Source organism: Spinacia oleracea, chromosome 4 (assembly GCF_020520425.1).
Source record: "Spinacia oleracea cultivar Varoflay chromosome 4, BTI_SOV_V1, whole genome shotgun sequence".
Lineage (NCBI taxonomy): Eukaryota > Viridiplantae > Streptophyta > Magnoliopsida > Caryophyllales > Amaranthaceae > Spinacia > Spinacia oleracea.
In genome coordinates this window covers 118,433,728-118,505,816 of record NC_079490.1, presented here as the reverse complement: position 1 = coordinate 118,505,816, position 72,089 = coordinate 118,433,728, and the positions used below count along the sequence as shown (strand labels likewise).

General features: G+C 38.0%; 2 protein-coding genes across 2 annotated transcripts in view; one reads left to right on the top strand and one right to left on the bottom strand.

The window, feature by feature from the left end:
• Window positions 1-3,361, bottom strand: part of LOC110785280 (peroxidase 12) — a 3,395-nt gene extending 34 nt beyond the window's left edge. The window contains exons 1-3 of the mRNA XM_021989723.2: window positions 3,099-3,361; window positions 2,151-2,345; window positions 1-800 (exon numbers count right to left, since the gene is read on the bottom strand). The exon at window positions 1-800 is cut by the window's left edge and continues 34 nt beyond it. Of these exons, the coding sequence (XP_021845415.1) occupies window positions 174-800; window positions 2,151-2,345; window positions 3,099-3,359 (1,083 nt within the window). The 5' untranslated portion in view covers window positions 3,360-3,361 and the 3' untranslated portion in view covers window positions 1-173. The remainder of the gene's footprint in view (window positions 801-2,150; window positions 2,346-3,098) is intronic.
• Window positions 3,362-28,648: 25,287 nt separating this feature from the next.
• Window positions 28,649-49,473, top strand: LOC130471817 (uncharacterized). The gene is made up of 6 exons (XM_056842135.1): window positions 28,649-29,044; window positions 29,264-29,395; window positions 48,112-48,387; window positions 48,548-48,702; window positions 48,841-49,011; window positions 49,104-49,473. The coding sequence occupies exons 1-6, from the start codon at window positions 28,649-28,651 to the stop codon at window positions 49,471-49,473; spliced, it is 1,500 nt and encodes a 499-aa protein (XP_056698113.1).
• Window positions 49,474-72,089: the final 22,616 nt, after the last annotated feature.

Genomic DNA, 72,089 nt, shown 5'->3' with positions numbered 1-72,089 from the left:
GGCCCTATAATACATGGAAATTCATTGATATTAGAATCCATCTTATTCAATAATAATTCATAGAAATAAAAACACACATACAATAAACATCCTTACGCATAAACATGAAACATTCATAAAATGTAGAACTCGATCCGATCCACTTAATTAAAAATTCAAGAACAAGTACGTTCTTAAAACTGTGACAATGTTTGTTGTTCTTGATCGATTTCCACTACAGACTTGAGATGTAGATTACTATTAGCATTCCTTACGGAGCAATTGGCGCGAATTTCCCCTTGTGTACCGGTCAATACATTAAGTTGGCCCATTTTAACCATTGCATCGATGAACTTCTGAAAGAACAAATTCTGGTTGAGGGCAAAGCTTGTGACAATATCCTTAGTCCTTGAATCAGTATACAAATCTTGATCAGAAGTGAACAAGCCTTGGCGGTTCATAAGGTCAATATAGTACTTGTTGTCGAAAACATTAGGAGTACGAATGTCCAAATTGGTAGTGGCATTAGTGGTTGCAGTTGGACAAGTGACCTTAAGGTTGTTAGCAAAGGTTTGGGCCATTGTAGGGTCTTGAGTAGGGTAGAGTCTATCGGTAAAAGATGTGCAATGGCTAATTCCGATGGTGTGTCCTCCTGAGAGGGCCACGAGATCCGTGGCATTCAATTTTTTGTTGGCTAATGAATCAAGGAGTTGCCCAGTGTTAAAAGAAGGAGGTGGTAGATTGGCTAATGTATCGCTTAGTGTAGCAAAGTTTAGACCGTCCCTTCTTCCTAAGGGAACCCAGTAGAATGGTCCACCGGCCTGGAAATTCATATTACAAATTTTGAAATTCTAAGGTTAATACTTGTCTAACTTTTTTAACATCAATTACCATGCCATACAAACAAAATTATTATACCCAAAAATCAAAATATCTATATTATTAAAGTAGAGTGGTGAGAAATGAGAGGTCTTCAAAACCCCAATTCTCAAACAACAATACTCCACATGCATCATCACCTTTAATTTCCTACTGAACCAAATAGGAAACTACCAAAGTATGAAATTAAATTATCAACAAGAGGAAAAAAATACTAACAAAAAAAGAAAAATATTTAAAACTTTAGTCAATTGAAATAATAATATAAATAAAGAATGAAACTAAAATTAATGTTTTTTATTTGCTTTTTAATTTTATAAATATCCCGTGATAATAATGCACGGGTACAAACTAACTAGTATGATATTAAAAGCTAGATCTGTTTTAAAAGTCGTAGTTCAACAACTGCTTAAACACAGTTTGACGATTTTGAATATTGAGTCATAAAGTTTTTAGTCATGTCCTATTTGAAATTAATAACCACGATCTGTAAATTGACTAGCTACAAAACAAAAAGTAAAAGATGATCAACTACAAATCTGCAATGGTTAGGGTAATCATTTGTGCATTACATCATTTATAATTATACTGTATTTTATTTTACCATAAAATTAATTCAATAATAAAAAGTCATACCACACCTTCGAAAGAAATTCAAAACGTTTTACATACATGTTTTAACTTTTAATACTTCTATTTTAATTAACTTTTATATATATTGTGGAAAAAAAAGTTGACAGATACATATGTTAAAAGGTTAAATGATTAATTTATACAATATTAACTATTTTGAAAGAATCACATTTATTAAAATGAAAAATTTTATCATAAAAAATAGATAACTTTTACCTATATCGGAGTAAATTTTAATGCAGTGTACAATATTTATTGTATACCATTTATAAATAAGAACTTTTGTAAAAGAAACTTAAATCTAACAAATATTTATTCGATCATTTGTATGATAGTGTAAAACTCGGTAATTAAATATAATAAATGCGTAAATGATTAAAAATATTATATTTCGATACACCTACATTAGTTTAGTTTTATTACCTAATTTTATTTGAAAGTTGTTACACTAGTTACATACACTTGACTTGAGTATACTTAAAGCTAGGGTGTAACCATTGATCCAGAGACCAGAGTATTTTGTTACTCACTCCATTACCAAATGATGAGTAACGAAGATTAGCAATGAGCAAATCTAATTCATTAGGTACGGTATATATCATGTAAAACGAAACAGTACGTTGTGATCGCGTGTAATCACTAAGAGTTTAAATAGTTACCAGAAAAACTGACTCACGAGCAGCAAGCGCAGTGATATCAGCACAAGAGACAACTCGACCACATTGTTGATGCACAAGGGCACGTAGATCATTTATGATCTTAAAAGCTTGGGCCCTGAGGGTCAAATTCGGAGGTGCTTCCTTCTCACTTGGACCACTAGCTGATCCATCCAGCAGTACTGAACCATCACATCCCTGGAAATTTTAAAAAAAAAGTCAACGATAATCATCTACGAATTAACCTGATTCTCAAGTATATTATCCCGTGGACGTAGTAACATAATCACCCGTTAATTGGACAACTTGACCAAAAAGCTTATATTGTTACTTATGTCAACTGTATTATTATTTCTCACATATATGATAATGAATTGTGAGACTCTCTATTTCATAAAATAGATCGAATAAGAATATAATAAATGGTGATCATAAAGGTCGCAAGTTGAGATAATTTTTAGTTGTCACAATCTTAGGTGTCGCAGTTTAATTGCTACATATAAGCGTCATGTAGGCTATGTGTCGTCACAATATTTTTACTATTAAATTAATATTTTTATTATGAAAATATGAAAATAAGGTAGTCTATATAAAGAAGGAAACAATTAGATATTAAGATTTTCCTACCTTTTTTGAAACATGTATAATAGATTATATAAGTTAAATATTTTAGTTTCCAATTTAAATAATGACACATAAGCATGTCATGTCATCATTGTGACACGGCTTAAAGGTCGCATGTTGCGACCTTTATCATTAGGTATAATAAAATACATTAGGTATTTTTCTATCAGAAATAATATTATTTTGACATCATTAACTAATAACATCATTAACTAATGAGTAATGACAGTTTTTATATATAACCGGTTACACGTTGTATAAAGCTAGGCTTACATAACTAGTGATATTTCAATTAACAAAACTAAATAAAGAAATTGATATATATACCTGAACGAAGCAATCATGGAAATGAAGGCGGAGCAAACCAGCAGCTTGGGTTAGGTCACTCTGGAAAATTTGCCAAAGATGACCTCTAATAATGAAATCCAAACCTGGGCAACTAGATGAATAAAATGTGTAGGAAAGACCAGGCACAACTGGAATTGTACTCTGACCCTGAGATAGTCCTATTATCAAAGATGATAAAACTAGGATAAGAGGGAAACCTTTAGTAGCTGCCATTTTAGATTGTTTTACACTTGGAAACATTCAACATTGCATAACCCAATTTATAAGAAAACAAGAACTACATACTGTATTAGTCTAGTTTGATTATGGTGTATTTTATTTATTTTTTATTGGTTAGTTGAAATAGGGAAATTGACTAAATATATCCCTTTGTCTTTTCTATGGACGACTAAAAGATTTAGGGGTTATTTTCCTCTGGATTTGGTCATGAATTGTTACGTATTGTAGAACAAGCTTATTTCTTAGTGGAGGTAGGGGGGAATAAATTAAAACCCATTTATAAAACATTAAGTTTTATACTCCATCCCTATTTTATCTTTTTGGTCTACAGTTCTACCTTCTACTCATTTGGACTTTAACCACAAGTTTAACCAATTACGAAGTATAATTCCAATTACGCGCATACTCGTATAAATCATATAAAAATTGGTACTAGAATACTACACGTTGAAATAAAGCTAATAAGAAGTAGAATTTCACGAGATAATTTTGTTAGAATACAGTAAATCAGAAACAAAAAAATAAAAAAATATGATCAACGTTTTCTTAATCTGACCTAGAGCTGGCAATTTAAACCGAATCCGATGGATATTCATCCACCCGATCCAGATTATATGGATTAAAACCCAAAAATAAGCTGATGGTTGACGGATGATGGATGGATCGGATGACTGGTGGGTCGGATATGGATGAAGGTGCATCCAACCCACCACCCGATCCATCAACCTATTACATTAGTCGTATTATTTAATTTATCATCATTTACTTTCATAATATATTTATTTATTGTAATTAAAACTATACTAGAAATAAGGGTAACACAAAATATTGCAGGATAACACAAAGATAAATCTAAATCTTTGTAAAAGTTATGCTATGGTTTTTCAAAAAGAAAAATAGTATGTGGACTATAAGTGGAATAATTATTGCTAATTGCAATATGTGTCACTTTAAGTTATTTTTATATATTTTCAAATATATTTCACCGGGGTTGGAAGGTTGGGTCCAAATCCTTGACACTTTCTCTCCAAGTTTTCTCTCGGTGCACTTTAGCCTATCGTGCACCGTAGCCATAGCAAGAAAAAATGGCAGCAAATCTAAAGGTAATAAGCATGGCAATGGAAGTGGGAAACCAAGAGGGTCGTCTTCAAATTCACAAGCACTAGCTTCGAACTCGCCAGATTGATGAATTACTAGGTGTTGAAGCTCTGGATTTCAGTTTGGAAAATGAGGTGATGACGCCAAAATCAGGGTTGAAACATCTTCAACTTCGATCAGAACTACGTCATTCCTTCAATGAGTTCATGGAGGTTATCCATGGTACAGTTGGTCAGGTAAACAATCGCATTGCTCGCTCTAATCTGGATGTTGGCTCGATTTCTATACCCATATTACGGCAGTTTGATAATGTTGCTGACGATGAAAATGATAATGAAACTATTGCTAAATCTCATGATAATGAACCTATTGATAAATCTTATGATAACGGTGAAATAAATTGTATGAGTCCAGGTTAGATTGATATAGAAGATATACAGGATGAAGATGATTTCAGGAATTCCTCTATTGTGTGCTACATTATTGGGGCTTATCCACCAATCGATATGATGGAGGGTTTCATCAGACGAATTTGGGGAAATTTGAAAGTAGATAAGGTGATTATGGCTAAGAAGGGAGTGTTTTTGATTCGATTCACTACAATGGAATCAAGAGACAAGGTGTTGCCCAGGGCATTACTTCTTTGACAGCAAACCCCTAATTATGAAACCATGGTTAGTTGACATGGACATGGAGAAAGAAGAAGTGAGAGTTGTTCCTATTTGGGTACAACTAAAACTGAACTTCAAGTATTAGGGAGAAAAGGCATTGTTTAAGATAGTTAGTGAAGTATGCAAGCCTATTAAAAGAGATCAAGCTACATCATGTAAAGACAAGCTGCAATTTGCTAGAGTGATGGTGGAGGTACTTGTGAATCAATTGCCTGATTGCATTACATTCATGGATGAGCAGGTTACGGTGGATGTTCACTATGAATGGAGGCTTGTAGTGTGTGAGTTTTGTAAGATGGTGGGACATTCAGAGTCAGAGTGCAGGAAGGGTAGGCCAAGGAGAATCTGGGTGTAGAAACAAAAACTAAGTGTGACTGAACCAGTAGTAAACCAGGAAGAATTTCAAAGAGCTTTGAGGCCAATCAGGGTGAGAACTTCTAATAAAGCACCACTTCATACTGCTAATCATTTTCAATCCTTGGTCCATCAGTAAGATGATAATGTGGATACTGAAGTGGATATTTCTGCTCATTTTGAGTGGTCACTCAGGAAGGCCAGGAGGACCCTTCACATTAAAATGGGTAGAGAGTTAGCTTAGAATGTCAGGAGCATCAACTCTCTTCAAAAGCAGAATGGGGTAAGAAGGTTCATTCTGAAGTATGAGGTGGGTTTGGTTGGGCTCCTGGAGCATGTGAGGGGGTCGAAAAAGCACGAGGCTAATGCATAACCTCGACCCTCGTGGGCGTGACGTCGTCAGATCAAGTGTAATTGGATTTCCTGTGAGTTTACACCCAATCGACTAGTAATATAGGAGTCGCCATTCAGTTTTTAACGACAATGAGAAAAACTGACAAAACCCGGTTATCGTGACATAAAGGGAGTGCAATTATGTTCGACCACGACGGCCATAGGTTCCCTTGTGATCCCTGGTGTGGGGATCGCTCAACGTACACCCGCAGGGAAGAGATTGAGAGTTTGGGGGACTGTAGCTACCGAGAGGAGTGCTCATCGATAATACTCCGGAGGCAGGTTATCCTTACTAGCTCAGCATAAATAATTGAAGGGACATGCGTTAAACTATTAAACTATTCTGAATTGATTTTAGCAATATGCAACACATAATACTAAATCGATCGTGATTATCTTATTTAGATTGATTTAAGGTACCTAGCATGATAATTCAATTGTCCAAGGTATTATCTTATTAGGCGTGATAGATCAATCAAATTAATAGTTTGACAATTTTATAAAAGGGTGATGAAAGCGATTAAATCATATGAGGGACACATTGCGATAGAACGCCGGATCAATTTCGCAGCGTGAGGCTTAGGCTTAAGGCTAGAGTCAATACTTAGGTTATCAAATTGTGTGTTTTCTTCACGTCGGTTTTAGGCTGTATTTATATGAAAAGGGTGTGTGGAAAGATATATTTTTAAGATACGAATCCAAAAAGAATCCGGAGGTAAAACGGCCCCAGGCATTTTCAGCGCCCAGGGCTGGGCGCCGAAGATTTCGGCGCCCAGATCCAGGCGTTGAAAATGGGATCTGGGCCGAGTTCTTTGTCAGATTTGGACTTTTAGAATACAGAGCTTTTGAGATTTATCCGAGTCTTTTGGTGTGTATTAACTTATGACGGAATGCGTCTAGGCCCGTTACGAACTCTAGGGTCGTTAGAAATTTCATTAATACGTAACTCTTATTTTCGAATTATACCAGGAATGCAAATTCTATCTCTTTTAGGATTTATGTCGGAGTGCAACACCTAATTCTAACAGGTTTCTATCTTTTATGACTTTGCCACTTTTAACAACTACCTTTTACGATGGTTACTATTCTTAGCAGGTTTCTATAAATAGCAGTTTTGGCTGAAATGAAAGGGTGATTGAGATTCGTTATTTTATAGGAGACGCGTTGCCAAGTGGAGATTTATGTTCTCATCATCGAACCTTCCCTTTCGGGAATATGGACAAAAGTAGGTGTCTACAGTTAGCCCCCACTTTGACTGAGTCTCGAGATGAGACGATGGTCAAAGTACTAGACGGAGTGTGTCATACAAGCCATGGTGTATGTGACATGTTTTGCGAGGGTCTCACGAGCCCCCGAGTGATAACATTTGACTTAAGGGTCATCACTTGAAGTGTTAACACATTCCTCACGTGTCATTGGAATTTATTAACTGATAGTATAAAAACTCCCTCACTTTGTCATTGGACGTATCTAAGATGGTTTCGAAATCAAAGCTATAAAGTGTAACTAGGCCTGGCCAAGCCCAATCACGAGGTAAAATGTTTTAAAGATTCTCATTTTCAGGGTTAGCTAAACGAGAAAACCCCCTTGTTTTTATAGGACGTAAAACGAAGGAAAATCCAGCACATCGTTCTTTTTGGAAAAACGGAAAACCAATCCTTTCATTTTTGGAAAAGGGAAACCATCCTTTGATTTTTGGAAAAGGGAAACCATCCTTTGATTTTTGGAAAAGGATAAACCGGAAAAAGTTATCGCTGCAGCCCCCGCCCGCTGAAGGTGGGCGAGCCTGTCCGCTGAGGGTGGACGCCCCGTCCGATAGAAGTAAACGAATCTGTTTCGATGTTTTGAAAATAAGCCTTTCCGCTGAGGGTGGACGCCGCGTCCAACAGAAGTGGACGAATCTATTTTGATGTTTTGAAAATAAGGACCTACGCGGTTTGTGACGTAGACCCCGCCGGCTGAAGATGGCGAGCCTGTTTTTGTTTTGAAGATTTTATTTTCTTTTCATTGTCGAAAACTGAGGACCTGCGCGGTTAGTGACGCAGACCCCGCCCGCTGAAGGTGGGCGAGCCCTGTCCGCTAAGGGTGGACGCTCCGCCCGCTGGAGGTGAGCGAACCTGAATTCGTCTTTTCGATTTGGGACTCGCGTGCCGCGATCTTGCCCGATTGAGGTGGGCAAGTCCCTATTTCATTTGTTCTTGTGATTTCTTTTGAGAATTTCTTTTTATTCATTCTTGTAAGAGCGAATTCTTTCGAGGGATGCTCGTATTTAGTTGCAACCTGAATGTGGGTTGACAACGTGCTTAGACGGACCGTTGTCTCGTGGTCATCATCTTTCATGGTTTTGAGGTAGTCTTTACGGCTCAATTCTGCCACTACCTGGGTCCTTGGTTAGGGGACTATGTATAAGTATCAACGGCGACCTTTGTCTTGAGGTCGTAATCCGGTTTTATCTTTTGAGATTATCCAAACACGGGATTTCGTACAGCGTAGTCTAGGAATATTGTTTTAACTTTGCATACTCTCTTTTGAAATATATATTTTCTTTTAAGCCCCCAAGCATTTGTACTTGGTGGTCATTTCTTGTCAAAGAGATTCCTTGGGGATACGCATTTTATAATGTCCTTGATCGCGTTTGGGATCGTGCTCGTAAGTGCGAGCGATCTTTGTAGTGGTATGCTACTTTGATGAACTCGTGGAGTGCGACTTCATTTTCCGGGCGACAAAGTTTTGCTTCATTTCAATAATTAATACGTCGAGCTTACTTCGGCCCGGATTGACCTTTTTGACAAATAAACGCTTTTTAATTTGAGAAACCAACGACTTGATTTTTTGGTTTTTGTGTTTCGAAGAATGACCTTGATTTTTATTTTTTCTATATTGCCTTGAAAAATGTACACATATATTTTTTCCTTGAGATGAGTCTAAGTTTCAACAAGCTTTAACATTTGTTTTCACTATTCGGGCTCTAAAGGTGCTTTGGACTTGATCTTGATTACAACAGGGCCTCGTGTCTACTAACACGGGTTTAAGTCCTTTCCTGCTCCGCGTTTTGAAGGATCCGGACCTTAGGCTACATTTCCGGCGCCCCAGGCCAGGCGTTAAAAATTTCGGCGCCCAGCCATGGGCGCTGGAAGTTCTATTTTGGTAGTTCCCGGATTTTTTAGCGCGTTTCCGAATGGGATTGGGATGTAACTCGATGCTTTCTTGTATATATAGGGGTTAAGCACGTCTTTGTTTTTAACCACTCTCAATCTTCCTCTTTTTTGCGATTGCTTAGCTTTTATTTTTCCCTGCTCTTGCCATGTCGATTCCTCCCTTCTCCCTCCAACGAGTTGTTAGGCGCTGGTTAAGAGCCCTTGATCCCACAGAAAAGGCTTTGTTGAAAGGATACCACTTAGAGGCATTCTTAGGCTTACAACAAATTAATATTGATTATAATTTTCTGTATGCGGCCCTGGACTTTTGGGATTCTGATCACCATGTTTTTGTCTTTCGGGGCAATGAAGTATGCCCTTTGCCCGATGAATTTGCCGCGATCCTTGGTTATCCTACCAATGCTACTCCTGCTACCCCTGGCACTGTTGAAGAGGGTAAAACAACCATAAGGGCTTTCCTAGGACTAGATGCTAACATGCTCGCGGAGATCGTTGTGCGTGATAAGGTTAATTTGGCAAAGCTTGTAAAACATCACTTTAGACCTAGTAAAAATATGAACGAACAGAAATTGAACATTTGAGCACTTGTATTCTGCCTGTTAAACCACTATTTACTGTCGAATAACAATGGCGAGTTCAGTGACATAAGGTTGATCCCCTTGATCAGCCAGATGGAAAGTTGCTATTCCATTATGCCGTTGGTTGTTGCCGAGACCTTACTGAATGCGGATGAGTTGAAAAAGGATGTCAAGTCTGAAATTTTTAAGGGGAGCCCCCTATTGCTGCAGGTAATCGATCGTTTATTCGCACAAAGTAATACGCCTATTTTTTCTTTTTCTTTTCTTTTTTCATTTGCCTCGACAGCCCCCTGCCTGGAGCTGATTTTCAGCGCCCAGAGCTGGGCGTCGGAATTTCTGGCGCCTGGTCCTGGGCGTTGAAAGTGCGCCCCAGGCAGGACTTTCGTTTATTATTATTATTCTAATCGTACCCGTTTTTTGCAGATTTGGCTCATGGAACGACTTAGGCTTTTAGAAGCTCCTGCTGATCCTAAACGTTATCGCCCTATAGCCTTGGGTAACCGAAAGTATTTGCACCAAGGCCAGGACGAGGCCGAGTGGGCCTCCTATTTTACTCATGGCATATGCTCTATTAAGTGGGTGGTACCGTGGTGGGGTTTGACTAATATGACGGGGGGTTCCGAGGCGTTAGTTTATGTTTCTTTGTTGGGGCTATCTCGGCCCATTTACATCTTTCCTTACCGAGTCATGCGACAGTACGGCTTAAGGCAGACTATCCCGTTTTCCGATAGGGTACCACCTAAAGTAGCGGTTTTTTCCGAAGCACGGGTTCAAGCGTGGGCTAAGTATTATGGTGGCCTCCCGTGTTGGACCGTGGCTAGAGATGGCTTTGTGGGTCTTTAGGAAAACTACAAGTTGTGGATGAGTTCCGATGATAAGGTTGTGAGAACTAAGGCTCGAAATGAAGAGCCGGCTGAGCTTTTGATACCTCGAGGTAGGGCTAAGTATGAGAGCCGTGATACTGCTAATCCTCGCGACCATGGTATTAAGACTGTAAAAGCTCGTCCTGATCGAAAGCGAAAGGAAGTTCCTCCCCGTTCCAGTTCTAGGCCTAAGAAGGTGCCTAACACGAAGGGGCCTGCCGTTCTCAAAAGAAATGCAAGCTCTCGCGGAGATCGTCGCCGGAATAATGTGTGGGTTAGAAAAGTTCATCCCCTAGTAGAACCAGTTGCTAATCCAATTGATGTTGATAATCCTTTCCCTACCATTGTTTGTACCCTTAAGGCTGAGCGGGCTATAGCTGTTCAAACTGAAAATGTTTCTGTGGCCTTGGTGTTAGGTTATGATACATATGACAAATACATAGATCATGCGGAAACAACCATTAACCCAGGAAACATATTATTTACACATAATCATATAGCATAATTAGATGCATACTCTTTGTTGCGTGCCTTCCCTAGCTGCGCCCGAACCGAACAAGAACAAGTCTTTTAGGACTCCAAGTGTCGTCCCTCCGTAGAAAGTCCACAGCACGTCCGGATCCGCCTTAAGATTGACCAACTAGAATCGCCCTTAAGGTACTCAGAAAATTCGGCACTTTTGAGCAAGATGTGTGTTTGATTTTCTCTCAAAAAACTCACTTTTGAATACTTGAAAACTTGTGTATAAATTATGAGCCCTAGGCCTTTATTTATAGAGTTATGGAAAAGGAATCGTAATCCTAGTAGGATGCGAATTAATTGGAATTAGAATTCTACATGAATTCTACTTAATCAATTTATCCAATAGGAATAGACATTTAATCATACACTGACTCTTGCAGATTCAGGAATCTCGCATGAGCTGAAACTCACACACACACGGCAGCCACAAGGGCTGCCCATGCGCGTGCGAGCAGCCCGCGCAGCACGGCCCACGCATGCGCGGCCTTGTGCGCGCTGGGCTGTGGCGTGCGTGCTTGCTGGGCGATGGCCTGGCTTCGTGCTGGGCCTTCGTCCGGCAGGCCTCGTCCGATGCTAATTCGTACGATACGCTTCCGATTAAATTTCCATTTCCGGAATCTATTTCCGATACGAACAATATTTAATATTTCCGATTCCGGAATTAATTTCCGTTTCGAACAAATATTTAATATTTCCGTTTCCGGAATTATTTTCCGATTCCGGTAATATTTCCGATTCTGACAATATTTCCGTTTCCGGCAATATTTCCAATTCTGGTAATATTTCCATTTCCAATAATATTTTCCGATACGTACCATGTTTCCGTTTCCGGCAACATCTACGACTTGGATAATATTCATATTTCCGATACGATCCATATTTCCGTTTCCGGCAATATCATCGTTTCCGGAGTATTCATTTCTTGCCTGTGACGATCTTAGCTCCCACTGAAACCAAGATCCGTCGTTTCCGAATATTCATAGATGGAGTATTTAATGCCATTAAATACTTGATCCGTTTACGTACTATTTGTGTGACCCTACGGGTTCAGTCAAGAGTAAGCTGTGGATTAATATCATTAATTCCACTTGAACTGAAGCGGCCTCTAGCTAGGCATTCAGCTCACTTGATCTCACTGAATTATTAACTTGTTAATTAATACTGAACCGCATTTATTAGACTTAACATAGAATGCATACTTGGACCAAGGGCATTATTTCCTTCAGTCTCCCACTTGTCCTTAGGGACAAGTGTGCATTTCCTAATTCCTTTGTCGCTCGATGCTTGCTCTTGAACATAAGGTAAGAGTTGTCATCCTTATTATGTCCAGAGGTGTTTCTCGGTTTCAGAGTTCAACTGATCAAATAAACAGATAATCATAGCCTATGATTCATCCGAGCACGGCCATGCATTTCACAGTTTCTAGCTCTCCGAGTGGCCTTGTACAATTTTTAAGCATCTCATCCCGATTTATGGGAGGACAATCCCAATCTTGCGATCTTGAGATTAGACTTCGTTTGATAGGTGATTACCTGAGCGTTGCCTTTATAGCCTCCTTTTACGGTGCGACGGTTGGTCAACGTCAAAGCAACCAGTTCTCAAACAAGTAATCTCAAATCACTCAGGTATTGAGGATTTAGTGTCTAATAATTTTAATGAAATTTACTTATGACAGACTTTCATCTCTTACAGTAAAGTTTCATAGGTCTTGTCCGATACTAGTCTTCCCAAAGTAAGTATCTATGCAAATGATTATGACATTGCCATGTCCACATAGTTCAAGAAACAGAACTACTAGTCATCTTGCATTCTAATCGTCTAACGTTTTCTATGCGTCCAATTTTATAGAAAACTCCGATTAGGGACCATTTTCAACCTTTGACATTCAAGTTCACTTGATAGACATTTCTTAGTCACAGGACTGGTCCTGACAGTCTATCTTGAATACATCGTCAAATTTGAAGGGACTCATCATTTAATACTAAACCAAGATTAAATGGAATATGAAAATACATTTCATATATGATAAATGTTCAACCCCAATGTTTTATAACCATGGGCCTTAAACCCATCTTCTAAAACAATTCATGGAATTCAAAGCTATGCTTGATTTCCAGTGCTACAACGTGAGTGTTGCTTCTCACTTGTTGCATAGGTTTAGTTATCATGCTTTGCCAATCTCAATATCCTTTTCATCGAATGTTCTTCGAGATATGATGATAAGATCTTTTCGAGTTTGTTTATTATGTGATCTAGTCTTTCTTACTTCGATGGTGGTTTTACTCATTTTGCAATGAAGAACCATCAAGATAGCAGACGTTTTTCTTGCTTCAAGAGTGGTTCTACGCATTTTTCAATGAAGAACCATCAAGCCAGCAGATAGGTGATCTACTCAAGTTCAGTGAAGAACTTTAAACAACCCTGTTTTATTGCTTCTTAGGCAATAATTACTTTTACTTCAACTGTATAGGTTGCTAGTGATGCTTTGTTTGGAATTACTTATCCAAGCAGTTCACAGATATGTGGAATACTCTCAACTATATCTTAGAACATAGAAATTATTATTTTAATTTCCCACGCAACAACTCATGGTCTCCAATCCATGTTGCCATTTTAAAACACGATGCTCTATAGCTCGTCCTTATCAATGGTTAACTCCAAAGGGTCTTGCTTGATCCTTTGCCAGTGTTTATGCGTGTAGCATCAATATTTAGCGTATCTTTATTTCCTTGAATCAAGAACTATTCCTATGTACCTTTTCAAGTACCATAAGTATTCTTGATCTCAATCTAGTTGATCTTTACTTAGATCAATAGAGATTGGTATATGTTCGTCATGCCTAAAGTCATACGATACGTTTTTGGCGATCCTCATATTATATCATACATGATAAATTCTTTTGCAGAATAATTCCCAATTTGAATTCTATTCATGTAACTTTAGCTCATTCAATTTCAGTAGATACTGAATCCAGCTAAATTCTTTGACATATAATATAGGTGAAGAATCTCATTAGATTCTTTGATGTTAACTTAGTAAATGCTTATACATAGTTCAAACATTCTTTTACTTAGATTTATTCACATGGGTCGAATATCTCCAATGGAGACTTTCGTGTTTGATTCAGTAAATGCCATTACTTAATCCAAAACATTGATATAAGATCTTTGTAAATAGATCTTAATACCCAGTATGCACTAAGTTTCGCCTTGGTCCATCATTGATGAATAATTTCAAATCTAAGTCATTAGCATTTGAATGTTATTTCACAATAGAGAGATATGTGTGTGATACACATAGGACCAAATAAGTTTTTTTATGTACTCCCACTAAACTTCTTATACATCTATAAGAATCATGTATATTTTATGAAACTAAAATGCTTATTAGCTTCACTTAAAATACAGTTCCAATTCCCAATTGCTTGCTTAAATCTGTACTTAGATTTTATAAGCTAGCTTTCCTTTTCAAGCATTTATTTGGATCCACAAATCCTATGACATGCCATGTACATAGTTTATTCCAACATTTGATTGAGGAATACTTTTGTCATCCAATTGCCATATTTACCAATATGCAATCATTGCTTGAATTATAGACTTGAAGCATTACGATTTTGCATGAGGTTTCAACACAATCCACATCGTGAATTTGCTTGTAACTTTTAGCAACTAATCTAGCTTTGTGTGTGAACACAATTCATGTTTGATGGTTTTTATCCTTAAAACAAACTTGCAACCAATAGGTGTGAAACTATTCTTGCAAATCAACAAAATTTCAATTTTGTCATCAAAACATTGAGTATGTTTTATGGCCTCTAACCATTTAAAACATTTGAGTCTATATATGGCCTCTAACCTTTTAGGGAATCTGGGTTTCGTCATAGCTTTCTTACAAGTCACAAACTCATTAATCTACATGATAATAGTTTGACTGCAAGTTGTAGGTTTCTTCACTATTTAATAGAAGAATCTCATAGTTTCATTGACCTGATCTCTATGTTTCTTCACTATCTAATAGAAGGATCTCATAGTTTCAGTGACTTGAATTCTATGCCTACTTGGGTATAGAACATCAAACAATAGAATATCAATAGCCACTTGAAAGTCCTTTGAATATTCTGTTCTCCTTGAAGCACTTGTAAAGTCTTCTAAGAGATGTGTATTCTTTAAAGCCACTTCTAAAGTCCTTAAAGAATAAGTTCGGATTTTCTGAAGAACTTCGAAAAGCCTCCGGAATGTCCGTTTATGTTTGTTGTTCGCCTCGAAAACTTTCGAGGTCTATTTTCTCCCACTTGTCATTTTGGAAACGAATCTCCAAAAGGACATTATTTCGAGCAAACAAACATTATGTTCTCAAAAATTCGTGGTAGAAACAATACCCTTGTGTCTCATTTGAATAAATCACAATGAAACATATATCTATACTTGGGCCTTAGTTTGTTGAATAACAAACACTAAGCTCCCACTGAGTTTAGCAACTCTTTAGATATATATAATTGAAAAGATATCCTGAAATTACTTTTCAATAGCTTTGACGAATTTGGTTTAGTTTGGTGGTAGTTGAGCATTTTGTTTTAGAAATTATAGGAAAAGTCTTTATGATCCATCATTGATCGAATCAAGTACTAATTGACTTCGATTATTCCAACTAAGATATGCCATATCTTATGGACCTAGATTGTGAAATTACAACACACAACCATTGATGATCATATTTGGTCTTAAGTAATCATCAACATGATCTAACCTAGATCTTTATGATTTCTTGCCAAGTGGATTTTATACTTCTGAATCTTTGAACTAGCCAAACAGATTCAACTTATATCACATTTGAGTAAATAAACCTATATTCACTCGAATCCATGTGAAATAATAAAGTCATAAAATCTTTCTTTAGCTTTGAACTCTATTGTCTAGGCGTTCTAACAATAGTTCATATCTTTTGTTACTTTCAACAAGTAAGACTAGTTGTCTTAAATTGATCTAGAAATCAATGAACTTTCAAAAGTCCATTAAAATAGAGCTTTTGAATGTTAACTTGTTGATATAGTCTAAGTAACAATGCCAAAGATTAGTGGAACTCAAATCAAGGGGTTGATTTGAACCTAGTAAAGTTTTTTTAAAGAGTTGTTTGTTTTAATCAAGCATATTGACTCAACCTGTAATTGACCATTTCATTCAAATAAACAAACAAACATTGTTTTTGTTTTTTTTTTGAATGTGAGTCTTTCTGTGTTTGAAAACAGAAATTTAGGTATGTTGATTATGGAACAAAATAGCCATTTAGTTCCAGCCTTTGAAAGGACTTAAAAACAAACTAGATGACCCTACAACTAATGTAGCATTGCCATGCTTAATTTCCACTTGTAGGTCATTAGTGTATCCTAGCTTCCATTGTTTGAGTTATTACCGAAGTAAGAACCTCAAGCGGTATATGATACCAAGGAAGTTTGATTGCTAGGTCACTTCTCTTTAAACATAAACTTATAGGTAGAAACGGAATTGTAAATTCCTTTCATTTGTTCCTTGTTTTCCTATTTCTTGTACCCTTTCTTATAGTCTTAAGAATTGAATTCTTTAGCGTTGACTTTTATACTTTGTTAGACATGTCCAATGTCACCAACAAGGTTCTTTACCATTTTAATTTATGCTGAATATTTTTGTTTCAACTAGATGATCTTACCAGAAGCTTCTAAAGTTCTCTAAGCATCGATCTATTCGAATGTCTAGGGACTAGACTCATTCGAGAATTAAATGGACAAAGATATTAGGTTGTTAACCATTGGTAAAGCTGAGCGTATTAAACTCAATGCTTTATGATCTCAAAACTACAGTGTATTTTGAATTCACAAGCACCAATTGGTTTGCCATTCGATTTTGATATTCGAAAACAACCATAAAAGTCGATATAAGAAACGTACATTTTAAATTGCTCATTTTCTCTCATTTCCGTGAATCGTTCTTGGATTCACTACCAATCAAGGAAATTTACTGTTACCTTTCTAAAAGGATTTATTGCAGTGCAAGATATTTAATTATAAACAATAATTAAAACATACATTGAAGCATGCAAAGTCTAAACATTTATCATGAATAATAACTTGAAATTAAAGCAACCATGCAATTCAAACAAGTTATTAGCATTTTATTCGATTTTATTGTTCCGGCAGGTGTGAATAAAATGATTCCAAGACCCTAAAACCATTGAAGAATTAAGCACAGTTTGTCGACTCAATTCTAAAACATTTTAGGTAAGCAAAAGCCTTTTGCTAATAGTCTAGAAACTACTCTTGGTTGATAGGTACGTCTAAGAACTTATTAGGTAAACCTATCGAATTTGCCACGACATAAAAGGACTCCTTACTTATATCGTTGAGTTTCACCAAAACTAACATGTACTCACAATTATTTGTGTACCTTGCCCCTTTAGGACCAATAAGTAACACCTCGCTGAGCGAAAACTATTACTAGATTGATGTAAAGGATATCCAAGCAAGTGTATATTTTGGCATGGCACCTTTTAACTCAATTTTTAAGTTTGGAACTTAAGGCTCTTACTATGTTGGTTAGATTTTAAGTGAACTAAAATCCTTAATCATGCAACATAATCAAGCTTATGATCTCATGCATTTTAAGACATATTTAAAACAATAAATAACTTAAAACATGCATAAGATATTTGTGATCTAGTATGGCCCGACTTCATCTTGAAGCTTTGACTTCAAAGTCCGTCTTGAAAATCTCCGTGGGAGGCACCATTTTCTTCAAATAGGATAAGCTATAACTAATTACAACTATTTGATGGTACGCAGACCATTTTGAATTAAAAAATAACTTTGGTGCTTTAGACCAATTACATTCAAATTAATGGTACGCAGACCATATTTTCTATCCTATTTGGGCCATACTAGTCACTTCATAACCTGCAAAACAGTACATATACAATATATACCATTCACCCATTCATTATCATGAATGGCCCACATAGCTGGTTAGTAAAACACATTATGCATCACGTAAACATTTGCAGCAATTAATCAAGGTCACCAATAATCTACCAATTATTCAGTCCTTATTAATTCTAATCGAGTTGTTTTAACCTTAAGGATTTGTAGACCTAATCAAGAGTTTATGACTAAAAAGCGCTCCCACTCAAACCAATAAATTCATATGCTTTACTAATTTTAAACATAAAATTGTATTTCTAGTCTAACCGGAAACATACAAATTTAATTAAAATTTAAAGCTCATATAAATTTATAATTGAATCCAAAAATTTAATTTAATTTCAGTCGCATTTAAATTAATTCATGATTTTAATTTTAGTAAAATAATTAGAATAAATTCCATTTATTATAATTATAATATTCAAAATTAAAATCCAAGAAATTAATTCAAATTATTAATTTTAAAATTAATTAAAATTATGTGAACTGAAATTTTCAAATTAAACATTCAAAACGATCTAATCGTAACGCAAACACCCTACGCGTTGCACGCCCATGGGCCGCACGCACACAGCCATTGCTGGCCATGTGCGCGCAGCCCATGCGCTCGTCGCATAGCTGCTGCTGTCCTATCGCAAGCCTCCGCACAGCGCCCCATCGCACGCGAGCTATCGCTCGCAGTGCGCGCGCGCGAGATCGCTCGCTGGGCGCGCTGGCTCGCTCGCTGAGCGCGCGAGCCATCGCTCGCTGGGGCGCGACATCGCTCGCTGGCGAGCGACATCGCGCGCTGCGCGCGCGAGCCATCGCTCGCTGGTGCGCGACATCGCTCGCTGGCGAGCGACATCGCGCGCTGCGCGCGCGAGCCATCGCTTGCTGGTGCGCGACATCGCTCGCTGGGCGAGCGACATCGCGCGCTGCGCGCGCGAGCAGTGCTGGGCGCAGCGCTCGTGGCACGCGAGCTTGCGCTCGCTGCGCGCGAGGCTGCGCGCACTTGTGCGAGGCAGCGCGCGTTGTGGCGCAGCTCGCTTGCTGCCCACACGCGACTGCCTTGGCTCGCCCTTCGCCCATGCCCATTCGTTCATTGCTCGTGGCACACGACACAAGGCAGGGCTGCTGCCTTGTGCTCGTGCACTACGCCCTTGCTCATTGCATTCGTGCCGCACGGGCGACGAGCTCCCTTGCTCGTCGTCGCATGCCCGCATTATACAACACCCCTTAAGGGTAACACGAAGCGTCCATTGCTTCATGTGTGCAAGTTATTTGAACGAATCGCATAAAAATTTAAAATTTATATTTAAAATTAATGACAAATTAATAAATATTATTAATTTCATAATTTTAGGGCGAAAAAATCGAAAATTTATTATCCAATTGATTTCCGATTGATATGGATTCAAGTCTAGGTCATAAAAATTTAAAATTTATCGTAAATTTACAATTTTTATGGTGGTTTTTAATCATAGGTTTCTAATTAAATTACAATTAATTATGAAAATCAAACTAATTCTAAATTATTCTAATTTTCAACAAATTAATCATAATTACAAATTAGATTGCATAATTAACAAGACTAGGCATTCAAACTTGTTAAACATATGCAGTAGGTCAATCAAAAATTCAAGATTTATCAACAGGAATCGCAAATATTTAATTTAACATCTTAAATTTACGAAATTTTGCATTCGAAAAACTAAAACCTTCGAAAAGTCATAGTTAGGCTTCGAATTTGAGAATTCTGGGTTCGGCAGAAAAATACTATTTTTGTCAAAATTTTAGAATGCCTTTTACATGCGGAATTGACACAAAAATCACTCAATTCGGATGAGTAATGAAGAAACTGCCGAAAAACTGCGTACATATAATTAAATAAACGCAATTTGCAATTAATTAACAATTACGAAAATTAATCACCCCTTTTAATTCTTGCAAATTTGTAATATTTAACCATGTTCATGCAATTTAGATTATGAAAATAATAAGGGGCTCGTGATACCACTGTTAGGTTATGATACATATGACAAATACATAGATCATGCGGAAACAACCATTAACCCAGGAAACATATTATTTACACATAATCATATAGCATAATTAGATGCATACTCTTTGTTGCGTGCCTTCCCTAGCTGCGCCCGAACCGAACAAGAACAAGTCTTTTAGGACTCCAAGTGTCGTCCCTCCGTAGAAAGTCCACAGCACGTCCGGATCCGCCTTAAGATTGACCAACTAGAATCGCCCTTAAGGTACTCAGAAAATTCGGCACTTTTGAGCAAGATGTGTGTTTGATTTTCTCTCAAAAAACTCACTTTTGAATACTTGAAAACTTGTGTATAAATTATGAGCCCTAGGCCTTTATTTATAGAGTTATGGAAAAGGAATCGTAATCCTAGTAGGATGCGAATTAATTGGAATTAGAATTCTACATGAATTCTACTTAATCAATTTATCCAATAGGAATAGACATTTAATCATACACTGACTCTTGCAGATTCAGGAATCTCGCATGAGCTGAAACTCACACACACACGGCAGCCACAAGGGCTGCCCATGCGCGTGCGAGCAGCCCGCGCAGCACGGCCCACGCATGCGCGGCCTTGTGCGCGCTGGGCTGTGGCGTGCGTGCTTGCTGGGCGATGGCCTGGCTTCGTGCTGGGCCTTCGTCCGGCAGGCCTCGTCCGATGCTAATTCGTACGATACGCTTCCGATTAAATTTCCATTTCCGGAATCTATTTCCGATACGAACAATATTTAATATTTCCGATTCCGGAATTAATTTCCGTTTCGAACAAATATTTAATATTTCCGTTTCCGGAATTATTTTCCGATTCCGGTAATATTTCCGATTCTGACAATATTTCCGTTTCCGGCAATATTTCCAATTCTGGTAATATTTCCATTTCCAATAATATTTTCCGATACGTACCATGTTTCCGTTTCCGGCAACATCTACGACTTGGATAATATTCATATTTCCGATACGATCCATATTTCCGTTTCCGGCAATATCATCGTTTCCGGAGTATTCATTTCTTGCCTGTGACGATCTTAGCTCCCACTGAAACCAAGATCCGTCGTTTCCGAATATTCATAGATGGAGTATTTAATGCCATTAAATACTTGATCCGTTTACGTACTATTTGTGTGACCCTACGGGTTCAGTCAAGAGTAAGCTGTGGATTAATATCATTAATTCCACTTGAACTGAAGCGGCCTCTAGCTAGGCATTCAGCTCACTTGATCTCACTGAATTATTAACTTGTTAATTAATACTGAACCGCATTTATTAGACTTAACATAGAATGCATACTTGGACCAAGGGCATTATTTCCTTCACTTGGCATCCTTGGAAGTTAGTGTCAAGGAGCCTATTCTTATGGAGATTGATATAGTGGCAACACAGAAGCCTGTGGAGATGGACCCTGCGAACATTGCCCTCTACAAAACTTTATTTGATGATCCGGAAGAACTCGAGTAGTGTAGTTCTTGTTAGGGTGTAGGTGCCCTTTATTTATTTTAGTTGTGTTTGTTTTTCATTCCTTAGCACTTTTGTTTTCCTTCTTATTATTTTTAAATATTAATAAAGGCGTAATTTTATTTTTTCTTGTTTTCCTTTTGCTTCTCCTTTTTTATTTGCTCATTTCCAACACTTATGCACATTATTTTTGATTTGATTAGACCGAATCCATAAATGGGATTGCCTACGTATCCTTGTTAAATAACTTTAACTTAGAATCAGGTCGCACGTAGTTCTAACTAGAATAGATTCTAGGATGCCGAATTCGATAAGTACGTTCTGAGGTGGAAACATATTAGTTGAAACGGTAGAATAAGTGAAGTTTATTATTATTTTAATCTACTGCTTTGCCGTAAGCCAAAAATTTGTTTTATAATTTTTTTTTGAGTACATGTATTTTTTTGGTGGTACGTATATCTGAATACGTGCTGTACCCCCCAAGTGTTCGTTATTTTTCCGTGTATGTGCAGATAAAATAACGAGCACTTCTGGGCAAAATTTGGGAAGCAGAGAGATTCAGCGCCCAGGCTGGGGCGTTAAAGATTTCGGCGCCCAGCCTTGGGCGCTAAAAATGATTCCTGGGAGATTTCTTGGCGCGTTGCTTCACATGTTCTTGCATTTATTTCTTTTTCTTTGTTTCATTTTACTTTTTATTCGTCATGAATCAATCTTGACGCTGTTTCGGAAGCCTTTTGGGCTGTTAGCGTTAGACGCATTTTCGTCTGGATTAATTTTTTCTATTCGTGACTCGAAACGACTTTGAAAATGGAGTTAGGGTGCGAAAGATATGAAGATCTTTGCCTAGGCTTTTTGGGTGGGTTGAGGTGTGTGTTGTTAATGATGGGGATGATGGGTTCATGTTTTATGAATTTTTTTATTGTTGAGCAACATTTGCATTGTTTGATTTCTTTTGGTTTCTTTGGGTTGCACGGGTTTGACCTTTATGTCTTGGAAATATGAAGGGGATGGTGTGGTTTATTTTGTGGATTTTCGGGAATTGGTTTCGATGTCACGATTCAAGACCGAGTGGGCCTTGCTATGGGGCCTAAAGTGGGCCGCTTCCTTACATTCTTTGATTATGTTTGCAAGTATGATTAGTGCTTATTTAGTGTTAGAATAATATTTTAGGAGAAATTTTACACCTTTATTAATTTGGAAAGTAAGGAAAACACACTGAAATAAAATTAATCAATATTCTAAGGGTTCTTAGGACCATATCTAGAGCTTTATTCTTTCTATCATCTAAAGAACTACTAGGCGCTTTGCTAAAGTGCTCTCTACGGCTCAAGCCTTGGGTTTAGTCTCGTAGAACCTGGCCTCTTCTAGTGTTGATGTAGGAGCGATTAACCGAGTTGGATCGAAACTTTCATCTTGTAGGGCTAGGGTAGTCATCACAGTCTCGTCCTCCATAGGCCTCGATTCGTTAAACAATGTCCATAGAGCTTGGTTGTCCAATATTTCAGCTGTTTCAGTCTTGGTGAGGTGGGGTGCCTCATCCAAAGTATGACAATCATGGAAAATTTCAAATCCGGGTTTTAGCAGGCCATCCTGAACGAAGGGTTCAGGGAAGTCACATCATGGGTGTCCTTCTCCTTCCCGGACAAACATACCGTTAACGGTCCTTTGATATGGGGGAAGAAGGGTGGCTTGTTTTGTCTTAGCTGGCTTAAGGCGTAGCCTAGACAAGTGGTCAGCAATATCTTCCTCCGTCGGCTCATAGCCTAGGCCAAAGGGAGTAGATTTGTTGGGTAGGGGATGGAACATGTAGTTCTTCTTCCTTATGCCCAATGGAGTTCCCGGGAAATAGCCTTGAGCTAGCAATATTTTAGGGATGACCCAGGATGCACGCGGATCTAGAAAGGCTAAATTATAGTCCTCAATGACTTGGATGGCTTCATCCACTTGAAAACCGTAAAGGTCTTCTGCAGTTTCGGCCGTTCCAACCATAGTACAACTGACGTCGAGAGGAGGGGCGCGTATTTCCAGAATTACCCCGTTATGGTTACGTTTAACCATTTGGTGCAAGGTAGAAGCCACACCTCCTAAGTCATGGAGCCAAGGGCGTCCTAAGAGGAGGTTGAAAGTGGGCTTGATGTCGATTATTTGAAACTCCGCGGTACGTGCCACGGGCCCGGTTTGTATTGTGAGGTTGATTTTTCCCAACACAGGCCTTCGAGAGTTATCATAAGCTCGTACCCCTTGTGCGGAGGATTGGAAGTCATCGCTTCCTAGCCCCAAGCAATGGGCGGTTTGCAATGGGCAAACATTTACCGCTGAACCGTTATCTACAAGTGCTAGGAGGATGTTTTGTTCTTTGCATCCAACCACTAGATAGAGGGCCTCGTTATGGGCGCCTCCTTCTTTAGGTAAGTCTTTGTCAGTAAAAACTATTGCTTTTTCCTCAACATCTCTTGTGATGTGGTTAACCAACGAGTCAGGTGTGATGTCCGTGGGGACGGAGATGAGGTCAAGTGAGCGAATAAGTTTTTCACGATGTTCCTTTGAAGTGCACATGAGATCCCAGATGGTAATCTCGGCTTTAGTTCTTTTTAGTTGCTTCAAGAGAGGATTTTCGATGACTTCTGCGACGGTGGTGTGCCGTACGTTTTAAGGAATCTGTCTGACTGGGATGCCGTCCCCGGGAGGTGGGCGAATATCTTGTTGGTATACCCTTCCGGACCGAGTGAGATTGTCAATTTCGGACTCTTGAGGGGTGGTGTCAATGGGAGCATGCCCGGGCCAAGTTTCAGTAAAGAGGTCCTGGCCCGATACTTGAGACAGGTAGACATCTTCCGCATCATCATCCCACACACCGCACACTTCTCTCTCGATTTGATCCATAGGGACCATGGCGAGTGGTGCACCTTGAGGCGTTATATACACCGTAGGGTCAAAGTTCTTATTTTCTGGTTGATCGAGAGAGATGTGACAAGAACCGAGTGGGCTCTTGTTGTTGTTGGGTTTTCCAACGTTAGGGAGAGGTATTACTTCATCCTCTATCACATCCTGGATCGTGTTTTTTAGATTCCAGCAGTTTTCAGTATCGTGCCCATTTCCCTGATGGAATTTGCAATAGGTGCCCTTGACCCAATATTTATTTTTGAATGAAGGGTCGGGTGTGGGGCCTATGGGCCTTAGCTTTCCTTGATTGGTTAGTCTTTGGAAGGCTTGTACTAGAGTCGACCCGAGTGGGGCAAACTTTTGATCTCGGGTCCACCTTCCAGGGCTCCTTCAGGTTGGGGTATCTTCTACGGCGTCGACCTCTTGGGCTTGAGGCGTGTGGCCCCTGTTGTAGGTGTTACTTTTGTATGCAGGGTTGCTTTGTACTGTTTTTGCGAGGTCATCCTCGATCTTTATTCCTACATCATAAACCCTTTTGAAGGTATCAAGGCCCAAGTACCTAAGGTGTTGTTTATAAGCTGGGTCTAGGTTGTCAATGAATTTTTGGACCAATTCAGTTTCAGGAGGCCTATTGATTATTTAGGCCGCTTGGTCTCTCCATCTAGCAAAATAGGTCGTGAAACCTTCATTTTTCTTTTGGAAGAGGACTTCCAACTCGCGCATGGTGACTTGAAAATCCATGTTTGACGAGTATTGCTTGACGAAGACATTGATAAAGTTCTCCCAAGTGGGGAAGAGCTTAGGGTCCTGGTGGTAGTACCATTTGAGTGGCACGGGTTCCAAGGACAAAGGAAAGGCAGGCAAATACATGGACTTGTCCACACCTTTCAAGTTCATGGCATTCACAAAGCTCAAGAGATGATCACGAGGATTGTTCGTGGCTTTGAACTTTGGTAAGTCGGATGAACTGAACTTTTCCGGTAGTTTGCCGGGAAAAGGTTTAGGATCGAGGGAGAAATACTTGCTCCCCATGGTTTGCTGCAGAACCATTTTTTCGATCTTCTTCTCGTTATCGAGGTCATTTTTGGCTTGCGCAGCTGCTAAGGATTCGTTTTCCATTTTCAATTGATTCATAAGTTGGGTCATTTGGACCATTTGGTCTCGTAATTCTTCCATGGATGTGTTTGAGGGTGCGAATCGAGGTTGGAGAAGCGGAGATCCTTGAAAGGGGGAATGACAGATGGAGCTTGGAGTTACTAGACCTTGTGTTGGTGATGTAGCTTCGAGACGCACTAACCTTTGATTTTCAGATCGACGCCAAGTGGCAGAACCAGCCCTATGCATAAGACAAGCTAAAGTTTAGGCCCAAAGTTAAGCATTACTTAGTCTAGACTTCTGACTCTTTCTATTGGTTTTCTATTCTCGCTTTTGTTGGTACACTTTTGGCTCTTCTTTTGGTCATTCTTTGGATTTTCGAAACATTTTCCCGTGTGACATTCAAAGTTATTTTAATTAGCATGCTTGGTTTTGGTGCCGAACATTGTCGTCATAGGAGGCCTAATGACGACACAAGGAGTTATTTATTTTATAAGTCGTTCTTAGAATCGAGTGCCTTTTTTCATACGTCCTCGTAGCAAATTTGTTACGAATTTTTTATTGCTACGTATACTTTATGCGCGGGTACCGAGGCTGCTGTGCCTGACCAAAAGGCCAGGCAGCAACTTCAGCGCCCAACTCTGGGCGTTGAAAATGATTGGCGCCCAGCCAGGGGCGCTGAAAATGCGTCCCTGACTGGTACTCGTATTCTGTCCGCGTATCCTTTTTTCGTATATACGACTTAATTTTGCGTGTTCGCCCAATAACGTCCTTTACGCGTTGTGCAACGTTGTGGGATCCGTTACGGGCTGTCCTGGGCGTCGCTTATTTTTGTGGCGATCGCCCGGGGCTACGGAACACGTATTTTGGTATAACTCTTTGGCCAATTGGTGTTTATGAATGTTTGGGAAATTTTTAGGGTCGTTGGTTTTCTAGCATTATTTGTCACACACAATCACATAATTCGCTACACGTAACTAACATTACAACATGAAGCAAAATAATATGTCACGTAGTTTATGATAGGCTTCTATGGGTAATATTTGCGCCGGCTTGGTACCGCTTCTATCGTTGATCCAACACATGCCCCAGTCAAGGTAGTGCATTCACGAGCGAATTTCGTCCCAAGAGGCCAATCACGATGTAAGCCAAGGGGGCATGCACCAATGAGAGGGACCTAATGGGCGAGCGATTGGGTTTGGGACAGGTATACTACTAGCGAAAGTGCCGAGTGGACAACATTCGAAGAGTTTGCACCCCCAGGGTGGCGATGGGTATCCTTATTCCCAACTCCCGAGATGAAACATGCCAAGGGAGCCAAGATTCGTTATGCGGTTCTGTCCGTTCACATTAATATGCTGATTTTCAGGTCGTCCCAACTTGATAGGGAAATAAACGCGGGGTAGGATCGTTTCACCCTTCGGCTATTTTGATTACCTACGAGCACGAATATTTCATTAACATCCCCAGTGGAGTCGCCACTGTGAGGGGGTCGAAAAAGCACGAGGCTAATGCATGACCTCGTCCCTCGTGGGCGTGACGTCGTCAGATCAAGTGTAATTGGATTTCCTGTGAGTTTACACCCAATCGACTAGTAATATAGGAGTCGCCATTCAGTTTTTAACGACAATGAGAAAAACTGACAAAACCAGGTTATCGTGACATAAAGGGAGTGCAATTATGTTCGACCACGATGGCCATAGGTTCCCTTGTGATCCCTGGTGTGGGGATCGCTCAATGTACACCCGCAGGGCAGAGATTGAGAGTTTGGGGGACTGTAGCTACCGAGAGGAGTGCTCATCGATAATACTCCAGAGGCAGGTTATCCTTACTAGCTCAGCATAAATACTTGAAGGGACATCCGTTAAACTATTAAACTATTATGAATTGATTTTAGCAATATGCAACACATAATACTAAATCGATCGTGATTATCTTATTTAGATTGATTTAAGGTACCTAGCATGATAATTCAAATGTCCAAGGTATTATCTTATTAGGCGTGATAGATCAATAAAATTAATAGTTTGACAATTTTATAAAAGGGTGATGAAAGCGATTAAATCATATGAGGGACACATTACAACGCACCCTTGAGAGGTGCGTTGTGGTTCTCAAAAAACTAACCACTTGTCTTTTCTATTTCTCCTTTTATTTAACGAATCTCGGGTTTCTAAGCAATGTTCCAGTATTTAGGCTTAATTCATCAAGCTACAAGGGGCAGGACGCGTTCTGTTCGACTTTTGGGTCGATTGCGACAGAACGCCGGATCAATTTCGCAGCGTGAGGCTTAGGCTTAAGGCTAGAGTCAATACTTAGGTTATCGAATTGTGTGTTTTCTTCACGTTGGTTTTAGGCTGTATTTGTAGGAAAAGGGTGTGTGGAAAGATATATTTTTAAGATACGAATCCAAAAAGAATCCGGAGGTAAAACGGCCCCAGGCATTTTCAGCGCCCAGGGCTGGGCGCCGAAGATTTCAGCGCCCAGATCCAGGCGTTGAAAATGGGATCTTGGCCGAGTTCTTTGTCAGATTTGGTCTCTTAGAATACGAAGCTTTTGAGATTTATCCGAGTCTTTTAGTGCGTATTAACTTATGACGGAATGCGTCAGGGCCCGTTACGAACTCTAGGTTCGTTAGGAATTTAATTAATACGTAACTCTTATTTTCGAATTATACAAGGAATGCAAATTCTATCTCTTTTAGGATTTATGTCGGAGTGCAACACCTAATTCTGACAGGTTTCTATCTTTTATGACTTTGCCACTTTTAACAACTACCTTTTACGGCGGTTACTATTCTTAGCAGGTTTCTATAAATAGCAGTTTTGGCTGAAATGAAAGGGTGATTGAGATTTGTTATTTTATAGGAGACGCGTTGCCAAGTGGAGATTTATGTTCTCATCATCGAACCATCCTTTTCGGGAATGGGGACAAAAGTAGGTGTCTACAGAGCATAAGGTGAAGCTTTCTAACTTAGGTAAGCTTTACCAAAAAGTTTTTTCTAATTGGTGTTTCACTAGTAATTCTAGTTTTTACACTGGTGGTAGAATAGTGGCAGCTTGGAAACCAGGAAGCTTTACTATCAATATTGTAGTTGTTTCGGTACAGTTTATTCATTGCCATGTTACTCCAATAAGTGGTATGGCTAGTTTCTACTGCACTTTTGTGTATGCTTTCAATTATAGTCAGCTTAGGAAAGATTTATGGAGGGATTTACCAAGGTTGAGTACTCAAGATCCCTGGTTAATGTGTGGTACGTGATTTCAATTGTGTGATGGCATTTGAAAAGAGAATTGGTAGTACAGTCAGGCATATTAAGATTGTTGACATAAATGAGTGTATGCATGAATGTGGAGTGGAAGATATTAAGAGTGTGGGGAATCTGTTTACTTGGAACAATAAACACCAAGGGGCAACTAGGGTGTTTTCTAATCTGGATAGAGTGCTTGCTAATGCTGAGTGGCAGAGGTGCTTTATGTCTGAAGAAGTTTGTTTCATGAATGAAGGAGAGTTTGATAATTCTCCTTGTTTAATTACTGTCTACCCTAGTGCCACAAGGGGTAGAAAACCCTTTAAATACTTCACTATGTGGAAAGCTTCCCCCAAGTTTCTTGACTTGGTTCAGAACCAATGGAATGTGCAGATTCAAGGGAGTAAAATCTATGTGCCAGTCTCAAAACTGAAGAAGATTTAGCTGGCTTTAAGGGAGCTTAATAAAGAGGGATTTTCAGATATCCAAGCTGCAGATCTTAAAGCTTATCATGCAATCAAAGATGCTCAAGAAGCTATGCATTTGCATCATGAAAGTCAAAGTATTGCAGATCAGGAGCTGCTGGCCATTCAAGAATATCGAGTTCAACATCAGGCTTATTTGAATTTTCTTAAATAGAAGGCAAAGATTGATTGGATTAAAGCTGGTAATGAAAACACAGCTCTCTTCCATCAGAGTATCAAGAGTAGGAACACTCATAACAAAGTGTATAACATTCATGATATGGATGGAAACTGGAGGGATACCCCAGTAGTTGTTTCTGATGCCTTTTGGAGTATTATATTGCTCTTTTAGGCAAAACTCGGGAGAATAGTGAAGGAAATATGTCCTTCACCCAAGGTGCATTAAGTCTAATACCAAGGTTCAGATTAATTGAGAAAAATTAATTCAGTGAGATCAAGTGATCGGAACGACTAGCTGGAGCAATGCTTCCGATCAGTGAGTTCTAATGAATATTAAGCTCACAACTTACTCTTGACTGAACCTACAAGGTCACACCAATGGCACGTAACAGATCACCGGATTAAATGATTGGGAAATTCATTTAATGGCTTTTCGGGAATTAGTTTTGGAAAACGTATTATAAGATACGACCTTGCATCGGAATCGTATATCGTGTTGCGTATATTCGTAAGCTAGGCGAAACAAATAATCGTATCGTACGACGTCTGATCGTCAAGTACGATACGATAAATAAATTATCGAAAGATAATTTTAGACGCAATACGAAGAGCAGCCCACGAGTCGAATGCACGAAGCATTCGAGGCCCATGGGCGCATGGTGTGCAGCAACATAGCACAACAGCGCTGGCCCAAAGCCAAGTGGCTGCGTGTGCGCGCGGGCCAAAGGCGATAACGCAGCAGCAGCAGCGCACGGCCCATGGCCCAACTGGCTGCGTGCTTGCTTGTCGAATGCCGTGTGGGCTTGATGGCGGTTCATGGTCTTTTGGCTTGGCCGGTTGGTGTGCTAGGTTATTCTAATAACCTGTACACTCATGTTTTCCAGACAACTAATCACTCTCTAACCCTAGACACTCAGAGAACTCTAATTCTCTCTGTGCCTCCAAAAAGTTAGTTCTTCCCAAAAAGCAAAAACTCTTGATTGATTGTCTAAGCTACGGTTATCAAGACGGATCTGATCATGTCGGTGAACCAAGTAGAGGAACGACAAGTGGAGTTCTAAGTTCGTGTTTGTTAACAGATTACTAGGGAAATACGCTTCGAATGTAAGTATGCTTAATCTGTGCTTTATACATGTTTCCTGGGTTTGGGGATTGTTTCTGCACATGTTATTATGTTTAACTGTATTCCCCTACAGTGGTATCAGAGCCTTATGTATTCAAAGCATGTTTTAGAATGATTTAATTGTTTTTGCTGCTGTTGAACTTTTTAGAATTTTTGTTGATTTTTCGGAAATTTTATTGGATTATTGGATTAATCGCGTAAGCTGTTCCGAAATCAAAAAGATTCGGTTTTTCGACTTTTCTGACCCTAATCTGATTGAAAACGATTTTCTAAGACCAAATCTTGAGAACGGAATTGCAAAAACAGGCCTCGAAGTGTCGTTTTTTGGGCGTTTTTGTTAACTTTTTAATAAAAATTAAAAGTTTCGGAAAGTAATTCAATTAAAAGGTCGACCTAACCAACTCGGAATTTCTTGAAATTTTGACACTATGTTGCTTGGTATATTCTTGTACTATGGTAAACATTTCAGATTTTTCCGATAAGTACAAACCCTAATTTTGCTTTTCCCCAATTCGTAAAAATTAGATCCCTAATTGATTTTTTAAATAATTTAGATCTAATAATTCGGTTAATTGGGAAAGGGAATATAATTTCATGGGTCAGTGGCAAATTTTAAAAATTATTCGATTAAAATTTTGAATGGTTTCGTTAATTTTAATCGCACTTAAACTTAATTATTAAAATCTGAAATTTAAATGTTTAAAGAAAGATTTAAAGTTTTGGACTTTATTATTTAAAAGTTCAAATTTTGGTTGATTCGTTCGTTCTTAAAATTTGAATAATGTTAGCCTTGATTTAATATTTTACGAAATTAGATTGTCGTTAATTTTATTAAATCGTAAAAACCGTTGTTTTTCGAAAATAAAAATCGTAACTTTTTATAAAAAATAACATAATGCAAAAGTTCGTGAAATTAATTTTTTTTAATTAAGTTGGTCCGTAGGCACGAACCAAAGGCACGAACACAAGGGTGGGGTGGACGTGTGGCTCGACGAGCCACGCGGGCTGCCATGCCTATGCCGAACCGCAGCGACGCGGGCGGCAGCAAGAGAGCTGCGTGCCGCGCGCGCGCTGGGAGAGGAAAGGGCGAGCAAGGCAGGCGCCTTGGCTTGCGAGTGCTGCGAGCAAAGTAAAACACGAAGCCTTGCGACGCGCAACGCAGCGACGAGAACAACGAAGTGCGCAGGGCTGCACAGAGCTGAGGGGACGCGCGCGCCAGGCTGCGGGGTGTGCGAGCATTGCTCGTGTGCCTCGTAGGCCACAAAAGCGCGGAAATAGGCTGGGCACAAGCCTAGCCCAAGCATGCACTTGGACATTTATCTTAAATTTTTTTATTTCGTTGGGCTTGACATGTTTGCATTAATATGGGCTAACGGGATATTTAATTTGATATTTTATTTACTTGGGCCGGGCCGCGAGTTTTAATTCAATATTTTATAATTAATTATCCGGAATAATTATTGGTTTGAGTGGGAGCCACTAAATGAAATTAAAATGAAATAATTATTTTCGTAGGTCGCATTATTTTAATTGAATTCAATTTTAATTAGAATAAAGTCTAAGGATTAATAATTTGGAAATTGATTAATGTTTTAGGACGCGTTTATGTGAACGTGAATTTTAATTAATTCACGTAAATACTTGCATAATTATATGGGCCATTCGTTTTAGCATACGAATGGGTCAATGCATAGAATGTATATTTTATGTAATGCAGGTACTCCAAGTGACTAGCATGGCCATCTAGGATAGTTAAATACGGTCTGCGAACCGTTCTAACTTTGAATGTAAAGTTTTAAATATGGTCTGCGTACCATGAAAATTTTGATGTAATTTATTATTTTCAAGCATTTCTAAGTTTAGAACTTTAAGTTAGCAATTGAACGAAGATTCAAGACGATGCCAAGCTAACAAGATGGTGATGAAGATTGGATGCTTCAAGACAAGATGTTTTGGGCCATACTAGTTCACCATTTATTTATGCATTTTGATATATATTATGCTTGAATGTATGTATGTATACTTTGCATGAATAGGTTGTTTCCTATGACTCGATTAGATTAAGTTCACTAAATAATCGAACCAACATAGAAACAACTAGGTCCAAAGTAATATTGAGTTTAAAAATTGCCTTCCAAATCAAGAACTTACAAAAATCTAAGGATCTAAGGTAGTAGGTTTCCGCCAAAGCGAGGTGCTATTTTATTTGACTTAGGTGGTAAGGCGTCCTAAAGGAGCACGTTGATTGTGGTTTCAACTCAACCAACAATGGCATTATGTTGTGGCAATGGGATAAATTATGGTATTAATTTATTAACCAAGAGTAATTTGGAGATTACTAGCAATAGGTTTTGCTTACCTAGAATCTTAAATTACTTAAGACATGCCAAAGCTGCTTAAGGATTTAGGACTTTTAGGGTCTTGGAATCTTTACATTCATTTTTGGACCATGTTTTGCTTTTTGCATGAATGAAATGTTTAACAGCTTTAATGATTGCATGTTAGCTTTTATTTTAAAGTTATTAAAGTTATGAATGGTTATTTATTGCGAATTCTTTTCAAATGTAGTAATCAAATGGCCGCAAACAATAACAACACTTTCAGCCTGCGTTCAATTCTCGACAAAGAGAAGTTGAATGGCAACAATTTCCTCGACTGGAAAAGGAACTTGCAAATAGTTCTAATGCATGAGGAAAAGGAATATGTCCTTGACCAAGAGTTAGCGGAAGAGGCTGGGCCGGAGGTAACTCAAGATGCCCTTAACCGTTGGATCCAGGCCAACAGGGATGTCATATGTGTGATGCTTGCATCCATGAGTCCTGAACTTTTGAAAACGTTCATTAACTCGGATGCTTACCAAATCATCTCGGAGTTGAAGAACATGTTTCAGGACCAAGCCAGAATCGAAAGATTCGGGACTCAGAGGTTGATCCTTGAGACTAAGCTCAAGAAGGGAGAACCAGTGAGCCCACATGTTCTTAAAATGATTGGACTCTTTGAGAACATGAGAGCTCTAGATTCTGACGTCTCAAATGAAATGGCTATTGACATCATTCTCCATTCGCTTCATAGTGGATATGATCAGTTCAAGTTGAATTACAACATGAACATCATGGAGAAAACTCTTACTGAGCTTCACGGTATGCTGAAAACCGCAGAAAATACGCTCAAGCAAGAGAATAAGCACGATGTGCTTATGGTGCGTAAGGGCAAGAACTTCAAGAAATCAGGCAAGAATAAGGGTAAGAAGGGTAAGGGCAAGGCTACGCCCTCATCTAAGTCCAACGGCACCAGTTCTGGTAAACATAAGAGGGTGACTCGTTCTCCTGCCGACTCTGAATGCTTCTACTGTAAGAAGAAGGGGCATTGGAAGAGGGATTGCTTGAAGAGAAAGGAAGATGAGAAGAACGGGAACGTTGCTTCTACATCAGGTATATATGTTATACATTGTAATCTTGCTAATTCTACTTCTTGGGTATTAGATACTGGTTGTGGCTCACACTTATGTTCCAATTTGCAGGGACTAAGGAGAAGTAGAAGGCTTGATAAAGGCGAGATGGATCTACGCGTGGGAAATGGACTACGGATTGCTGCATTAGGTGTAGGATCTTATTTTATTTCTTTGCCTAGTGGTTTTGTTTTGGAACTACAAAACTGTTAGTATGTTCCTAGTATCACCAGAAACATTATTTCCGTTTCAAGTTTGGATTCTAAAGGTTTTAGTTTTCAATTTAAAGACAATATTTGTTCTTTTACTTTGAATGGAATGTTTTATGGTTCAGCATAACAAGAAAATGGTCTATATGTGCTATACGAGCAAACACATTTATAACATAAATACTAAAAAGGCTAAAACTGGTGATTCGGATCTCACATTTCTATGCCATTGTCGATTAGGCCATATAAACACAAAGCGCATGGAATTGGTTCAACGAAAGGGAATTCTAGAATCATTCGACTTAGAGAAGATTGATCAATGCGAATCTTGTTTACTTCGCAAAATGACAAAGCAACCTTTCTCAAAGGTGGGAGAAAGATGTAGGGGAATACAGTTAAACATAATAACATGTGCGGAACAATCCCCAAAGCCAGGAAACATGTATAAAGCATATATTAAGCAAACTTACATTCGAAGCGTGTTTTCCACAATAATCCGTCAACGAACACGAACAAAGAACTACACTTGTCGTTCCTCTACTTGGTTCCCCGACACGATCAGATCCGTCTTGATAATCGTAGCTTAGACAATTGATCAAGAGATTTGCTTTTGGGATGAACACACAATGGAGGCACAGAGAGAATTAGGGTTCTCTGTTTTCTCCTAGGGTTGTGTGTAATCTGAATTGTGATTGTGCTAAGTTGGAAATTAGGTTGTAAGGTTATTTACATAACCTTACTAACCGACCAAGCCAAGAGGCAAGGCCGGCTAGCAAGCCCGCAAGCCAAAACACACGGACACGCACAGCCAGTGGGCCGTGGGCCTCGCTGCTGCTGTGTCATGGTCTCGGCCCGCATGCACGCGCACAGCTCCGCGCCATAAGGGCCTCCCTGCTGCTGCGTTGGTTTGCTTGCTCGCCTATGCGCGCGCCCATGGGCCTCGAGTGCTTCGTGCACTCGGCTCGTGGGCCGCTCCTTGTATTCGCGATTAAATATATTTTCGATATATTTATTTATCATTTCGTATACGACGAATCACCGTAGTACGATACGATTTATTCGTTTCGCCTAGCTTACGAATATTCGCGATACGATATATGATTCCGATGCAAGGTCGTATCGTATAATATGTTTCCAACTTAAATCCCGAAAAGCTATTAAATGAATTTCCGATACATTTAATCCGGTGATCTGTTACGTGTCATTGGTGTGACCTTGTAGGTTCAGTCAAGAGTAAGTTGTGAGTTCAATATCCATTAGAACTCACTGATCGGAAGCATTGCTCCAGCTAGCTGTTCTGATCACTTTATCTCACTGAATTAATTGTTCGCAATTAATCTGAACCTTGGTATTAGACTTAATGCACCTTGGGTGAAGGACATATTTCCTTCAATCTCCCACTTGTCTTTCAGACAAGTGTGCATCCACATTCCTTTGTCGCTTAGTGTTTACTTACTAAACATAAGGTAAGATCCAAGCCATCCTTATTAGGTCCAGAAGTGTTTCTCGGATTACAGAGTTCAACTGTCAAACTTTTGCAGAAGGTTAAGCCTAACCATTCTGAGCACGGCCATGCATTTTACAGTATCTAACTCTCTGAGAGGCCTTGTTACACAACAACACCATATCCTATCAAAGATAGGAGGAAAATCCATTCTTGCAATCTATGAACACTCACTTTGATTCATAGTACGGCCAATAACTGCTTTTATAGCCTCCTTTTACGGTGCGACGTTTAGCTAGTATCAAAGCGAACTAATTCTCAAACAAGCAGACATAATCGCTCATGTTCTGAGGAACAGTTTCTAATCACCATTAATGAGAACTACCTATGACATGACTTTAATCTCTTAAAGCGTTCTCATGGTCAATCTGATACAAGATCCAATAAGTATTTATGCAAAAGATTCTGACATCCAGTCACTCTAGTTCAAGAAACAGAACTAAGTAATCTACTTGCAATCTAATCTTCATTAGTCATTGGTCGTCCACCTTTCAATGACCTGGATTAGGGATCCTTTGTGACTTCAATATTCAAGTTCACTTATGGGTGTTTCTTTGTCAAAGAATCCATCTTGACATCCCATTTGAATGATTTGAATCACATGGACTTATCATTTAATTCTAAACCACAATTAAATGAATATGAAATAAATAAATTTCATAAATATGAAATGGTTAAACCAATTGTTTTAAACATAGATCTAACAGATGTTCTAAAACAATACTTAGAAAATCAAAGCCATTCTCCAACATGCTTGATTCCCATGGTTGCTACATGTGCGTTGTGTTTCACTTGTGGCAACGGTTTAGTCAATGGATCCGCAACGTTGTCGTCAGTTCCAACCTTGCAAATCTCGATTTCCTTTCTTTCAACGATCTCTCGAAGTATATGAAATCGCCGCAGTACGTGCTTGGACTTCTGGTGGCTCCTAGGCTCCTTTGCCTGGACAATGGCTCCGCTATTGTCGCAATACAAAGCCACTGGTCCCTTAATGGAGGGGACAACACCAAGTTCTTCGATGAACTTCCGAATCCAAACAGCTTCCTTTGCTGCTTCTGAGGCAGCAATGTACTCGGCTTCAGTTGTAGAATCCGCAATAGTGCTTTGCTTAGCACTTTTCCAGCTTACTGCTCCGCCGTTGAGGCAGAACACAAACCCAGACTGTAATCTGAAATCATCTTTGTCGGTTTGAAAGCTTGCGTCCGTATAGCCCTTAACAATCAACTCATCTGTACCACCATAAACCAGAAATTGATCCTTAGTCCTTTTCAGGTACTTTAGGATGTTCTTGGCAGCAGTCCAATGCGCCTCACCTGGTTCTGACTGGTACCTGCTCGTTGTACTGAGTGCAAACGAAACATCCGGCCTTGTACAAATCATAGCATACATGATGGATCCAATAGCCGAAGCGTATGGAATTCCACTCATCTTTCTACGCTTATCAGAAGTTTTGGGACACTGATTCTTGCTTAGATATACGCCATGTGACATGCGTAGATGGCCTCTCTTGGCTTCCATCATATTGAACCTAGCTAGCACTTTGTCAATGTAAGTGCTTTGGCTTAGTCCAATCATCCTCTTAGAGCTATCCCTATAGATCTTGATGCCCAATATGTACTGTGCCTCTCCTAAGTCCTTCATTGAGAAACACTTCCCGAGCCAAGTCTTTACAGACTCCAACATAGGAATGTCGTTTCCAATAAGCAGTATGTCGTCAACATACAAGACTAGGAATGCAATTTTACTCCCACTGACCTTCTTGTATACACAAGATTCGTCCTGATTCTTGATAAAGCCAAACTTATTGACTGCTTCATCAAATCGTTTATTCCAACTCCTTGATGCCTGCTTTAGTCCGTAGATGGACTTCTTAAGCTTGCATACCTTTCCTTGGTTCTTTTGATCGACAAAACCCTCCGGCTGTGTCATGAACACAGTCTCTTCAAGAACACCGTTCAAGAAGGAAGTTTTGACATCCATTTTCCATATTTCATAGTCATGAAAAGCGGCAATCGCAAGGATTATCCGAATAGACTTAAGCATCGCGACTGGAGAAAAGGTTTCATCGTAGTCAACACCGTGAACTTGCCTGTAACCTTTTGCTACCAATCTAGCTTTGTATATGTATACAATTCCATCTTTGTCTTTCTTCAACTGGAAGACCCATTTGCATCCGATAGGTGTGAACCCATCCGGCAAATCAACCAAATCCCAGACTTGATTTTCAGACATGGAGTCTATTTCAGATTGCATGGCCTCTAACCATTTAATGGAGCTTGGGCTCGTCATAGCTTGCTTGTAAGTCAAAGGTTCATCACTATCCAATATGAGAACGTCTAAGTTTTCAGTCAAGAGGACGCCTGTCCATCTGTCCGGTTGAAAAATAGTTCTATTTGACCTACGAGGGGCAACAGCGTTTTGAGGAACTACTCCCACTGGCCCTTCTAAAGACCTTGGAGGTTCATCAACTTGAACTGCTTCTAAAGATTTCTGAGTTCGTTGTTCGTCTCGAATCTCTTCGAGGTCTATTATTCTCCCACTTGTCAATTTGGAAATATGATTTCTTTCCAAAAAGACACCGTCACCAGCAACGAATACCTTGTTGTCTGACTTGTTGTAGAAATAATACCGTATAGTTTCTTTTGGATACCCAACGAAGAAACATTTGTCAGATTTAGGTTGTAGCTTGTCCGAAATTAATCGCTTGACATATGCTTCGCAACCCCAAATCTTCAGAAAAGACAACTTTGGAAGTTTCCCAGTCCATAATTCGTATGGAGTCTTTTCAACAGCTTTTGACGGAGCACGATTCAGTGTGAGTGCTGCTGTTTGCAACGCATGTCCCCACAACTGTAAAGGAAGTTCGGCCTGACTCATCATTGACCTGACCATATCGAGTAAGGTGCTATTTCTCCGTTCCGACACTCCATTCCATTGAGGTGTCCCCGGAGCAGTCAATTCAGAAAGAATACCGCATTCTTTTAGATGGTCATCAAACTCGTGGCTAAGATATTCACCTCCTCGATCCGATCTTAGAGCTTTGATTTTCTTTCCATGTTGATTCTCTACTTCATTTTGAAATTCTCGGAATTTCTCAAACGATTCAGACTTGTGCTTCATTAAGTAAATATAACCATATCTACTGAAGTCGTCCGTAAACGTTATGAAATAACTGAACTCACCTATAGCTTTCGTACTCATAGGCTCACATACGTCCGTATGTATTAGCCCTAGTAGTTCGCTTGCTCTTTCTCCCACCTTTGAGAAAGGTTGCTTTGTCATTTTGCCAAGTAAACAAGATTCTCATTGATCAATATTCTCTAAGTCGAATGATTCTAAAATTCCTTTCCGTTGAAGTAATTCCATGCGCTTTATGTTTATATGGCCTAATCGACAATGCCACAGAAATGTGAGATCCGAATCACCAGTTTTAGCCTTTTTGGTATTTATGTTATAAATGTGTTTGCTCGTATCTAGCACATAAAGACCGTTTTCTTGTTGTTCTGAACCATAAAACATTCCATTCAAAGAAAAAGAACAACTATTGTCTTTAAATTGAAAACTAAAACCTTTAGAATCCAAACTTGAAACGGAAATGATGTTTCTGGTGATACTAGGAACATAGTAACAGTTTTCTAGTTCCAAAACAAACCCACTAGGCAAAGAAATAAAATAAGATCCTACGGCTAATGCAGCAATCCGTGCTCTATTTCCCACGCGTAGATCCATCTCGCCTTTATCAAGCTTTCTACTTCTCCTTAGTCCCTGTGAATTGGAACATAAGTGTGAGCCACAACCAGTATCTAATACCTAAGAAGTAGAATTATCAAGATTACAATGTATAACATACATACATGAAGGAGAAGCAACGTTTCCGTCCTTCTTCTCTTCCTTTAGTTTGGGGCAATCTCGCTTGTAATGACCAGTTTCATTACAATTGAAGCATTGCGATGTAGAAGGAGAAGCATTCCTCTTCATCTTGCTATTGGAAGGCGCCAGATGCCCTCCGGGAGTGGACGAAGATGCAACCTTTCATTTCTTCCCCTTGCCTACTTTCTTGAATTTAGTGCACCTCACATTCAAAGGGTCTTGATTGAACTTAAGGATTTTCTCGCATTTCATGAGTAATTCCACAAGTTCAGAGAATGTGCTCTCTTTCTGATGAAAGAGATAGTGCATCTTAAAACCCTCATAATCCTTATGAAGAGAATTCAGCACTAGTGCAATAACTACCGACTCTTTGATGGAACCACCAAGTCTCTCAATTGTGAAAAATAAACCAGACATCATATCCACATGAGACCGAATTGATGTGTTTTTGTCCATCTTGACAGAGTAGATGCGCCTTTGTGCCTCCAGAAGTTCGACTTCTAGGCACGACTTGCGTGGGGTTACAAGCTTGAGATTGCTCATCGAATTAGCCAATTCGTCAACCCCATTGCCACCAGTTTGGCACAAGGGTCGGAAACCCGCACACTTATCCTCGAGGCTACTTAGGAGAGCTTGAGGTTCAAAAGTAATGAACCTCCCTCTCCAACTCTCAGGGATAGACTTAAGGATGAACTCCGTGACAAGGTACTTGTGAAGTGCCCAACTTCTGTACCTTTCAGGAGTCATTCCTCGCGCATCATAGCTAGGGAAAGGTTGTTCAATGACATAATGTATGCCATTAACTTTCAAAACTTCGACAAGTACTTTCCCTTTCCATTCAAGAAAATTAGTCAAGTCTAACTCGACATCCAGAATCTCAGATGATATGATTGTTGTTATGTTTGCGACCATTTTTTATTACTACAATCGAAAAGAATTTGCAATAAATAACCATTCATACAATTCAATAACTTTGAAATAAAAGCAAAACATGCAATCATTAAAGCTATTAAAACATTTCATTCATGCAAAAAGCAAAAACATGGTCCAAAATGAATGAAGCGATTCCAAGACCCCAAAAGTCCTAAATCCTTAAGCAGCTTTAGCATGTCTTAAGTAGTTTAAGATTTTAGGTAAGCAAAACCTATTGCTAGTAATCTCCAAATTACTCTTGGTTAATAAATTAATGCCATAATTTATCCCATTGCCACAACTTAATGCCATTGTTGTTTGAGTTGCAACCACAATCAACGTGCTCCTTTAGGACGCCTTACCACCTAAGTCAACTAAAATAGCACCCCGCTTTAGCGTAAACCTACTATCTTAGATCCCTAGATTTTTGTAAGTGTTGATTTGGAAGGCAATTTTTAAAACTCAATATTACTTGGACCTAGTTGTTTCTATGTTGGTTCGATTATTTAGTGAACTTAAAACTAATCGATTCATAGGAAACAACATGTTCATGCAAAGCATACATACATTCATACATTCACGCATAATATATATATATATATATATATTAAATTGCATAAATAATTGGTGATCTAGTATGGCCCAAAACTTCTTGTCTTGAAGCATCCAATCTTCATCACCTGCTTGTTAGCTTGACATCGTCTTGAATCTTCGTTCAAATGCTAACTTAAAGTTCTAAACTTAGAAATACTTGAAAATAATAAATTACATCAAAATTTCCATGGTACGCAGACCATATTTAAAACTTTACATTCAAAGATAGAACGGTGCGCAGACCGTATTTAACTATCCTAAATTGGCCATACTAGTCACTTGGAGTACCTGCATTGCATAAAATATATATTCTACGCATTCACCCATTCGTATGCTAAAACGAATGGCCCATGTTAATATGCAAGTATTTACGTGAATTAATTCTTAGACTTCCTAAAAGATAAACGCGTCCTAAAAGATTAATCAATTTCCAAATTATTAATTCTTAGACTTTATTCTAATTAAAATTGAATTTAATTAAAATAATGCGACCTACGAAATAATTAAAATAATTATTTCATTTTAATTTCATTTAGTGGCTCCCACTCAAACAAATAATTATTCCAGATAATTAATTATGAAATATTAAATTAAAACTCGCGGCCCGTCCCAAGCAAATAAAATATTAAATTAAATATCCCGTTAGCCCAAATTAATGCAAATATACGAAGCCCAACGAATTAAACGATAAAAAAAAGTCTAATTGCTGAATCGGGCTAGGCTTGCGCCCAGCCCCACCTTGCGCGAAGCCCAAGAGCACACTAGCATTGCCCGCGCAGCCCCAGCCCATCGTGCGTGAGGCCCAAGAGCACACGAGCAATGCCCGCGCGCCCCAGCCCCATCGCACCGCATGCGCACCGCGTACCCGCAGCCATGCTGCCCCTGCGTTGCGTGTGTTGTGCATCGAGTATGCTCGACGTCGCAAGGCTTGCCCTGGCTTCGTTGCAGCCCGCAAGCATGCTCGCCTGCCCCTTCCTCGCCTAGCGCGCACGAGGCACGCAGCCTTGCTGCTGCTGCCCGTGTCGCATGGCTCGGCGAGTACAATGGCTTCGTATGGCTCGACGAGCCATACTTCCATCATGCCCATGTTCGTGTTTTTGGTTCGTAAAACGGACTAACTTAATTAAAATTTAATTTAATTCACGAACTTGCATTAATTTTATTTTTCAAAAAAAGTTACGATTTAATTTTCGAAAAACAACGATTTTTAACGATTTAATAAACTTTAACGACAATCCAATTTCGTAAAATTAATAAATCAAGGGCTAACAATATTCAAACTTTCAAGAACGATCGAATCAACTTTAAAGTTTGAACTTTTAATTAATAAAATCCGAAACTTTATATCGTCCATAAACAATTAAATTTCAGATTATTAATAATTTGGTTTAAGTGCGATAAAAATTAACGAAACCATTCAAAATTTTAATACAATAATTTTTAAAATTAGCCACTGACCCATGAAATTATACCCCTTCCCCAATTAACCGAATTATTAAACCAAAACTAATTAAAATTCAATTAGGGTTGTAAATTTTACGAATTGGGGAAAGGAAAAATTAGGGTTTATACTTATCGTAAAAACCTGAAATTTTTACCATAGATCAAGAATGTATCCAGAAACATTGTGTAAAAATTTCAAGAAATTCCGAGTAGTTTAGGTCGACCTTTTAATTGAATTACTGTCCGACACTTTTAATTTTTAATGAAAAATTAACAAAAACGCCCAAAAAACGATACTTCAAGGCCTGTTTTCGCAATTCTATTCTCATGAGTTGATCTTAGAAAATCGTTTTCCATCAGATTAGGGTTTTTTAAAATCGAAAAATCGAATAATTGTTATATCGGAAATGCCAATTTCGCTGTTAATCCCATAATTCGAAAAAATTCCGAAAAATCAACAAAATTCCAAAAATTTTGACAATGGAAAAACAATAATAATCATGCTAATTCATGATTTGAATACATAAGGCTCATGATACCACTGTAGGGGAATACAGTTAAACATAATAACATGTGCGGAACAATCCCCAAAGCCAGGAAACATGTATAAAGCACAGATTAAGCAAACTTACATTCGAAGCGTGTTTTCCACAATAATCCGTCAACGAACACGAACAAAGAACTCCACTTGTCGTTCCTCTACTTGGTTCACCGACACGATCAGATCCGTCTTGATAATCGTAGCTTAGACAATTGATCAAGAGATTTGCTTTTGGGATGAACACACTATGGAGGCACGGAGAGAATTAGGGTTCTCTGTTTTCTCCTAGGGTTGTGTGTAATCTGAATTATGATTTTCCTAAGTTAGAAATTAGGTTGTAAGGTTATTTACATAACCTTACTAACCGACCAAGCCAAGAGGCAAGGGCGCCGGCTAGCAAGCCCGCAAGCCAAAACACACGGACACGCACAGCCAGTGGGCCGTGGGCCGCGCTGCTGCTGTGTCGTGGTCTCGGTCCGCATGCACGCGCACAGCTCCGCGCCACAAGGGCCTCGCTTCTGCTGCGTTGCTTTGCTTGCTCGCCTATGCGCGCGCCCGTGGGCCTCGAGTGCTTCGTGCACTCGGCTCGTGGGCCGCTCCTTGTATTCGTGATTAAATATATCTCCGATATATTTATTTATCGTTTCGTATATGACGAATCACCGTCGTACGATACGATTTATTCGTTTCGCCTAGCTTACGAATATTCGCGATACGATATACGATTCCGATGCAAGGTCGTATCGTATAATATGTTTCCAACTTAAATCCCGAAAAGCTATTAAATGAATTTCCGATTCATTTAATCCGGTGATCTGTTACGTGTCATTGGTGTGACCTTGTAGGTTCAGTCAAGAGTAAGTTGTGAGTTCAATATCCATTAGAACTCACTGATCGGAAGCATTGCTCCAGCTAGCTGTTCCGATCACTTGATTTCACTGAATTAATTGTTCGCAATTAATCTGAACCTTGGTATTAGACTTAATGCACCTTGGGTGAAGGACATATTTCCTTCAAACGAGCAAGCGAACTACTAGGGCTAATACATACGGACGCATGTGGGACTATGAGTACGAAAGCTAGAGGTGAGTTCAGCTATTTCATAACACTTACGGACAATTTCAGTAGATATGGCTATATTTACTTAATGAAACACAAGTCTGAATCGTTTGAGAAATTCCAAGATTTTCAAAATGAAGTAGAGAATCAACATGGCAAGAATATTAAAGCTCTAAGATCGGATCGAGGAGGTGAATATCTTAGCCATGAGTTTGATGACCATTTAAAAGAATGCGGTATTCTTTCTGAATTGACTGCTCCGGGGACACCTCAATGGAATGGAGTGTCGGAACGGAGAAACAAGACCTTACTCGATATGGTCAGGTCAATTATGGGTCAAGCCAAACTTCCTTTACAATTTTGGGGACATGCGTTGCAAACTACAGCACTCACCCTGAATCGTGCTCCGTCAAAAGCTGTTGAAAAGACTCCATACGAATTATGGACTGGGAAACTTCCAAAGTTGTCTTTTCTGAAGATTTGGGGTTGCGAGGCATATGTCAAGCGATTAATTTCGGACAAGCTCGAACCAAAATCTGACAAATGTTTCTTCGTTGGGTATCCAAAAGAAACAAAGGGGTATTATTTCTACAACAAGTCAGACAACAAGGTATTCGTTGCTCGTGACGGTGTCTTTTTGGAAAGAAATCATATTTCCAAATTGACAAGTGGGAGAATAATAGACCTCGAAGAGATTCGAGACGAATAACGAACTAAGAACTCTTTAGAAGCAGTCCAGGTTGATGAGCCTCCAAGGTCTTTAGAAGAGCCAGTGGAAGTAGTTCCTTAAAACGTTGTTGCCCCTCGTAAGTCAAGTAGAACTATATTTCAGCCGGACAGATGGACAGGCGTCCTCTTGACTGAAAACTTGGACGTTCTCATATTGGATAGTGATGAACCTATGAATTACAAGAAAGCTATGACGATCCCAAGCTCCACTAAATGGTTAGAGGCCATGAAATCTGAAATAGACTCCATGTCTGAAAATCAAGTCTGGGATTTGGTTGATTTGCCGGATGGGTTTACACCTATCGGATGAAAATGGGTGTTCAAGTTGAAGAAAGACAAAGATGGAATTGTATACATATACAAGGCTAGATTGGTAGCAAAAGGTTACAGGCAATTTCACGGCGTTGACTACGATTAAATCTTTTCTCCAGTCGCGATGCTTAAGTCTATTCAGATAATCCTTGCGATTGCCGCTTTTCATGAGTATTAAATATGGCAAATGGATGTCAAACTGCCTTCTTGAATGGTGTTCTTGAAGAGACTGTGTTTATGTTGACGACATACTGCTTATTGGAAACGACATTCCGATGTTGGAGTCTGTAAAGACTTGGCTTGGAAAGTGTTTCTCAATGATGGACTTAGGAGAGGAACGGTACATATTGGGCATCAAGATCTATAGGGATAGATCTAAGAGGATGATTGGACTAAGTCAGATCACTTACATTGACAAAGTGTTGGCTAGGTTCAATATGATGGAAGCCAAGAGAGGCCATCTACCCATGTCACATGGCACATATCTAAGCAAGAATCAGTGTCCTAGAACATCTGATGAGCGTAGAAAGATGAGTGGAATTCCATACGCTTCGGCTATTGGATCCATCATGTATGCTATGATTTATACAAGGCCGGATGTTTCGTTCGCACTCAGTGCAACGAGCAGGTACCAGTCAGAACCAAGTGAGGCACATTGGACTGCTGTCAAGAATATTCTAAAGTACCTGAAAAGGACTAAGGATCAGTTTCTGGTTTATGGTGGTACAGATGATTTGATTGTTAAGGGATATACGGATGCAAGCTTTCAAACCGACAGAGATGTTTTCATATCACAGTTTGGGTTTGTGTTCTGCCTCAACGGCGGAGCAGTAAGCTGGAAAAGTGCTAAGCAAAGCACTATTGCGGATTCTACAACTGAAGCCGAGTACATTGCTGCCTCAGAATCAGCAAAGGAAGATGTTTGGATTCGGAGTTCATCGAAGAACTTGGTGTTGTCCCCTCCATTAAAGGAGTAGTGGCTTTGTATTGCGACAATAGCGGAGCCATTGCCCAGGAAAAGGAGCCTAGGAGCCACCAGAAGTCCAAGCACGTACTGCGGCGATTACATATACTTCGAGAGATCGTTGAAAGAAAGGAAATCGAGATTTGCAAGGTTGGAACTGACGACAACGACGCGGATCCATTGACTAAACCGTTGCCACAAGTGAAACACAACGTACATGTAGCAACCATGGGAATCAACCATGTTGGAGATTGGCTTTGATTTTCTAAGTATTGTTTTAGAACATCTGTTAGATCTATGTTTAAAACAATTGGTTTAAACATTTCATATTTATGAAATTTATTATTTCATATTCATTCAATTTTGGTTTAGTATTAAATGATAAGTCCATGTGATTCAAATCATTCAAATGGGATGTCAAGATGGATTCTTCGACAAAGAAACACCCATAAGTGAACTTGAATATTGAAGTCACAAAGGATCCCTAATCCAGGTCATTGAAAGGTGGACGACCACTGACTAATGAAGATTAGATTGCAAGTAGATTTTTTAGTTCTGTTTCTTGAACTAGAGTGACTGGATATCAGAATCTTTTGCATAGATACTTATTGGATCTTGTATCAGATTGACCATGAGAACACTTTAAGAGATTAAAGTCATGTCATAGGTAGTTCTCATTAATGGTGATTAGAAACCGTTCCTCAGAACATGAGCGATTATGTCTGCTCGTTTGAGAATTAGTTTGCTTTAATGGTAGCTAAACGTCGCACCGTAAAAGGAGGCTATAAAAGCAGTTATTGGGCGTACTATGAACCAAAGTGAGTATTCATAGATTGCAAGAATGGATTGTCCTCCTATCTTTGATAGGATATGGTGTTGTTGTGTAACAAGGCCTCTCGGAGAGTTAGATACTGTAAAATGCATGGCCGTGCTCAGAATGGTTAAGGCTTAACCTTCTGTAATAGTTTAACAGTTGAGCTCTGTAATTCGAGAAACACTTCTGGACCTAATAAGGATGGCTTGGATCTTACCTTATGTTCAGTAAGTAACAGTAAGTGACAAAGGAATGTGAATGCACACTTGTCTGAATGACAAGTGGGAGACTGAAGGAAATATGTCCTTCACCCAAGGTGCATTAAGTCTAATACCAAGGTTCAGATTAATTGCGAACAATTAATTCAGTGAGATCAAGTGATCGGAAAAGCTAGCTGGAGCAATGCTTCCGATCAGTGAGTTCTAATGAATATTAAGCTCACAACTTACTCTTGACTGAACCTACAAGGTCACACCAATGGCACGTAACAGATCCCCGGATTAAATGAATCGGAAATTCATTTAATGGCTTTTCGGGAATTAGTTTTGGAAAACGTATTATACGATACAACCTTGCATCGGAATCGTATATCGTGTTGCGTATATTCGTAAGCTAGGAAAAACGAATAATCGTATTGTACGACGTTGGATCATCAAGTACGACACGATAAAAAAATTATCGAAAGAAAATTTTAGACGCAATACGAAGAGCAGCCTACGAGCCGAATGCACGAAGAATTCGAGGCCCATGGGCGCATGGTGCGCAGCAACATAGCACAGCAGCGATGGCCCAAAGCCAAGCGGCTGCGTGTGCGCGCGGGCCAAAGGCGACAACGCAGCAGCAGCAGCGCGCGGCCCATGCATGGCCAGCTGGCTGCGTGCTTGCTTGTCGAATGCCGTGTGGGCTTGATGGCGGTTCATGGTCTTTTGGCTTGGCCGGTTGGTGTGCTAGGTTATTCTAATAACCTGTACACTCATGTTTTCCAGACAACTAATCACTCTCTAATCCTAGACACTCAGAGAACCCTAATTCTCTCTGTGCCTCCAAAAAGTTAGTTCTTCCCAAAAAGCAAAAACTCTTGATTGATTGTCTAAGCTACGGTTATCAAGACGGATCTGATCGTGTCGGTGAACCAAATAGTGGAACGACAAGTGGAGTTCTAAGTTCGTGTTCGTTGACAGATTATTAGGGAAATACGCTTCGAATGTAAGTATGCTTAATCTGTGCTTTATACATGTTTCCTGACTTTGGGGATTGTTTCCGCACATGTTATTATGTTTAACTGTATTCCCCTACAAATAGGTCTCCAGTGCTACAACAGGTAGTTCAGGATGGGCCATTAGTTACTGATGCTCACAAAGCTATTTTAAATGCTCCTTACACTAGGGAAGAAGTCAAGCATGCTCTTTTCTCTATTCCAGGAGTTAAAGCTCCTGGCCCTGATGGATTTGGTTCTTACTTCTACAGAGATGCTTGGTCTGTTGTAGGGGATGATGTGATTGATGTTGTGCTGGATGGTTTTGTTCATGGTAAGCTGTTAAAGGAGATAAACCATACCGTGATCACTTTAATTCCAAAGATAAAATGTCCTAAGAATGTGAGTGAGTTCAGGCCTATTTCTTGATGTAATACATTATATAAATGTGTTACAAAGGTGATATGTGAGAGACTTAGACAAGTATTACCTGATCTAATCTTGGAAAATCAGGGAGGTTTTGTCCATGGGAGGTATTGTGCATAACATTATGATGGTTCAGGATTTGGTGAAGCAGTATGGTAGGGAAAATGTTAAACCTAGCTGCTTAATGAAGGTGGATCTCCAAAAAGCATATGACACTGTGGATTGGGGTCTTCTTCATGAAATGCTGAATTTATTAGGTTTTCTTAATAATTTTGTGAAGCTAGTGATGGAGTGTGTGTGACTTCTCCTATGTTCTCTTTGATGATTAATGGCTCAATGCATGGGTTTTTCAAGTCAAAAAGAGGTTTAAGACAGGGGGGATTCGATGTCTCCACTACTTTTTGTTATCTGTATGGAATATGTGGCTAGAATTCTTCATAGAATGAGCAGCATGCCTCAATTCCAGTTCCATCCAAGGTGTAAGGATGTCAGGCTCTCACACTTATTCTTTGCTGATGGCCTTATTCTATGTTGTAAAGGTGATTATGCTTCCATCTATCTTCTGCTCCAAGCTTTTAAGCTTTTTTCTAAGACTTCTGGGTTAGTTCTAACAATCAAAAGTCCGATCTGTATTGCCATGGTATGTCTGATACTGAAGTGACTAGAATAGTGAATGCTTCTGGTTTTGCTAGAAGTTCTTTACCCTTTAAGTATTTGGGTGTTCCTATTTTCTCTAAGAAGATCACAACTGCCCAATGTGGGGTGTTGGTTGAAAAAATGACAGCTAGAATCAAAGTTTGGAGTACTAGAAATTTGTCCTACACTGCAAGAATGCAATTGATCAATTATGTGTTGATCAGTTTCCATATGTATTGGTCTCAAATTTATATTCTGCCTAGGAGTGTGTTGCAGAAAATAGTCAAAATTTGTAGAGCCTTCTTATGGAGTGGTCATTCTTATAGTACAAAGACAAGCAATATAAAATGGAATAAGGTGTGTTGTGAGAAACAAGCTGGAGGTTTAGGTTTCAAAAATGTTTTACGTACTCTGGAATACAGCTAATATGGGGAAATATGTGTGGGCCTTGGCCACTAAACAGGATAATGTGTGGATCAAATGGGTGAATTGCGTGTATCTCAAAGATGGGGACTGGTGGGAGTACCAGCCTAAATCTTATGCTAGCTGGTACTGGAAGAAAATTTGTGAAACAAAATATCAGCTCAAGCAAGTTTATACTAAGGCTGAGTTCTGTGGCATGTTGAAGTATTCTGTCAAGCAGGTTTACAGTAAGCTTGTTGTTCCAGGTCCTGTTGTTCATTGGGATACTATGGTTTGGAGCAGACGCAACACCGCAAGGAACAGGTTTATTTGTTGGATGGTTGTTCAAAATATATTACAGACTACTGCAAAGCTGGCCAAAATTGGTATAAGTTCTTCTGCTCTTCGTTTGATGTGTGGCCAAGCTAATTAGGTGCATGAACACTTATTCTTCACTTGTCAATACAGTAGCAGGTGTTTGCAGGAGTTCATTAGCTGGTTGAATATTTAGCTAACAGCTAGGAGTTTGCAAGGGATCATAAGGCAGATTGCTAAGAAGTATTCCAAGTTTACAAGAATGGTTTGCTGTGCTGGGTTGGTTGCACTTGTTTATCTGGTCTGGAAGAGTAGAAAAAACTGTTACTGGAATCAGTGTGTACCTTCAGTTCAATCAGTTGCTTCTAATTTGAAAAGCATTGTTAGAAGTAGAATTATGGCTCTTATGCCTAAGTCAGTTAGTAAGAAAGATCAGGAGTGGTTTAGAAAATTGTAAAGGCTTTTGTGGTGTTATAATCATAGGTAGCTTGCTTTGTTTCTTGGTGTCTTCTCTTCTTTGGGAAGGTCCAACCTAGTTGGTTCGTCCCTTGTTGAGTTGACTTGGTTGTAATCGTTTTGGTGATTATTATTATTGCTTACTTGCTTACCAAAAAAAAAATTATTTCACCCGATTCTCACCCGACCCACCCGAATCACCCGTGGATATTGGATGAATCGGATGTGGATGAAGAATTTTACGATGATGGATGGGTTGGATGATAGATGAAATGTCATGGATGGATGTAGATTGAGCCTCACCCGTTCCAAATCCGATCCATTGCCACCCCTATTCTGACCCATGAATAATAATAGTCTGTCTCCTGTGTGATGTGTCCATACGATCCACTTAGGCCCTGTTCTTTAGAGCTGAGCTGAACTAAACTGAAACGAACTGAACTAAATGTTCCTAAACTAAACTGACCTGAATTGAACTGAACTGAACTGAACTGGACTTAACTGAACTGAACTGAACTGGACTTAACTGAACTTAACAGAATACTAATGAAGTAAATAATAAATAATAAATGATTAATATATAATTAGTAATCTCTAGTTAATTACAAAATAATAATAAAAAAAAATAATTAATAAGTAAATAACAAATAATTAATAACTAAAGAATAATTAATAACTGAATAAAATATAATAATAATCTGTAATTAATTACTAAATAATAATAATAATAAATGATAAATATTAAAAATAATTCATAATTAATAACTACATAATAAATAACTAAATAATTAAAATTAATAATCCTTAAATAATTACTAAAAATAAAAAAAAATGATAAATAATAAATTATAGTAATTAATAATAATAATATAAATATAAATATAAAAATAAATATAAATATAAATATAAATAATAAGTCATATAATAATTTTAAATAATAAATATTATCATTATTATTATTATTATTATTATTATTATTATTATTATGGAAAAATTGATATAAATAATCCCAACTTTCACTCATTTTCTCAAAATAATCCCAACTTTGGATTATTTTCTAATATTACCAACTTTCGGATATATCTTCTGAAGATATTCTAAACTATCAATTTGCATACGTACAATAGACCCAAAATATTTTAGTAATGACAAGAAAAAAGAATCCAGATTATTTTGAGAAGGTAACCCCGAAAGTTTCGATTATTCTAAAATAATCCAAAGTTGGGATTATTTTTAGAAGAAGAGTGAAAGTTGAGATTATTTTTATCAATTTTTCCTTATTATTAATATAATAATAAATAATAATAATTATTATTATTATTATGATTATGATTATTATTATTATTAAGTTAAATTGAATTTAATTAAACTGAAATTAACTGAACTAAACTGAAATGCTCCTGAACTGAACTGCGAAATAAGTCCTGAAACTGAAATTATACGAAAAACAACATAACTTTAATGGTATGATGCGTTCATATTATTGTGAATTTTTTCGCACGAAGTAGCCCGTAAAATTAAACATGGCTTATCTCGCGAAATCAATAAATAACATTTAGCGTTTTATCATTGGTTTGTAGGGGTGTCAAATCGGGTCATCGGTTCGGTTTCGGTTTGGGTTCATCGGTTCGGGTTGAAACTGGTTCATTTTGCTATCGGTTCGGGTCGGGTTGAAATTTTAACGGGTCAGTTCGGGTTCGGGTTATGTGTTACGGGTTCATATCAGGGCGGGTTCATAACGGGTCGGGTTCGTATCGGTCGGGTTCATATCGGGCCGGTTCATATTTGGTCGGGTAATAACCGGGTTAAGTCGGGTTCATATCGGTTCGGGTTCATAACGGGTCGGGTTCATATCGGGTCGGGTTCATACCGGGTCGGGTCATATCGGGTCGGTGTGTAGTCGGGTCGGGTCAATTCGGTTCGGTTTGTTAACGGGTTTAGCAGGATTGTAATCGGGTCGGGTTTATATCGGGTCGGTTTCATGTTTATTTAGATCAATTCATAGACAAATTACAAACAATGTCGAGATATTACTAAAATCACAATTTTCAATACGTTTATACTATAATATCTACATTATTAAAGCAAAGTTACACGTAAAAGAGGCCATATAATTTTATTACATGATTTATAACTAATGTTATTTTCTTTTTTGACGAACAACTAATTAATGTAGTAATGTTCACTATCCAATTAATTTCATAAACTTAATTAAGAAAAGTCAGTCAATGTCTTTTATTATGTCATGTAATATTTATCAATCAAATGATACAAATGGAATCAAAATCATCTATACCCTCCCCCACCATGCCAGAGTATTATGAAACATGTATTGATGAACTAAATACTAATAACGTAGTAATTAATAATCGATAATGATGAATTAATACGTAATGAATTTGTAAAGTTTGTAAATACAAGTTTGTCATATATTCATATTGGTTTAAACAACAACGAGACTAACATGTTCATTAACGAAACGAGACAAACAAGTTCAATTGTTAATGAATTAAGTCGATTCAATTAAAATAGCATAGTTTTTCGATTAGTTCTTAGGTTAAAAGCTTATAAGCTTATAAGGTATTGAATTAGATCAATTTAGTTTAATGATCGATTAGACAATTTGTCAGTTGAATATGAGTCAATAAAAGAGAGCACATTCAATTCTACAAGACTATAACTATACAATAATATATGTATATTGGAAATATATCTAATACAGAACAATATGTTAAATGATAACATGTTTAGTTACTTAGTCGGTTGATAAAAAACAGTTCGAATACTCGGTTGAACAACGCACATTGAATTATATCTTTGATTTATAAAGGTTTAACAAGTACAATTACTTACGAATTACGGAGTATATCATTTGATATCTTAGCATTTTGGCTCTGTTTGGTTTGACGGAAATATTTCAAGTAAAAACTTATTTTTGAGGCGGGTAATTAAACGGGGTGTAAACGGGCTACGGGTTGTAAACGGTTCGGGTTGAAACATTCCGGGTTGTAAACGGTCCGGGTTGAAACGGTTCGGGTTGTAAACGGTTCAGGTTGAAACAGTTCGGGTTGTGAAAGGGTTTTCCCCAGGTTGAAACGGTTCGGGTTGAAATAAATCGGGTCATTAACGGTTTTCGGGTCCATTCGGTTCGGATAGAAACGGTTTCGGGTTGACGCATGACGGTTTGTTATAGGGTATCGGGTCTTAATCGGTTTAATATTTTCGAGACGGTTCGGGTTCGGGTTAAATGTTAACGGTTCGGTTAGTTTTCGGGTTCCAACTAACGGGTTATTAACGGTTCGAATTTTTAACGAATCGGATTAACCCAGCGGATTCAACGGTTCGGGTTGAGATTTGACAGCCTTAATGGTTTGGACCTTAGCTTGTCTGCGCAAAGCCTAGGTCATGAGGTCCTTTCCCTGACTACATGTTGAAGAAAACAAAAACAGTGGGTAAGTGGGCTGAAAGAAGAAAAAAGGGAATTAACTAGTTAAAGGCAAATATTTAAGTTGTCGATTTCAGCATAGGTATGGACGCGTGGCTATATTACACATTGATAATCAAATAATCAATTTAATTTAAAAGAATATTTCCTTTTACCTAAGTCTTTCTTTTTTCTTTTTTTTTAATATGTAAAACACTTCATACACTTAGCGACAAATGACAACTACATTAACATTTTTGACATTATTTCAACATGTCTATAGTAAAAGTATAGATCAAGGCATCAAGTATTATAGGTTATCATAGAACGTTCCTAAAACCCAATTCTCATATGAGACCAGCCACACCGTCAATTAATGGTGAGACCTGTTCACACTTGGAAATTTGAGCTAGCGGCATCAGGCCCGTTAACGGAAAGTTAACGGAGCCCAATTCAACATCCCATTACATTTTGGCAGAAGTTTAAATCCTAGAAAAGTAACTGCTAAGTAACCGCTTATGTCTCTCTATATTATCATCCTCTCTTCATTTTTAATTTCAGGAACCGCTCTTTCACCTTCACCTTTTTTTCTCTCTTCGCCATTTTCTCTTCGCCGTTTTCTCTCTTCTCTTTCTCATTTCCGTTCGAGTTTCGATTTCATTGTTCACTTTCAATTTCTTTTACTTGTTTGTTCATTTTTCATTATCATCTTCTCTAATCATGGTGAGAATCGTATTTGATGATGACGGTAATGGTATTGAAGTTCCTGTTGGCGATAATCAAACAAGTTCTACGGTTACTCCTGCGCTTAATGACCCCAATGACACTGGTTTTACTTCAATTTCTACTTCAATTTTTGGTAATTCGACTTCATTTTATTTTAATTTTATGTTTTTTATTTGCAGTAACCCTAACTTTGTTACTTAGTAACACCGGTTCCTTTTGATTATATGTGTCTAGATTGTGTTACGAATATGTTAGTTTTCATTTTAAATATAATTTCTATTCATTTTGTCGTTCTTTCTTTTGTTACATGTACTTATTTGACATGTTACTTTTCTTCAACGTTCGAATTACTTTATTTTTATTTAACATTTTTGTTGTGTTTTGTAGCTGATGATCCACCTGCTGATACTCAAGTTAAATTTGTGGATCCAAAGCTTAAAGAAACATCAAGCAAGTGTCCTAGATTAAAATCTGATTCTGGTAATATTCTTTGTTTTGATATTTTTACTTCGTATAAATTTATATGTTACGTTACTTTTGTTGTTTGAAAGTTGTTAGTACATATTTAAATTATATATGTTACATGTTACCATTATTTTGTTTTAGTGTTATTTCAGATTCATCTTATATGTTACTGTTGTTTAATTTTGGTGTTACCTCATTTTCATGTTACATAATTCTCTTGTTTTATTGAAAGTGTGACTTCATATATATATATATATATATATATATATATATATATATATATATATATATATATATATATATACATACATATATATATATATATATATATATATATATATATATATTATAAGTTACTTTTGCTGTATTGGAGATGTTACTTCTCATATCACTAGAGGAAAAATCCTTATAGATTGCTCATCAAAGGTTGCCCTTATTAAACAAGTGCAACCTTTAACGAAAAAAAAAATTAAAAAGAAAAAATTAATTAAAATCTGAAAATTCACTCCAATACAAGCGCAGCCTTAACCTAAGGAATTAAAAAAAAAATGACATTGTCTCTCCTCCCTGCATCCAACATCTCTCACAGCTCCTGCAAAACATCTCCCTGCACAGGTGACCGGCGAAGCCACTGGCTCCCTCTTCTTTCTCAGGTGACCGGCGAAGCTACTGGAGAAACTGTAGGAACATATAGATGCATAAAGCGGAATTTCAGGAAACAATTTCCTAACATCTATCACAGGATCACATGCATAATAATAATATAGATCAGATTAAGTCGAAAGAATAATCACCTTTGTAGCGTGTTCTCCCGTTCGTATGCAAGCTTCAAAGATCTTAGAGCCCCACTTGTTGCTCCTCTACTTAGTCCACAAGCACCAATTGAATCCCACGTATGCTAGTACGGAAGAGAACGATCACGATCAATCTCTTGCTTTGTTTGGGAAGAACGACGTTTCAGAGAAATAGAATTAGGGTTTTTGTGTTTTCCTTTTTGTCAGATATTGAATGAACGTGATTTCTAAATCCCTGACATTATAACTATTATAATGTGAGAGTTTTAGGTTAACACAAAATCAAAGCCCAACATTCTTTCCCTTAATAGACCGGTTGCCATCGGGCCTTTTGGGCCCAATCCAATTAGTGCTTATATGTGTGACCTTATAGGATTAAATTATTTTAGTTGTAGGTCCAATCAATATTGTCCTACTAATCACATTTATTCTCTAGCAAGCAAATATGATTACTAAAATAATTAACTTATTATCTTCATAATTAATTCCTATTTGTATTTAGTAATTGCCGGAAATGTCTAAGGACAGAATTCCTTCAATCTCCCACTTGTCCGAAGACAAGAAAGCAATGCTAAATTCCTTAAGTTTCTTAATGCCAAAATTTGATAACACACTGTTATTCTCAAATTCTAGTTTCTTGATCGCCGAGTTCGAACTGTTGAAATAAAGATTAACATTTTAATCCCATTCCGCATGGCCATGCAATTTTTCAGTTCTCGCTCATCAAGAGGCCCAGACACCATTCCTATCAAATAGGAGGACTTATTCACTCTTGTATGACCATAACTCCCACTCAATTCTTAGCCCACCTGATCACTGCTTTTATAACCTCCTTTTACGGCGCGGCGTTTAACAGAGTCAAGGTTAAACTAATTGTCTCATGGTTATTAAGACATACTCATGTCTAAGGAATCCACTAAATATAGAATTTTGATTCTACTTTTAGAATCTAGTTAGGTCAAGTCTCAATGCATCAAGTATACATCCATATAATCAATTAGACATCCCTATGTCTCCATAGCCCATGAAACTGCACTATCAATTAATTACATGCTAGTCTTCTCATAAATCACTTATGTCCAATTTAGTGATTCAGACTAGGGACTTAATAAGTTGTGATTTCAGTTCACTTTATAGGGTTCCATTATCAAAACGTTTTCGATAATCCTATTTGAAAACACAAGTTATTTGGACATTTTATTTAATACTAAACCAAACAATTAAATAAGAATGAACTTTTATTGATAAACATTCAAAACATAATAAATGTCTTTACAATTGTAAACATAAAGTAAACAAACTAAATCCATTCTCCCATATGCCTAAGCCCCATAGACCTAGTATGACTCTCATGCTTAGGTTGAGCAAGCGGTTTAGTCAGAGGATCAGCCACGTTATCCTCAGTATGAACCTTGCTTACTTTCACATCCCCTCTTTCAACGATCTCATCAAATCTGAGGTTCCAACTCCGGGATGCTTGCTTAAGCCCATAAATGGACTTCTTAAGCTTGCAAACTTTTCTTGGACTGTTTGGATCTTCAAAACCTTGTGGTTGTGTCATGTACACATCCTCTTTCAAGAACCCATTCAAGAAAGCGGTTTTGACGTCCATCTGCCAGATCTCATAGTCATGAAAGGCAGCAATCGCAAGAATTATCCTAATGGATTTCAGCATGGCTACTGGTGAGAAGGTTTCATCATAGTCAATACCATGAATTTGTCTAAAACCTTTTGCCACTAGTCTTGCCTTAAAGACATCAATGTTTCCATCTTTGTCCTTTTTCAGTTTGAAAATCCATTTGCAACCTATGGGTTTAACCCCATCAGGCAAAGCAACCAAGTCCCATACTTGATTTTCAAACATCGAATCCATTTCGGATCTCATGGCTTCAAGCCATTTCTCGGAGTCTTGACTCGTCAAAGCATTTGTGTAGCTAATAGGTTCCTCATGTTCTAAAATCTCTATTTCAGAACTTTCAGTCAAAAGGAAATCAATATATCTCTTTGACGGAATGACAATCCTACTAGACCTACGTTGGGGAACAACAGGAGAAGTTTCCACCTCATTAGGTTGAGGGACTTCGCATGGATTATCTCCAAGTGGGACGATAGAAGGCGCATGAATGGAATGCACCGCCTCCTGAGCATTTTCATGCTGGGTCGTCTCTGACGAGGTGTGAACGTCATCCATTTGTTGCTCATCTCGAATTTCTTCGAGATATACATTACTCCCACTTGTTTTTCTGGAAATAAACTCCTTTTCCAGAAAGACACCATCGCGAGCAACAAACACTTTGTTTTCGCTTTGGTTGTAGAAATAGTATCCTTTAGTCTGTTTTGGGTAACCCACAAAAAGACACTTATCGGACTTGGGTGAAAGCTTATCAGAAAGTAAACGTTTTACATAAACTTCACAACCCCATGTCCTTAGAAAAGACAATTTTGGAACTTTTCCAGTCCACATCTCATATGGCGTCTTTTCTACTGCTTTGGATGGAGCTCTGTTGAGTGTGAATGCTGCTGTTTCAAGCGCAAATCCCCAAAATGAGGCAGGAAGGTTAGCAAGACTCATCATGGACCGAACCATATCTAATAGAGTTCGGTTCCTTCTTTCGGAAACCCCATTCAATTGTGGTGTCCCTGGTGGAGTCAATTGCGAAAGTATTCCACAATCTTTCAAATGATCACCAAACTCTTGAGATAAATATTCACCACCACGATCGGATCGCAATGCTTTAATTTTCTTTCCAAGTTGGTTTTGTACTTCATTTTGGAATTCCTTGAACTTTTCAAAGGATTCCGACTTATGTCGCATGAGGTAAACATATCCAAATCTGCTCACATCATCAGTAAAAGTAATGAAATACCCGTACCCTCCCCTAGCCAAAGTACTCATAGGTCCGCACACATCAGTATGTTTGAGGGCTAAAAGATCATTGGCCCTTTCACTTGAGCCTGTGAAAGGAGATTTTGTCATTTTCCCCATTAAGCAAAACTCACATACTTCAAATGATTCAAAATCAAATGATTTGAGAATTCCATCCTTATGAAGTTTCTCTATGCGCTTTGAGCTTATGTGGCCTAATCGACAATGCCATAGGTAAGTAGGGTTCAAATCATTTGGTTTATGTTTCTTGTTTTCTATGTGATAGATATGGTTTTGTAAGTCTAGTACATACAAACCATTTGATAATTTAGCAGAGACATAGAACATACCATTCAAATATGCTGAACAACAATTATTCATAATTTGAAATGAAAAACCTTCCGAATCCAAAATCGGAATAGAAATTATGTTCTTGGTAATAACTGGAACGTAATAACAATTATAAAGTTCTAATATTAAACCAGAAGGCAAGCGTAAACTATAATCTCCTACAGCTAAAGCAGCAACTCTTGCTCCATTGCCTACTCGGAGATCCACTTCGCCTTTGCTCAAGATCCTACTTCTTTTTAGTCCCTGCACATTACCAATAATGTGAGATCCACAAGCGGTATCAAATACCCAAGAAGCAGTTGTAGCTAAATTAACTTCTATGACATAGATACCTGAAGTTAAAGCACCAGTCTTCTTATCCTCCAGATATTTGGGGCAGTTCCTCTTCCAATGACCAATCTTGTGGTAGTGGTAGCACTCATGTTGAGCAGCTACCTTAGCCTTGGGAGTGGCCTTTGGCTTGGTTGAAGAGTTCTCATTGGCAACTACCTTGCCCTTGTTCTTCTTCATGGGAGCCCCTTTCTTCTTGAACTGCTTACCTTTACTAACCATTAGAACATCCTTATGTTTAGGTTTACTTGGTAAGTTTCTCTGAGCCTGAATTAGTGAACCATGCAACTCTTGCAGGGTAGCCTCCCCTCCTTGCATGTAGAAGTTCAACATAAAGTTATGAAAATCTTCAGGCAAGGATCTGATGACTATGTCAGTTGCCAGGTCCTTAGGATAAGGGAAACCCAATTTCTCCATGGTCTGAAAATGTCCAATCAAATCGAACACATGCGGACCAACGGGCTTCCCCTCTTCCAACTTGGAATCCAGAAGTTTGCAGTTTGCTTCAAATCTCTCCAATCTAGCATTTTTCTGAAACAAAGTTTTCAGTTGCTGGATTATGCTGTAGGCATCCAGACCATCAAAACGTTTTTGATACTCTGGTTCCATGCAAGCAAGCATCAAGCATGTTACTTGCAAGGAGTTATCCTCTAGAGTTTGTCTAGCTCGCTTTTGAGATGCAGTAGCATTTTCTGGCAAGGGTTCAGGTAGAGGATTGTCAAGAACACTTTCTTTTCCTTCCGCTCTGAGAACAATTCTCACAGCCATTTGCCATTGTAGGAAGTTGGTAGCATTCAGTTTGTCTTTTTCAATTAGAGGGCGCAAGTTAAAAGTAGAGTTGTTTGCACCAGACATGATAACTACAATAAAAAGTAAAGCAAGATTCAATATAATGTTTATCAAAAGTAGCAATTAAACAAATTCAATTCACTACTACCCTTTATTCAAAATTAGAAGTCCCCATTGAATAAAGAATTAACCAAGATCCCCTCCCACTACAATCAAACGGACTTTGGCCCTGCTACTTTAATTTATAGTATTCGAGGTAAGTAAACATTTTACTAATTATAACTGATTATAACTCTTGGTAGACAGGTTAACAACTCTTTGTATTTTCCTATCTCTTAGCTTCAAAACCCAAAACTTTGTCTTTTGATAGTTTTGTTGAGTTAAACCAAACATTAACATGTAAGTTTCAAAAACCTACCCTACTATCCCCGGAATTATAAGCAACACCCTGCTTTGGCAGAACCTATTACTCATGATCTAAGGCTTTATAGGTGTTGTATGGAAAAGCACTTAAACTCAATATTATTTTGGGACCTAACTTTACTATGTTGGTTAATTAAAAGTGAACACATTGCTTTAAATAACCACATACATAAACTCAATAAGCATTTTAAGGCATTGTGTTAAGTTGGAGGTTTGTTGGAACATTCCTTGTTTGTTCCCCCGTGTTTGTATTGGTTTCTCTGGTTAATAATAATCTGGTGTGTTTTAGAAGCTCAGACTTGGGATAAAGAAAAACTAGAACTGTGCTGGTTTCCACATAAGTGTCGCTTTCGTGGGTTCCTGAATGTTTTCTCTGACATATGGCTTTCTGTTAACTTCCTATTGGTAGTGTTAGAAATGTGGAATCTTGAAAGTTCAGCAAACATAGCATATACAGAGGGAAATTCTTTTAGTTACTTATATTACAGGAATTTTTCAAGTTTTATTAACTAGAGGGAATGTAAACATGTTATTTTGATGGCTTATGCTTTCATGGAACTATTTTGCAGGTATTATTTTTGTTCATGATCTTTCACAAAAAGGACAAAATCAAGCTTTCAGAAATGGGCTGCTGAGATTGATGCAACTGCGACTTTTTCGGCAACTTTGGTATTCTGGTAATCTTGTTGACGTTGCTAGGCAATGGGTTAAGAAGCAAGGTCTGCTATCATCTACTGAGGACCTTCCCCTGACTGCAAGCTTTCCTGGAAATTCATCCCTTATTGCTGTAAGAAGTCAAACTTTTTGGCTAATATTGACTCGTACTAAATTTTCCTTTTTTATGTAATAAGCAGTTTATGCTTTCATTGAAAACAAAGGGGGAGGGGGTTCGGGAATAAGGGAGATGCTTATTTTCACGAAAGAGTATATAATGCATATCTATTAAAAAGCTATACCTGGGAAACAAGGCAGATGCTTGCATCGCCAAAGAGTATAAAATGAGAGTATATAATGACCGTATGCTTATCTAGTGAAAGCTATTAATGCGTACTCTCCCAATAAAATGAAACGCACTTGAAGAACTTGGTTGAACAAATGGACACCACACCTTTTAGTGACACGTCTTGATTACAATGAGCTTATATATGAGGAACTTGGTTAAACAACCGGCAGCACACCTTTTATTAATATGCCGGAACAGAACTATGCTAATGTTTTATTATCCTGTTAGAAAATTATTGTGATGGAAATTGGATAAAAGTATTAAATTATTGTGTAGGTTGTTCGTTGCAGTGGCCTTGGTTGCTGTATGTGCTCATTGAATCTTGGTCTTTAGCTGAAAAGTTTGAAGGAAATAATGCCCTTGGTCCAAGTATGCATATAATGTTAAGTCTAATAAATGCGGTTCAGTATTAATTAACAAGTTAATAATTCAGTGAGATCAAGTGAGCTGAAAGCCTAGCTAGAGGCCGCTTCAGTTCAAGTGGAATTAATTATATTAATCCACAGCTTACTCTTGACTGAACCCGGGGGTCACACAAATAGTACGTAAACGGATCAAGTATTTAATGGCATTAAATACTCCATCTATGGATATTCGGAATCGACGGATCTTGGTTTCAGTGGGAGCTGAGATCATCACAAGCAAGAAATGAATACTTCGGAAATGATGATATTGCCGGAAACGGAAATATGGATCGTATCGGAAATATAAATATTATCCAAGTCGTAGATGTTGCCGGAAACGGAAACATGGTACGTATCGGAAAATATTATCGGAAATGGAAATATTTTCGGAATCGGAAATATAGCCGAAAACGGAAATATTGTCAGAATCAGAAATATTATCGGAATCGGAAAATAATTCTGGAAACGGAAATATTAAATATTTGTTCGAATCGGAAATTAATTCCGGAATCGGAAATATTAAATATTGTTCGTATCGGAAATGAATTCCGGAATCGGGAATTTAATCGGAAGCGCATCGTACGAATTAGCATCGGACGAGGCTTGCTAGACGAAGGCCCAGCACGAAGCCAGGCCCGCGCCCAGCAAGCCAAGCGCCCAACACGAAGCTACCAGAGCCTCGCCAGGCCCAGCGCAAGGCTAGGCCCAACAAGGCCATGGCGCGCGCGCGGGCTGATGCTCGTGGGCTGCGAGCAGCGCCTGCTCGTGTGGGCCGTAAGGCCTGCGCGGGTTTGTGCGATGCTCGTGGTCGTGCAACGCTCGTGTTCGTAACAAATCATAATCCTATCGGAATTCGTGCATTGATTAAATCCTAATCCTAAGAGATTAAATTTATTATTTAGAGTTCTAAAAGGATTCTAATTAATAAATCCATATCCTAGTAGGATTATAATTCCTTTCCATAAACTCTATAAATGAGGGCCTAGGGTCACATATTTGATAGATGATTTTGAAGTATTCAAAGGTAAGATTTTTAAGCAAAAATCATCCAAACACTTGCAACCCAAATAGCCGAAAATCCTAGTAACCCTAAGGGAGATTCTAGTTGGTCAAGCTTAAGGAGGATCCGGACGTGCTGTGGAATATCTACGGAGGGACGACACTTGGAGTCCTAAAGACTTGTTCTTGTTCGGATCGGGCGCAGCTAGGGAGGGCACGCTACAAAGTGTATGCATCTGAATTATGCTAAATGATTATGTGTAAATAATATGTTTCCTGGCTTTATTGTTTTTCCGCATGATTTATGTTTATTCATATGTATCATAACCTTAAAAATTTTATTTTAAAAACTTTGACTCGTGAAGACCATGCATCTGTAGTTAGTCTGAATTTGCTTCCCTTTTAACTTTCAGTCTATCTTTTTATAATATTATTATAGATGATGTTGACACCCGTGCTATCACCCAGAGATTGAGGGAAGATGGGTGTCTTATTGGTGTGCTGAGCACATAAGAAACAAAATCAGACAACCAACGGCTCTTAGAAATGGCTCGTTCTAGGACATTGTCGGTAATATTTTCTTCCTGTTGAGTTTGGAAAAGGCAAACTGTAAATTTTGCTTTAATGTTGGGATTACAATTTTGCAGGTGTTGATTTGATAAGTGGTGTTTCTTGTCAAGCTCCTTAAATGGGTCAACAAAACTGACGATGAATGGGAATTTAATACAAACGACAGAACTGGGGAAACTTTTAAGGTCTGTGCTTTGCTGCTATTGCTATATTTATTATGACCATATGTTTAACTATTAACTCTCATTCATTGTTCACTTTTTTCCCTCCAACTGGTGTTGAGTTTTTCTTCATTTTTTTCCTCGCATTGAGTTTCAATATTTCTCTTTTTTCCTGCTGCACTCTATACATTATTAACATAAAAATGAAATAAAAATATATATAAATCAAGGGAGACTAAAATACACTCCAGTTATGTTAAGTCGAATTAAGTGTCCTTGGGTTCATTTGTGGATAGTTGGGATTGAAAATGATATTTTTGGCCATAAATCACCTATTTCGACCCATAGGTGTGCATAACGAACTTCAAATGCGTTCATAAACATAAAACTAATCATATGAATCATGAAAAACGTTTATAGTGTGGAAATAGGTTCGTTTGTTGGTAGTTGGGATTGAAAATGCAATTTTTTCCCATAAATGACCTATATCGACCCAAATGACCCATAGGCGTGCATAATGAACTTGAAATTTTATAAACATATAACTAATCATATGAATCATGAAAAAGGTGTAGAATTTGAATATAATTTCGTTTGTTGATAGTTGGGATCGAAAATACCATTTTTGGCCATAAATGACCTATATCGACCCAAATGACCCATAGGCGTGCATAACGAACTTGAAATGAGTTTCATAAACATATAACTAATCATATGAATCATTAAAAAGGTTTAAAATGTGAATATAAGTTCGTTTGTTCGTAGTTAGGATCGAAAATGCCATTTTTGGCCATAAATGACCTATATCGACCCAAATGACCCATAGGCGTGCATAACGAACTTGAAATGAGTCATATAATCATATAACTAATGATATGAATCATGAAAACGTTTAGAATATGGAAATAGGTTCGTTTGTTGGTAATTGGGATCGAAAATGCCATTTTTGGCCATAAATGACCTATATCGACCCAAATGACCCTTAGGCGTGCATAACGAACTTGAAATGAGTCTTATAATCATATAAATAATCATATAAATCATTAAAAATGTTTGGAATGTGGATATAAGTTCGTTTGTTGGTAGTTGGGATCGAAAATGCCATTTTTGGCCATAAATGACCTATATCGACCCAAATGACCATTAGGCGTGCATAACGAATTTGAAATGAGTCTTATAATAATATGAATAATCATATAAATCGTGAAAAAGGTTTATTTTATGAAAATAGGTTCGTTTGTTGGTAGTTGGGTTCGAAAATGCCATTGTTGGCCGTAAATGAACCATATCGACCCAAATGACCCATAGGCGTGCATAACGAACTTAAAATGAGTTTTATAAACATATAACTAATCATATGAATCAAGAAAAACGTTTAGAATATGAAAATAGGTTCTTTTGTTGGTAGTTGGGATCGAAAAATGCCATTTTTGACCATAAATGACCTATATCGACCCAAATGACCTTTAGGCGTCCATAACAAACTTAAAATGACTCTTATAAACATATAACTAATCATATGAATCATGAAAAACGGTTAGAATGTGGAAAGAGGTTCGTTTGTTGGTAGTTGGGATCGAAAATGCCATTTTTGGCCATATATGACCTATATCGACCCAAATGACCCTTAGGCTTGCATAACGAACTTGAAATGAGTTTCATAAACATATAACTAATCATATGTATCATGAAAAAGGGTTAGAATGTGGAAATAGATTTGTTTGTTGGTTGTTGGTAGTTGGTATCGAAAATGACATTTTTGGCCATAAATGGCCTATATCGACCCAAATGACCCTTAGGCTTGCATAACGAACTTGAAATGAGTTTCATAAACATATAACTAATCATATGAATCATGAAAAAAGTTTAGAATGTGGAAATAGGTTTGTTTGTTGGTAGTTGGTATCGAAAATGACATTTTTGGCCATAAATGGCCTATATCGACCCAAATGACCCTTAGGCTTGCATAACGAACTTGAAATGAGTTTCATAAACATATAACTAATCATATGAATCATGAAAAAGGGTTAGAATGTGGAAATAGGTTCGTTTGTTGGTATTTGGGATCGAAAATGCCATTTTTGGCCATAAATGACCTATATCGACCCAAATGACCCATAAGCGTGCATAACGAACTTGAAATGAGTCTTATAAACATATAAGTAATCATATGAATCCTGAAAAAGATTTAGAAAGTGTATTTAGGTTTATTTGTTGATATTTGGGGTCGAAAATGCCATTTTTTTGCCAAATATGATCTATATCTAGCTAAGTGAGCCTTAGATGTGCATAAAGAATTTGAAATGAATCTTAGTACACTCAGAAAGTTGTTTTCGCGACCAATATAATTTCTGTTTTCGCATATGAAACTTAATTTAATTTATTGGTTTCCATGTACGTTGTTCTTTTAAAGGTTTTCACAACTCCAAGGGAGGGGCCCTTTACCAAAGAGGAGTTGGATGAAGTTCGAGACAAGTGGGCTACTTACTTCAACGATTGTGAACTACCTTCAGTGTAATAAATAGAGCAGACTTGTAGTTATCCGTGAGTCCGTGACTCTTACATTATTTTGTTATTTATCGATTTAATTAATTACATTTGAATTAATTCGGTAATATTATTGGAAATTTGAAATTTATATCATTTTTGAGGAATGTCAAGATGATGTTTGGTGAAACAGTATTCTATAAATTATAATCTAGAATTTTATTTTGCAAAATATCAGGAATTATATTGCAGATTTTATTTTAAAAAAAAAATAATAACTCAAAAGTTGCCCTTGTTTGCAACAAGAGCAACTTATGTGAAGCTTATAAGTTGCCCTTGTTTCAAACAAGAGCAACTTATGTGAAGCTTATAAGTTGCCCTTGTATGCAACAAGGGCAACTTATAAGTTTCACATAAGTTGCCCTTGTTGCAAACAAGGGCAACTTATAAGATTATAAGTTGCCCTTGTTAAGGGCAACTTTTGATAATTTCACAAAAGTGACCCCCCCATATGTTGCCCTTATAACTGGCAACTTATAAGCCTATTTTATGGGCAACTTATGATGTTTTTTCCTCTAGTGTATACTACCTCCATTTGAGAAAGTTCTTTACACTTTGGAAAATGTGCCCAAAGTATAAAAACTTTGACGGAAAATTCCCACCATTATATACATCAAAATGTTACATGTATGATTTTGTTAGATTGGTCTCGGGATGTATTTAGATCTTTTTGAAACGGATGTAGTATGCTACATGTTACCTTTTTTAAGAATGTGTTACTTCATATGCATATTACAAGTTACCTTTTCTGTATTGGAGATATTACTTTTATTTATTCTACATGTTACTTTTGTTTATTGAATGTGTTACTTCATATGTATTTTACATGTTATCTTTTTTTATGAAATTGTTACTTTATATTCATGTTAGAAGTTACCTTAGCTGTATTGATGATGTTACTTTATATGCATTATACATGTTACCTTTGTTTGAAAATGTGACATTTCATATGCATTTTGAAGTTACCTTTTCTGTATTGAAAAAATTATTTCTTATTTATGATACACGTTACCTTGTTGGTGTTACCTCATTTTCATGTTACATAATTCTCTTGTTTTATTGAAAGTGTTACTTCATATATATATTATTATAAGTTACTTTTGATGTATTGGAGATGTTACTTCTTATATATTCTACATGTTACCTTTTCTGTATTGGAGATATTACTTCTAATCATTCTACATGTTACTTTTGTTTATTGAATGGTACTTCAGTTGTATTTTACATTTTATCTTTTCTTTATGAAATTGTTACTTTAATTATATGCATGTTCGAAGTTATCTTAGCTGTATTGATGAAGTTATATACATGTTACCTTTGTTGTATTGATGATGTTACTTGATATGCATGTTAGAAGTTACCTTAGCTGTATTGATGATGTTACCTTATATGCACTATATATGTTACCTTAGATGTATTGATGATGTTACTTTATATGCATTATACATGTTACCTTGTTGTATTGAAGATGTTATTTAAGATGCATGCTACATGTTACCTTTTGCTTTTTGTGTTTTGAAATAGTTACTTGTAAGGATTATATTAGTTACCTTTGGTGTAATGAAGATGTTACTTCTTATTAATGTGTTGTGTATTTTGTTCTTACAGAAACTTCTCGAAAGGAGGCTAAATTGAAATCCCAGAAGAATATTACAAAAGTTGTATCAGATATTCTTTTGGGTATCCACTTCTGAGTGCAAGGGAGATGCGATATTAATGAGGATATTAATGAGGAAATTAATGAGGTTATTAATGAGGAAAAGTGTCCTCGTAACTTTTTGAAGTCCCTTCCAAAAACTATTTGTTCGAAGAAGGTAACCAGGGAAAATAAAAGTCCTGAGTCTACGGAGCATGAGGAATCCAAGAAGAGACCTAGAAGTAGGACAACTCTTGTGAAGATGAGGGCATATCTGATTCACCATATAAGGGAAGTAAGCAGTTGAGATCTTCAACTCGAATTCCTGTAGATCCTAATTCTGCTCTGGTAATTCAACCGAAAAATGTTGTTGATTTAGTTTCGAAGAAATAGGGGACTAAGAGTATTCAAGTTTTGAAGGGAGAACCTCCTAAGGATTTAACAGTTATTGATAAGGAAGTTCCAATTAAGAAGCAGTAAGTTTTTCTATATTAAATTTTTTTATTAGACTGATATAATTTAAATATGTATGTGATTTTAGAAACTGAAAAATGCATGGCCGTGCTCAGATGAATCATAGGCTATGATTATCTGTTTATTTGATCAGTTGAACTATGAAACCGATAAATACCTCTGGACATAATAAGGATGACTACTCTTACCTTATGTTCATGAGCAAGCATCAAGATACAAAGGAATTAGGCAAAAATGCCCTTGGTCCAAGTATGCATTCAATGCTAAGTCTAATAAATGCGGTTCAGTATTAATTGATTAAACAAGTTAATAATTCAGTGAGATCAAGTGAGCTGAATGCCTAGCTAGAGGCCGCTTCAGTTCAAGTGGAATTAATAATATTAATCCTCAGCTTACTCTTGACTGAACCCGTAGGGTCACACAAATAGTACGTGAACGGATCAAGTATTTAAGTGAATATATTATTCATTAAATACTCTATTTATGAACATTCGGAAACGACGGATCTCGGTTCCAGTGGGAGCTGAAATCGTCAAAAGGCAAAATATAGAATACTCCGGAAATGATGATATTGTCGGAAACGGAAATATGGATCATAACCGAAATATAAATATTATCCAAGTCGTAGATCACTACTACAAAAATGGGCTAAGGAACCATTGAGGGCACCGTATAAGTCACTTATTAGGTTTCTTAGATGAAGAAACCAATTATCCTAGAAGTACGGTTTCTTAGAAAAAAATATAAGAAACCTTGTACGTGAAATATATGGTTTCCTAGATAATATTATATTTAAAAAAAATCAAAGAAACCGTAGATCTTTTAAAATCGGTCTCCTACTCATATATTTCAAATATTATCATTTTTATTTTTAATGTAATTAAGGTTGTGAATTTTTTAGCTTAAAAAAAATCAAAAAAAAAATAAAAATAAAAATTTGCTGCAATTCCTGCCGATTCCTACCCGCGTAGTATTAGGAAAAAAAATAACTTCTTCCTAAAACCACGATCTCTCAAGCTTATCAATTCACCAAGAACTCAAAAAACCTGTAAAACCTAATAACTTCAATTCACCTAAGAAACGAATTCACAGAGCTCAAAGCACCGCACCACCGCACCACCGCCGGCGAAGGGCCGACACGTCTCCTTCTCGTTCGCTTCTCCGGCCATCTTCCTGATTTCTTATACTTTTGTGGTTTGATTGGAACTTCCACCGGTACCGCAACGACCGTCTCCACCACCACGTACAATCTCCGTCTTTGCCGCCAGTTCGTCAGCTCCTGTAATTTTAGGTAATACCTCTTCTCACCCTTTTTCCCTATTTTAATTTTACAATTTTCTCTCCTAATATGTGTTTGAGTGATAATTTGGTTGAAATTTCATTTGAAATTAATTTTTCTATGATGATATGAACGATATTTGTAAAAAATAAATACAGGGGTTAGGAAAAAATTCAGCTAAAAAAAACGGGTGAACAACAAATTTATAATTTTATGATAAAGCTTCAAATTTGTAATTTTCTGATAAAGCTTCAAATTTGTAATTGGTTTTTTTATGTTAGCTTTGGCCTTTTTGTGTCATTATGTGAATGCCTCATTACTTTGAGTCAAACCATTGTTCTTCTCTGCACTATTCACTACCTCAAATTCTGATTATGTGATGCTACATTGTATTTATTATAAGTTGTGATCGAATGCCCGGTTACATCACTCTTGTTTGTGTCTCCCTGTGGTTATATGTATGTTTATGATGGTTGTGATCGAATGCCCGTTTACGTTTGGTTGATTTTATAAGTCAGTAAGTGAGTCAGTCTGTAAGAAGGAGCAGTAACTCAGTTAGTAAGAAGGAGCAGTCAGTAAGTCAGTCAGTTAGTAAGAAGGAGCAGTTAGTATGTAAATCAATCAGTCAGTTAGTAAGAAGGAGCAATTAGTCTGTAAATCAGTCAGTCAGTTAGTAAGAAGGATCAACCAGTAGGTCGGTCAGTCAGTCAGTTTGCCTTTGTAGCTCAGCCTATCAATAGAATAGCTTCGCGTTAGCGAATTCCTTAACCTAACTTAACTTAGACTTGAATATACACAATACAACTCCTACGGTTTGTTCATATAACTGATATAGCCTTTAAATAGCCTTTAAATAGCCTTTAAATAGCCTTTGTATGTCTTATAACCTAATGTGCCTTATAAGCTCAATAACTTGCCTTATAACCTCCTATAACCTATTGTGCTATATTAGCTATACCCTCTAGATATGCTCTATTAATGGATTTGCTGATTCTTGAAATATGCTTCATTGGTAATTCTTTTTATGTGGTAGACTGCGATTTAAGTGTCATACCAGCCCGATCATTCTCTACCAGTATACACACTTAGTCTAAACACCTCTGTCGGCAGCCTTACACCGTTTGAAAGTGCTACCAGCTAGTTTACTGTCGGTCATGTTTGTTTGCTGTCGTACTACTTCTGTCGGCTACTTTGTCTGATGTCAGTGACTCCGTCATCGTGTAATGCGGTCAGCAGTGTGCACTCTTACCAGTGTCATTTGCTATCAGCAGTCAGTAAGTCAGTCAGTTAGTAAGAAGCAGCAGTTAGTCTGTAAATCAGTCAGTCAATTAGTAAGAAGGATCAGTCAGTTGGTCAGTCAGTCAGTCTGCCTTTGTAGCTTAGTCTAGTAATAAGTAATGCATTTTAGTTTGTGCAGAAGTGTGAGGGGGTCGAAAAAGCACGAGGCTAATGCGTGACCTCGTCCCTCGTGGGTGTGACGATTCTTTTTTATTCAATCAAGTGTAATTGGATTTCCTGTGAGTTTACACCCAATTGACTAGTAATATAGGAGTCGCCATTCAGTTTTTAACGACAATGAGAAAAACTGACAAAACCCGGTTATCGTGACATAAAGGGAGTGCAATTATGTTTGACCACGACGGCCGTAGGTTCCCTTGTGATCCCCGGTGTGGGGATCTCTCAACATACACCCGCAAGGTAGAGATTGAGGGTTCGGGGGACTGTAACTACCGAGAGGAGTACTCGCTCATCGATAACTCCAGAGGCAGGATATCCTTACTAGCTCAGCATAAATAATTGAAGGGACATGCATTAACTATTAAACTAATCTGAGTTGATTTTAGCAATATGCAACATATAATACTAGATCGATCTCGATTATCTGATTTAGATTGCATTAAGGGACCTAGCATGATAATCCAATTTCCCAAAAATATTATATTTGTTAGGCGTGGTAGAACAATCAGATTTAGTTAGTTTAACAGTTCATAAAAAGGGCGAGAAAAGCAATTAAATCATAGAAAAGGGACACATTACGACGCACCCTTGAGAGGTGCGTCACGGTTATCAGAAAACTAACCACTTTGACTTTGCTATTTCTCCTTTTTATTTAACGAATCTCAAATTATGGGACAGGATACGTTCTGTTCGATTTATGGATCGATTGCGACAGAACGCGTGAACAATTTCGCAGCATGAGGCTTAGGCTAGGGGTTGGAGTCAATACTCAGAATATGAATTGTGTGTTGTGATTTCACGTCGAACTTGGGCTATATTTATAGAAAAGAGTTTGTGGAAAGATAGAATTGCAGAGCTCCAATCCACAAAGAATTAGGAAAAAACACGTACCCAGGTAATTCCAGCGCCCAGGCCTAGGAGCCGAAGATTTCGGCGCCCAGAGCCAGGCGTTGAAAATAGGGTCTGGGCTGTTTTCTGCATGCTGCCCTAAGCTTTTGGGACTTCGATCATCATGTTTTATCCTTTTGGGGCAACGAAATATGTCCTTTGCCAGATGAATTTGCTGCGATCCTTGGTTATCCTACTAATGCTACTCCTGCTACCCCTGGCACTATTGAAGAGGGTAAAACAACCATAGGGGCTTTCCTAGGACTAGATGATAACATGTTT

Excerpts from the sequence above, each read along its gene's own strand:
- LOC130471817 (XM_056842135.1), top strand. The coding sequence starts at position 28,649 with ATGGCATTTGAAAAGAGAATTGGTAGTACAGTCAGGCATATTAAGATT. Across the intron at positions 48,388-48,547 it reads AGATAAAATGTCCTAAGAAT|GATTTGGTGAAGCAGTATGG; the intron begins GTGAGTGAGTTC and ends ATGATGGTTCAG. Across the intron at positions 49,012-49,103 it reads CTTTTTTCTAAGACTTCTGG|AAGTTCTTTACCCTTTAAGT; the intron begins GTTAGTTCTAAC and ends TGGTTTTGCTAG.